General features: G+C 38.4%; 1 protein-coding gene across 5 annotated transcripts; it reads right to left on the bottom strand.

Annotated features, from left to right (window-relative positions):
* Positions 1-6,276: 6,276 nt before the first annotated feature.
* Positions 6,277-51,102, bottom strand: tmem200ca (transmembrane protein 200C, genome duplicate a). 5 transcript variants are annotated; one of them, XM_043689053.1, is made up of 4 exons: positions 50,132-50,681; positions 42,422-42,485; positions 38,392-38,509; positions 6,277-8,760 (listed from the first exon to the last, which is right to left on the bottom strand). In XM_043689053.1, the coding sequence occupies exon 4, from the start codon at positions 8,734-8,736 to the stop codon at positions 7,168-7,170; it is 1,569 nt and encodes a 522-aa protein (XP_043544988.1). In that variant the 5' UTR covers positions 8,737-8,760; positions 38,392-38,509; positions 42,422-42,485; positions 50,132-50,681; the 3' UTR covers positions 6,277-7,167. The 5 variants fall into 5 exon arrangements, 4 of the variants coding, with proteins under 4 accessions (XP_043544988.1, XP_043544989.1, XP_043544987.1 ...); XR_006311506.1 differs by lacking the exons at positions 6,277-8,760; positions 42,422-42,485 and adding exons at positions 27,064-27,074; positions 34,468-34,473 and having other exon boundaries at positions 50,132-50,709; XM_043689054.1 differs by lacking the exons at positions 42,422-42,485; positions 50,132-50,681 and adding an exon at positions 51,080-51,102.
* Between the last annotated feature and the right edge of the window lie 14,160 nt (positions 51,103-65,262).

Raw genomic sequence — 65,262 nt, 5'->3', positions numbered from 1 at the left:
CTGAAAACAATAAGGTGGGAAATGTGCATTTGGAATATGGTGAGCAGTTCTGGGCCCCAAATTGAAGGAAGGATATCTTGGCTTTGGAGGGGGTCCAGAGGAACTGTGTACTAGAATGATCTCAAATGAGCAGTGGTTGAGGCCTCTGGGTCTGTACTTGAAGGATGAGGAGGAATCTGATTAAAGCTTATGGAATAGTCAGAGGTCTGGATAGAGTGGATGTGGAGAAGATTTTTCCACTAGTAGGAGAGACTAGGACCCACAGATACAACTTCAGAATGAAGGGATGACCCACTAGGACTGAGAGGAGGAGGAATTTCTTCAGCCAGAGGGTAGCTAATTTGTGGAAGTCTTTGTCATAGATGACTGTGGAGGCCAAGTCATTGAATGCATTTAAGGTAAGAGATAAATAGGTTCTTGATTAGTAAGGGGATCAAAGGTTACAGGAAGAAGGCAGGAGAATAATTTGAGAAACATATCAGCCATGATCAAATGTGCAACAGACTCAAATGGCCCAATTCTTCTCCTCTCTTATGGTCTCATTTGAGGTTAGAATCAATCAAACGTGATTTGAATGAATACCAGATGAATCTTGAGGTAATGAATGGCCTACTCCTGATCTGGATTTGTGTTTTGGTATTATAAAAAAGTTGACCAATACTGAAAATTCGCACAGAAATCATACTGTAAATGAGTCAGAAAAAAAAAGTTTCTGGATGTCACTTAATCACTTTGAATAATGTTCCAAGTATTCTTCAAACATATCAAGGAACTTTAGTTTTCTGGAGTGTAATGAATTGCTTGAAACACACAGCAAGAATATCACACATAATCAAGAATTTGCATGAGAAGTACATACTTAAAGCATTAATCTGTGCAGTATTGATATTTAGGTGTTCCAGTACAACACCATTCCCTAATTATCATTTAATATATCATTGAACATGGATTAAGAGTTTAAATTGTATTCATGCTAATTGCTTTTGACCCTCTGTTCAATGGAAACTGGAGTTAAAGCAAAATAAAACTAAAAAGTTGAAAATCTTTTCATTTTTGTTAAAGTTAGATTAAACTTTGGCAAAATCAAGCTGTTAGAACAGCAATGGAGAAGGATTACAGCTGAATGAGAAGCTAAGGAAAAGCATACTTCAGAGAAGACAGTCAATGAAAATTGGATTTTTGAATCCATTTGCAGCTCCAACAAATGAAGCTCTTGATTGACTTCTTCAAAAGGTGGTAGAATTGAAAACAGAACATTAAAATTATTGGAAAGATATATACAATGACAGATTCTCCAAAATAACATGATCTGTATGCTGCTGAGTATTCAGGATATTATCTATCAGAAGTAACAATCCAAAGTAAATGTTGGAGATATAAACCAAACATACTTTGGAAATAAACATAGAATTTTTCAAGGATATAACTAGTAGAGCTTTTAAGGGGGAAACAAATGGATATGATTTACTTTAATTTTGAGAAGTATTTCGAAGTAATTAGCATGTAAAATTAAAGCATTTGGGATTAGGTTTGTGTGCTGACATGGATAGAAAACTGGCTGGCAGATAGAAAAGGAACAGTGGGAATAAACAGGTCTTTTTCTAAGTGGCGGCCAGTGACTCGTGCGGTACTGCTTTTTAGTTACATTCTTAGGATGTGGGTATCACTATCTAGGCCAGTGACACCTACATTGCCATCCCTAATTGCCCAGGGGAAAGTTAAGCTATAACCACATTTCTGGGGTTTTGGAGTCACTTATAGGCCGGACCAGATAAGGATGGCAGATTTCCTTCTCTGAAGGACATTAGTGAGGCAAATGGGTTTTTCTGGCAAGCAGCAATGGTTTCATGATCATCAGCAGATTCTTAAATTCCAGATATATTTTTATTGATTTAAAATTTCTCTATCTGCTCTGGCGGGATTTAAACCCAGGCCCTCAGAACATTAGCTGAGTTTCTGGACTGATAGTCTAGTGGTAATATTAATGAATTAGATGACGAAAATTAATGTAATATCTCCAAGTTTGCAGATGATGCCAAGTTGGCTGGGAGTATGAACTGTGAGACATGCTTCAGTATGATTTAGACAAGCTGAGTGTTGCATGGCAGATGAAGTATGCTGAAGATAAATGTGAAGTTATTCACACTGGCAGCAAAAACAGGAAGGTAGATTATTATCTGAATGGGGATAGATTGAGAAAGAGGGAGGTGCAACTAGACTTGAGTATCCTTGTTCAGCACACACTGAAATTGTATGCCAATGCAGCAGGGGAGGAAGGCAAATGGTATGTTGGCCTTCACAGTGAGAAGATTGCAGTACAGGAACAGAAATGTCATGCTGCAATTGCATAAGGCCTTGGTGAGACGACACCTGGAGTGTTTTGAGACTTGGTCTCCTTATATGATGATGTTCTGGCTTTGGGAGGAGTGCAATAAAGGTTTACCAGACTGTTTCCTGAGATAGCAGGAATAATGTAGGAAGAGCGACTAGATAGGCGAGAACTATACTCACTGGAGTTAAGAAGAGAGGAGGGTGATTCTCATTAAAATCTATTGAATCCTAACAGGACTAGACAGAGTAAATGCAAGTAGGGAGGTTTCTAATACCAGAAAGTCAGAACCAGGGGTCATATTTTAAGATATGTGATAAGCTATTAAGGACTGAGCTGGGGAGAAATATCTTTACTCAGTGAGTGATGAGCCTGCAGAATTCTCTGAAACAGGAAGTGGTTGAGACCAAAAAAGTTTTAAGAAAAGTTAGATATACTTCTTGAACAGCGCTGTCAATCTTCTGGAACCCTGTTGGTATCCAGTGAGTTCTGGAATTTTTCAAACCAGGCCTCCACTATCTCTGTCACTTCCTTTGAAATCCTTGGATGCAGCCTCGCAGGTCCTGGTGACTAGCCTGCCCTTATGTACATAGCTTGTCAAACACTTTGTCTCTCATGATAGCAACTGTTACAAGACCTTTCTTCCAACTAGAACCCTGCTTATCTGAGATCTTTAAGATGTCTTTAGTGCACTCCACTGTGATGTCCAAATATTGGTTTACCTGCCAGTTTCCCATTATCCATTCTCCAGGCCTATGCTTCCAAGGATACCATACTCACTTGAGCTACTCTTGTTATTTTTTCTATTATTTTTCATAAACAGTTTTGTTCCTCTTTATTAGCCTTTTAGTCATCCTCTGCTGATTCCTAAAAAAAAAATCCCAATCCTCTGGGCGGCCACTTTGCATGCCTTTATTCTTGATTGGATACTCTCTTTGACCATGTTTTTAAACCACAAGTGGTTCATCTTTCTCAAAAAGTCCTTCTTTCAACTGGAATAAATTTTTGCTGAGCTTTATGACATATCTGCTTAAATGTCTGCCACTATTTATCAACTGACCTTCCCCTTACTCTATTTTACCAGTTCACTTTAGACAACTCTTTCTTCATAGCTCTGTAGTCGCCCTTATTTAAGCTGAAGATTTGAGGCTAACAGCCTATTCTTACATGTTCTACAATGTATTGGTCTAAGAAACAATTACAGATGCACTCGAGAAATTCATCTTCCGTGTCACTTTGCTCACCTAATTTGTCCACACAATATGAAAATTAATATCACCCATGACAATTGTGGTGTCCTTCCTACATTGCCTTCATTATTTCCTGATTTACATTTTGTCCCACAGTGAGCTGATTTTTTGGGGACCTGTAGATGGCTCCCACCCAATACTTCTTTCCCTTCCTACTGCTTATTTCTACTCAAACTAATTCTCCATCGTGATGTGTTGCACCTATATCACTACGCACCATTGTGCTGATGCTTTCATTTAAGGAAGTGACCCTGCATCGTTTTCATTTTTGCCGTTTTTCTGTAATGTTAAAAACCCTTAAACATTCACTTCCTAGTCCTGGTCACTGTGCAAACATATTCCTGGAATACTTATCAAGACATAGTCATTTGCCTTTCACTCCTTCCTAGAACATCTGGACACCAAGAATAGATATGTAAGAATCCTACTTATTGACTACAGTTCAACCTTCAACACGATTATCCCCTTGAGACTGAGGACTAAACCTAATGATCTTGGACTAAGCCCCACTCTCTGCAACTGGATCCTCAGTTTCCTAATCCATAGGCGACAGTCAGTGAAGATTAGGGACAATATTTCATCCTTACTAACCACTAACACTCACCACTGCAGCCCCCCCGCCCCTCAGCCTCTTACTGGATATCCAGGACTGCGTCGCCAAATACCAGACCAATGCCATTTACAAGTTCACTGATGACACCACCATTGTGGGTTGAATGTCAGATGGCGACGAAATAGACTACAGACGGGAAGTGGAAGGCCTGGAAAAATGGTGCACTGAGAACAACCTAGATCTCAATGCCAGCAAAATAAAAGGAACTCATTATTGACTTTGGCAGATGTTACTCATGTCCCCTTACACATTAATAGCACAGAGGTGGAATGAGTGGAGAGTGTTAGGCTCCTGGGAGTGGTCATCCACAACAAGCTTTCTTGGACTCTTCATGTGAACGCATTGGTTACAAAGGCCCAACAACATTTCTTCTTCCTCAGGCAGCTGAGGAAATTTGGCACAACGGCAAATACCCTTGCCAACTTTTATAGGTGCACCATCGAGAGCATTCTGTCTGGATGTATCACTACCGGGTACGACAACTGTACCATTCAAGATCAGAGACGGATATAGAGAGTGGTAAACTCGGCCCGGACAATCACAAAGGCCAACCTCCCAACTACCGACTCCATATACCAGGCCTGCTGTCAAGGAAAGGTCGCTAGCATTCTTTAAGATCCATCCCACCCTGGCAATGTTTTCTACAACCTCTACCATCGGGGAGAAGGTACAGAAGTGTTAACACATGCACCAGCTGGTTTTGCAACAGTTTCTACCCTACTGTTGTTAGAATACTGAATGGACTCACAAACTCTTAGCATTCGCCTGTACCTGTGTTTTTGTTTTAGCTTCTGTTTACTATCCCTTCTGTTTACTATTCTGTTTACTGTCATCATCCCAAAACCTTGACTTTGTTTCACACTCCAAAGATGCTGCCAATTTTGAGTATTTCTGCATTTTTGTTTCTATTAAACAATAACCCTTTTGGACTTTTTGCATCCGTGAGGTGCATTTATTTTTAAATAAAATTATGCTAGTGGACTATCATTTCCTCCTAAAGATGTATTAGGCTGCCTCAATATAAGCCCTTGTTTTATATAGTTATACAGAATGCTTTCCAATATCTTCCCTTCAATTAAGCTTGCTAATCATAAGCTGATAGTTCAAAGGATCTAATTTCTTTTTTCCTTTTTTTTTTAAAGCCAACATCTCTGTATATCACACAGCTATAAATTTTTTACTCTTCTATTCAAGAGACCATCTAACCCACTAATATTCAAGGTGGTGGTGAAGTAGTAGGGCTGTGTGCAGGCTGTTGCCCAGGGCTCAGCTGCCCTCGCATGCTTTCTTCTATTTTCTTTTTACTTCTGCTCTTTTTCCTCTTTAGTTTTTCTTTCCTTTGCAGCAGGTTAGTCAGTGAAATTGGTGTGGCACTACAGCAGGCAGTGTGCGGAATGGCGGCTTCTCACGACAGTCAGAGATGGCCGGGGACATGACGACTGGAGGCAATGGCAGCAACAGCAGGGCTGTCTTCCCGGCATTCGGGGATGGCGGCAGCAAAGCTCCTCCAGTGATTGGAGGCAATGGACCTTTCAAGGTGGCAATGCTGGCAAGGCTACATCTCAGAGAGTGGTCAGAGTGGGACTGTTGGGGAGATGGCAGCAGCGGCCTGGTCTGGCAACGGAGCTACAAACTCCTGCTTGTAGACCCAGAGCACGGACACCTGGCATTGGCGAGGTGGCGGCTGCAGCTGTGGTAGCGTGGTATGCCTGCAGCCGGGACTCCTGGTGTCATCGAGGCAGCAGCGCAACCAGAGACTCCTGGTTGTGGGGCGAGTGTGGTTTCAGCATGGGACCCAGCATTGGTGAGGTAGGCCCACTGGCAAAGAGATGATGCCTAAAGAGTGGCAAATCCTACATTGGTGGATCTGGCGCAGGTGGTGGACAAGGGGTAGCACCGCATGTGTCGTTGGTGAGCCAGCTTAGGGCTCAGGCCACTCTTTCATTTATATCTTTTATCCTTTTTATTCTTAAACTATTCAAAATGGTGCCAGATTTTGGTGACCATTGAAGTCTTTCACTGTATTTTACTGTATTACTCACTGTATAATGCAAGTGAAAATAAATAAATCATACATAAATTCATTCATTCATAAGTAATATATTTCAACCTAACTCCAGGGAAATACATGATGACCTTATTACACTTCGTTTATAAAAGTGCACTTAATGAACAAAATGTTTTTTTTATTTTATTTTTCCTTACATAAACTGACTGAAGTAACACAAGCTATGAAGTCAAATGTATATAATGAGGTAAAGGATTCAGACACTTACCTGAATTTAAGGTAAATCCTTTGGAAAAACAGACAACTGTGATGATAAAAATGCATGAAGGTTGCTCTGGAGGGAAACTCAAGTGAGAAAACAATACAATTCTAGAATATTAGGTAACAATTTAGAAAACACAGCTCATGAGGTATAATACAGAATCCAGGATTACAGAAATAATTATTATTTAATTAGATCTCTATTAGTGACCACGTATGCAAATTATTTCTTTCATTTAATTATGAAATGATACACTGGACACTTCTCAATATCACATTTGTGTGTTTTAGTGCATTATGTGCTTATACAAGATATCTATACATCCTTTGATTTATAGGAATATTGAATTCAGTATATTAATTGGCTTATTTTGATGGTTCCAAACTGAAAACTTACAAACCTAGAATGTCTGAATATTTAATTTTCACAAGCTGTTAACAAATAACTGATCATATTAAAATTTTTAAACTGGTGTTTAACCAAGATGAACACCCAATGGCTGATGCATTTATGTTTGGAAGCAACTAAAGAAATTGGATGATTAGTTCCACAACAATATTCTAGAAGTCTGTGAAGCCTGACTGACATTCAGTAATCATCGATAACTACAGAAAAGCAACATATTATTGTCATCTGTCATAGCTTTTACTGCACCTTTGAGTCTCTGAACCCAACTATATATGATTATATTTTAGTGTATGATTACTAATTACTATCAATTTCAACATTGTCCATCCTAAGACTACTGTGGGAACCAGAAATCATGAGCAATTTCTCTCTCTTTGTGTACTGTCTTTGCACAGATCTTTGAGGTTTGTCCACCTTTTGTTCATTGCTTGATATTGTACTTTCTTGTATGATATCGCTGTGAAGATTCTCTGTACAATCACCAGTTATAGCTATGGCTTCTGGTAGCACAGGAGTAGACTGAAAAGAGTCCTCATTACTGAACGTTATGTAGCCCTTACTGTTGCTGCAATCTAAATGTGTGCAGTTTGGATCTTTCTCCTCATCCTCTATTGTGGATGTGGAAGGACAGTCATCAAGATTCATAAGTTTAGAATGAACTGACAAAGCATGGAGAGAAAGACTGGATTCTGTTCTCTGGAATGGAACAGGAGAAACCTGGGAAACTTGGGAAGAGGGTTTTTGGGAATTTTTGCTGGATACCAACTGGTTATCATTTAACCAAGAGGTATTTGAAGCTTCTGCATCTATGTCCTGGTTATCATCTCCAAGGTGATCACTTCCTATGGTTATATCCTCTGAAATGGATTCAACACTTCCCATTTGATCAGAAGCAAAACGTTCAAATGCTTGTTGAGTTTCCTTACATTTTTCTGAAATTTGTGCTTCATTCTCATTGCTTCCATATCTGGCCGCTCCCTCTTCCAGGACACAGTTGTTCAGTTTGATGATGGGTAGTGTGAATGCACTAATGGAAGAAGTAACAATTGACTTCGTCCCACACATTTGGGGCATTTGGGTTCTATCATTTACTCTGATTTGGTCTCTGCAAATACTGTACACAGTATCAGAGAATGTCTTTCTATCTTTGGGGATTTGTTGCTGCAAGTTTGCTACAAAATCACAGTTCTTTTTACCAACATTTTCTTTTGGATCTGTAGGCTTTACAGCATTACCAATAGGTGTCCGCAAAGTACTTTTGGCCAACATTGCTGCACAGAAAGAATCAGGAGATTTGAGATTATCCATGCTTTTGGATTGTACATAGTTGACAAAACCATTAAGTGGCCCACAATCTTTTGTCCTCAAATTGTGTACATCTATAACTGTAGAATAGATGTCTCGTATATTAATTATTTTGGTTTTCTTGTCTCTATTTTCGTGAAGAACTGTATTGGCACAGATGAACAAAAAAATACCGATTCCCATTATGAGGGGTCCTAAAACTTTCAGTTTCTCAGAATGCAAATAGCTTGCTAAAAATTTAGAAATAATCTCCAGTGTTGTCATCTCTAAAACGGTGCTATTGGTGGTATTGTTAGACTGGACCTTAATAGTTTCAAAAATGTCAGTGCCTTTAGGCCAGTAGCCCATCACTGTCATTGCTATTCCCACTAATAGTACTAGGATTCCAAAAGCAGCAATCAGTCCAGAAATGGAGAACAGCTTCAGTTTGCCTTTAACCACTACTACATCACTCTTGCATTTCTTTTTTGCTTTCTTTTTGCGTTTACTAACACGATTACGTGATCGAAAGGAATCTTGTCTTCTGGCTGAAATACGAAGAAGCCCTCCAGTTGCAATCATGATAAATCCACTTATCAGCTATGTCTGAAAAAGAAAAGCAGAAAAAGAAACAAGAAATGAGAAAAGATGGAACAACATATCTAATTACTTAAAAGTTTATATCTATGTATCTGATTCATGGTTAGTAAACTGGAATTTCACTTACTGCAACCAGTTCAAAGGAATTTCCAATAACCAACAGTGACTGATGCAGGAACAAATTACTTCAGATACTGGAATCTGAACTGAAAACAACAAATGCTGGAGATTACAGCCGGTCAGACAGCATCCAATGAGAGACAGCAAGCTAACGTTTCGAGTCTAGATGACTCTTCATCCAAGAAGTGACTGATGCACACAGTATTTGGACAGCTTGTGCAGCATTTACTATCACTTCATGAACATTGGGAAAATTCAGTGAAATGTCAGAATTTTGGAGGGAATTTTTCAGTAATTGGCAATTTACTTAGTTGTTGGGAATGGGAGTTCATGATTAGTAATTAAGCAGAAACATCATAAGTCCATCACTTATAGCAGCAAATGGCTTCAACTGTACCTGAAAACACTCCAGAAAGTCAAAGTATTTTAAAAATTTGACTTCAAGAGCATTAAATATCATATTCGTAGATAGACAGCTTACACAGTTGAACACAGGCAACATGCTTATATATTTTTATTTTTAAAAGTAGATAATCAAAATATTTCAATAACTTTGTTACTTCAGGTCGCATTAAGTAGTAAATAGTGATTGTCGAAATCATAAACTTCTTCTGTGTTACAACCCTTTAGCAAATAAAATTCCAAAGTAGTTAAAAATTATATATAAATTGTAGAGACTTACATCCTTATTTGAATATCCTGTATCTTACAAAAAGAATACATGTGAAGTTACAAAATGAGGCATTTGCATCAAGCCTCATTGCTTCCATTATCTTGTTCACTCTTAGTTTTCAGAAGATATGTGCATTAACGAATCATGGCTGATCTGTGGCATAACTCCATCTTCCTTTGACCGATATCCCTTTAAATACCTTTGCTTAACAAATAAAAATTTACCTCGTATTTAAAATTAACAACTCATTCAGCATCAACCGTCATTTGTGGAAGAGAGTTCCAAATCTCCATACTGTTTGTATGTCGAGTGCTTCCTAACATCTCTCCTGAATAGTCTGGCCTTAATTCTCAAACTATGTTCCATAGTTCTAGAATCCTCAACCAGTAAAGATAGTTTCTCCTTATCTTTTCCTGTCAATATCTTGAAGACGGAGATGAAATTACCCCATAACATTCTAAATTCTAGAGAAAATTTGTATAACCTCACCTCATAACTTAGCTCCTGAAGTCCTGCATCATTTTTGTAAATCTAAGTTGCATTCTTTTCAAGGCTAATATATCCTTCCTCAGGTGTGGTGTTCACAGTACTCTAAGTGGGAGAAAGTGAGGACTATAGATGCTGGAGATCAGAGCTGAAAAATGTGTTGCTGGAAAAGCGCAGCAGGTCATGCAGCATACAAGGAGCCAGAAGAGCTAGGTTCAAGTTCCATCTGCTCCAGAGGTCTCATTACATATCTAAACAGGTTGATTAAAAATAACTATAATTAGACAGGCAGCCAAGTTGACCTGGGCATTAGCGAGCAGGTTATTTGAGAATAACTGTTGCTGATTGCCTTGTTGATAATATCAATAATGCTGATGATTAAGATTAGACTGCTGGGCGTAACTGGCTGTATATTGGATTTGTCTTGCTTTTGTGGACATGACATACCTGAGTCCAAAAGTGCGACACTGGAAAAGCACAGCAGGTCAGGCAGCATCCGAGGAACAGGACAGTCGACGTTTCGGGCATAAGCCCTTCATCAGAAATGTGGGTGTGGAAAGGGGGCTGAGAGATTAATAGGAGGGGGTTGGGGCCATGGGAGGGTAGCTCGAAAGCAATAGGTGGATGCAGGTGTGTGTGGGGGGGGGGGGGTTGGGGGCAGGGAGGGGGGTTGGTGGAGGGGATGGTGGTAGATTGGAGAGCCAAGGACATGCAAGTCCTGGGCCGCCTCCACCACCAAGTCCTAGTCATTCAACACCTGGAGGAAGAATGCCTCATCTTCCGCCTTGGGACCCTCTAACGATAGCGAGAGGGATAAGCTGGACCATAGGGTCACAGATCATGGTTGAATACATTTGGCTGCTATTGTCAATCCAAAATAGCATTTCAGAGATATCCAATTTTGAACTGTTCTGAATCTATCCCATTTAGCATGAAGTTAGTGCCAAACAACATGATGGAAGGCATTTTTATGCCTACATAGTTATGACTGTGAATTTTTGGAAAGAAAATCCACAGTACTTTAAAAAACACAATGGAAATGGACTTAACTTTACAGGTGGAGGAGTGACTTCCCCCTTTGCCTTGTCTGCAAATATATGAAACTGTCAGAGACTGTAAGTAGATGTTTTGAATGATCTGGATATTAGAATATATACTTTTTTTGGATTTGCATTTGAAGAAAGACATTAGAATTCTAGTGTGTGGAGTTAACATTAGACTTTAAATGTTAATAGAAACAGAAATACAAAATCCAGAATCAGATAGGCATCGTGTCTGCAAATTGGAACTCCACAAAATGTGTGTGAAGAAAATTCATTCACAATGAGATGCTAATAGCTGAAAAAGAAATCATTTTATGTGCATGCTAAAGCCATTAGAACTCATTGTGTGGGCAATGGGAATGGATACAGGGGTCACTTACCAAAAACCAATTTAGGATAAGAAACACCTTATCAAGTGGCACTTAGCAATCCAGATAAAAATATTCTGTTCTGAAAAGGAATAATTCTGCTGAGGAATTTACCAAAGGAACAAAGTTGGGCATTTTTAACATTTTTACTGCTTATATCTTCACTATGGTGGCACCACCACAACTTTGACTGGAGCAAAGCCAGAAAGCTCCCATTGCATGGACGAAGCTACTGTAAACTCATCACCAAAAAACTACTGATCCTCCTTCAGTAAAAGGAGAGGAAATTAATAGGGCACTTACAGCTACCATCTTGAGAATCAATTGTATGCTCTAAAATATGTTCACCTTTTGCAATACTTTTTCTTACTTGTATGTGAGTCGCGTATAAGTGGAAGCTGTCGTGATTACATTTTGGCTATTGACAAAATAAATGTTTATTTTTAAATTTAAACACATCAGAATCTGTCATATATATTACTGAAAGTAATAGCATTCAGGGTTAAACACTTCTTCAGATCTTGTTACAGTTAGTCAAAAAGCTACCATCTGTCCTTGGTCTGTAATTGTATCCTTATTGTGAAAATGTAACTTGGTAACTCTTGATAATACGGGCCATGGATTGGTGCATTTTGAGAAAAGTAGATTGGAAAGGAGGAGGTCAAATATGTTTTTCCCTTGTGTTGTTTCTCTCACCACCTGCTGCAAGCTATATCTGGCAGCTATGTTCCTCAGAACTGCTTGCCAGCCCAATCAATGGCAAGATGCTACTGAGACATTCTTGGAGCTGGAAACTGAAGACTTATTTAGAGTATGTGATTTAGCTATCCTCAGTGCTTCTTCCAAGCAGGGTCCAACATAGGGAAGTACAAATTCAGCAGCTGAAGGAGGGTGATAGGTGTTATGTAGCAGGCAGTTTGATCTGGTGACATTAGACTTCACGAGATCCAAAGTTAATGTTGAAGAATTCCGGGGCCAATTCCTCCCAATGTTCAATCGCCTCTGGTGGCTCTGACTTTAGAGAGATGTAGACGGCATGTTGATGGAGGTGTCTGGGATATTGTCTTAAAACCATGACAATGCCAGACTACTGTTTGATTAGTCTGTGGGACAACTGCCCCAATTTTGGCACAATCCCCTAGATATTCATGAAAGAGGCTTTTTGAAAATCATTCATGTTGAATATGTGTTTGCCTTGTTTGATGGCTAGATTAATGCTAGATAATTCATCCAGTTTTATTTTTATTGTATTTATTCATGGCTATTCATATAACTGAGTGTCTTACGAGGCTACTGTTGTGGGTATGGAGTCAAATTTATGCCAGACAGCTAAGCATGATTTTATTTTCCAAAGGAAGATAACCAGAAAAGGATTTACAACAATTCTTTAGTCTTGTGATCATATTATAGATACTACTGCTTTTTATTGGAGATTTATTTAACTGAATTTGAAGCTTCCTTGTTGATTTCCAGACTTATTATTTCTGAATAATTAGTCAAGGACTAGTTCAGTAAAGTAAGCACTTTGCTATTGTTCCTGGTAAACAGAGAGACTAGCATGATGGATATGGTGTTAGAATATATCAGAAGGATATATAAAAAATAAAAACATGAAATATGAAGGGGAAATAATTTGTTAAAAGAAACAAATTGAATGCAAACTAGAAGCTGCGAAACAGATAATAAAAACACTATTATTATTAATCTATAAATGCACACTAGAAAAGTAAAACTTGCCAGAAAATGGGCAGAGATTTAATGTTATTACCCTTCTGCATTTGAAAACAGAGATAGAATAAGACCAAGGAACTAAAGACAAATTAGCTTACTCTTTGTGGTACACAAGATTCCTTTACTCAAAGATGTAATAGAAAAAAAATCTTGTATTAGAGTAGTTAGTAAAACATGTGTGGCTAGCCTTCTTTGAAAACGGTAGACAATTGTAATTTTGTAGACATAATACATTTGAATTCTCAAAAGGCCTTTGATAAAATACCACTTAGTGGACAATTGCAAAGGGCATTTATGTAGCAACCACATTGGTGTGGGACTGGAGTCACATATAAGTCAAACCAGATAAGGATGGTCAGACAGCCCAATGGTGATCAAGTCACGTGAGTAAGGCCAAAATGTGCAGAATCAGAAGACAGGAAACAGAATAATGAATAACGAATAAGCTAGCTACACAACAGAAAACCTATGGTAGGAGTTAAAATGCAGTTAAGCAAACTGGCAAAAGGTAGAAAGTGTTCTTTCTCATTGATTAATGCCACCATTACTCAGCATTTACATAAGCAGTTTGGACTTGGTAACTGGAACTACAATTTATAGATAATATCAAACCAGGAAAAGTTTAACAGGTTGGGAGTCTTTTTCTTAAGGAAGATTCTAGAAAGATTATGAAAGGGATGTTATAACTTCTGTTTTATTGGTGAATAAAACCTGCAGCATTGTACACCTAAATTTCAGTGAGTGAACACCATGTTAAATAAAATAACTTATCAAGCCTGATTTCATTCTGGGATCTGATTTCTCCAGTAGTAAAATGAGCTGGCACCATAACATAAGTGATTCACAACAACAACTTTTACTTAAATAGGATATTTAACATAGTAAAATGTTCCAGATTCTTATACAGAAGCATTATCAAACAAAATGTGACAGTGAGCCACATCAAGTAACATTAGGCAGACAACCAAAATTTCAGTTAAAGCAGTATAGATCTTAAGGAGTGTTCAAAAGGAGGAAAGAAAGTTAGAGAAGTGGTGATTTTTAGGTTAGGGCTTTGGCAGTTGAACGCACAACTGTCAATGGTTGCCGTGCTTTGAAAAAAAGGGCACTCAAGAATTCCAAATTGGAGTACAAATTATCTGAAGGTTATAGGGTTACAGGAGGTTAGAGTTAGAAGCCATGGAGGGATTTGCAAATAAGGATGAGAATTTTGAAATTTAGGATGTAAAACTATTAAGATTTACTCAAGTTTTCCTCATCACTGTTAGTAAGACAGATAAAAGGGTTATTTAGATGTTACATGTTCAAAGACACATCCAATCTCTCTGCACAGAAATCTTTATGTTCTTGCACAATACACAAGAGTCTAATATCTTTATAGAAAATAGCATGAGACCTAAAAGCACATGTAAAGAAAGAACAACATATGTACTAGGCTTTAAACCTAGTTCTGAGGCACTTTACAGGAATGTTACAACACAAAAAGTGACAGCTAGCCACAAAAGAAAATATTAGGCTAGTTAACCAAAAGTGTTCTCAAGCAATAGGTTTTAAAGGCATAAGGAGTGTACTTAAAGAGGAAAGCCAAGTAGAGAGGCAGAAGGAGGGATTCTAAAGCTTGAATTGTAGGATCTAAAGGCTGAAGCACCAATGATAAACTTGTGATAAATGAGGACACTCAAGTGTGTAAAATTATTAGAGCAGATATTAGAAAAGGTTTGGAGGCTGGGGCAGATGGGGGGATAGGAGAACATTCAGGGATCTGAAAAGAAGCATGAGAACTTTAAAATCAAAATGTTGCTTGATCAGAAGCCACTGTGAAGCAAGGTGAGTATGATTTAAACTACAGACAGCAGAGTTTTGGAGTGACCTCAAGTTTAGGCAGTAGACTGTGAGAGGTCACCCAGGAGTGCACTGCAGCCGTCAATTCCAGTGATAATTAGTTTATTTCCTGCTCATTCATTTATTAAAGACAATTGTGAAGTTGGGCAATGTTACAAAAGGTGGAAACAAGTGATCAAAGCAATGACAAACATATGCTATCTGAAGGTCATTTCACAGTTAAATATGACAGCAAGAGGACACCAAACAGGCTATTTTAATTTCAGGATTGCTGCCACTGTAAAGGGATAGAATCATACCTTGGTAGAAAACAGTTTGGATCAGGATTCAAAACAATAGCTTCAGTCTTTTGAATATTTAATTGGAAATATCCTAGCTCACCCAATACTGAAGGAATGTTCAATAAGTAGTGTGATAATTTAGCAATAGAGGTGGATTTAAAGGAGGTGGAGAGGAAGCTGAACTGGGTGTTGTCAATGTATATGCGAAACTAATGCTTTGTGTTTCTCAGAATTGTTACAGTGAAGAAGGCGGCCTTTTGGCCCATAGTTCCTGCACTGGTACTATTACCTAGTGCCAGGCAGTGTATTCCATACCGTAACTACTTCCTGTATGAAGCATCACCCATGCTTCATTTACACATCACTTTAATCTATGCCCTCTCATTCTTTTTACTTTCACAAATGGAACAACTTCTCCTTATTGACACTACCCAGCCCACTCATGATTTTGAAAACCTCTAATAAGTCTCTCCTCAGCCACCATCTCTTCAAGGAGAACTGTCCCAATTTCTTCACTCTGTTCTCACAACTGAAATTTGTCATTGCTGGAATCATTTTTTTGGAAACCCCATTAGCACTGTCTTCAACGTATTCAGCTGAGGTCTAACAAGTGTCTTGTATAAGCAAATAGCATCTCCTCACTCTTTTAAACTGTATCCATATTTATAAAGCTGAGAACACTGTATGCTTTGTCAACTGTTCTCTCCACCTGTCCTGCCACCTTCCAGGTCTGTGCATGCATATATCTATGTCCCTCTGTTCCACACCACCCCCCCCCACTTCAGAACTGTACCCCCTATTTTATACTGTTTTTCAATATTCTGCTGACCAAAGTGCATTACCTCACACTCCTCTGCATTGAACCTCATCTGCCACCTATCCGCCCACTCTACCAACTTGTCTAGGTCCTTTTGGAGTTCCATATAGTCCTCCTCCATGCTTTCAATTTCAAATTTTTCAAATGATTTAAGTGAGAAATAGTAAGGAACCAATGATTACAAACCTACAAGAATCATCGGGGAGACAGGACATCAACTCTCAGAGTGTTTCAGGAAACCTCTCTAGGACACATGCACCAAACAATCCCACTGCCCTACGGCCAACCACTTCAACTCCCCTTCCTACTCCCCCAGGGACATTCAAGTCCAGGGCCTCCTCCACCGCCAAATCTAAGCCACCTGACAACTGGAGGAATAGCGCCTCATCTTCCCCACCTATCCACTCCACTATCTGCATTGACCTATCACAATTAACCCCCACCTGCATTCACTTATTGCCTTCCCAGCTACCTTCCCCTAGCCCCACGCCCACATCTATCTCCCAGTCCCTTTCCCCCTTCACATTCCTGATGATGGGCTTATGCCCAAAATGTCAACTCTCCCGTCTCTCGGATGCTGCCTGACCCGCTGTGCTTTTCCTGCGCCACCCTTTTCGATCCTTGTGGGGTAATGACAAATACAGGTGTAGAGGTAAGAAAAGATACCAGTGCAAGTGATACTCTGGCTACAATTAAATAAGAATGGAAGCAGGAGAGTGCAGTCCAAGCACATGGATGACACTGGAAAGGTGTTACAAGAAGAATGATGTGATCAACCACGTCAAAAGCTGCAAATAGCTTGAAGATTGACAGCTTCATAGAATCCCCACAGTGTGGAAATAGGCCATTTGGCCCAACAAGTCCACACTGACCCTCCGGAGGGTAACCCACCGAGGCCCATTCCCCTCCCTTCTTATCCTATATTTACCCCTGATAATTGCACCTAACCTACACATCCACGAACACTATGGACAATTTAGCAAGCCAATTTACCTAACCCGCACATTCTTGGACCATGGGAGGAAACCCGAGCACCCGGAGGAAACCCACACAGACGTTGGGAGAAAGTACAAACTTCACACAGACAGTCACTCAAGGCTGGAACCGAACCCAGGTCCCTAGTGCTGTGAGGCAGCAGTGCTAATCACTGAGCCACAGTGTCGTTTCCCCCCCACCCACCCCAAGTTCTATTCCCTCTCTAGTTATTCTTTTTTCCTTTAATATACTTAAAGAATCTTTTTGAATTCACCTTAATCATTTTAACCAAGGCTACTTCATGCCCCCTTTTCGACCTTCTGATTTCCTTCTTCAGAAAACTCTTGTATCCCCTTTATATCTCCACCTTATCACAGTCATCTTGGACATCATTTGTGACTTTGATAAGAACTGTTTGAGGGCGTGGCAGGATAGAAAACTTGATTGGAGGGATTCAAACAAAGAATTATTGGAAAAAAATAGATACCAATTCAGGAGGTGACACCATAATAATTTGGAGTGGATTGGGAGGTCAGAAATGGGGCAGTTACTTTCAAGGACATTGGGAATCCAGCTTTTTTTTTTAAATCAATGGGTCATAGTCATATTCATAGAGTTTTACAGTACGGAAACAGACCCTTCAGTGCAACTCATCCAAGCCGACCAGACATCCAATATAAATCTAGTCTCATTTGCCGGAATTTGGCTCATATCCCTCTAAACCATTCCTATTCGTATACCCATCCAGATGTCTTGTAATCATACCAGCCTCTACCACGACCTCTGGCAGCTCATTGGAGGTGAAGGCAGATTTAAAGGATAGAGGGAAAACATCTTGAGACAGGAACTATTAAAAACTTTGGCTAACATGAGGGACTAGAAGGGAAAGTTTGTTGGTTAGCAGTTTAGTGGGGGGGGGGGAATAGGTTTGGATCTGACGGCCAAAATGAGCTTAGAGAGGACATGGCAAAGACACAAGCAAAATTTTAAAAAGATACAAGTTCACAGTTAGGACAGCAGGGATGTTTAGAGGATGGGTTAGTGGGAGAGAGGATATTGATCGGGGCAATTGATCAGATAGTCTTCAATTATACAAGAGCTGAGAGCTCCTTGCATTTATTTTGGATGTGAAGGTGCAGACGAAAAAAAAACAAGTTGGGAGATATTTTTGCATTCCAGGATGATTAATATAGCATATAGTTATTGCAGACAAAAGCAGCAGCTGATAATGCTTTGTATGGTTCAATTTGAAATAAAATGGGAAGTAACAATTTTTCAGTCTGCAAGTTTAATATCATAGAATCCATTTTAGACATTAATAAGACCATTTGATTTTTAAGGATTTTCAAAAATCAGTAAGTTCTTTGAAAATATATAATTTTGATCCAAGATTTTACGAAAGATGTCTTTTTCTTTAGTTACTTATTGTATTCACCCACATTATCTAGGTTGCTTACAAGACCTGCAATGTCAATTTCCTTTGGTTAATATAATGATAACATCAACTTCTAAGTGGCTTTTGTAAATTGGTTCAAATGCAAAAATGTCTTATGATATTCTATAAAATATTAGGTATATTTTCAAATTCTTGAAAACTTACTTTCAAAAAAAAGTACAAAAATAATATATAGCATCAATCTAACAGCTAAAATCTATCTATTCTACTATATTGCATTTAGGGAAAAATGGATCATTCCTGTTTGTTTACAGTACTCTCACCCTGCAATGATAACGTATAATTGTGATAGAAATTTGCAAAGTATGAACTGTCTTGTATGTATGAAATAGGGAATGAATCAGAATTTTGGGTGTGCTGATAAAACAGAAGCAGACCTCCTACATCCCAGAATTGTGAAGGTAAAATTTATTTTAAATTAGGCAGCTGCAGCTCCTGGTGCAGTGTACCAAATTGAGGCCTCAAGAATGGGTTGGAACAGCTACCTGAAAAGTAAACTGCAGGGATTGGGTAGGAGCAGTCATAATTGTTGAGTGTGGGATTCTAGGCAGCAGCCAGGATTTTTTTAAATTCTAGGATTAGTGATTACAAATTAAGATAATTTGATATTTATTTGTGGAAAGACTCTTCAGTTCCATAGCCTGTTGAACTGATCTGGAGACTTACACAAAACAAGCTCCAAGCAATTCAGATTTAAAATGGCAATCAGAATCATATTTTCAACATAGCACCCTGATCTCCATTGAGAAAAAAAAAGCTCATTCTGAAACAGGCCAATGTTTTGAACACTCAGTGGTTAACCCCTTTCAACATAGAACCGGTCACGTAACTGGGACATGATAATGATCTCAAGATGGGATCACCAGTTATGACTTATTTAACTGCAAGCAAAGCCAATGAAAATCAACACCATTGTTTCTCAACTATAATTGCTAACATACTTCACTTGAAATTGAGAAATACGTTTGGTGATTTCTTAACACAACACAAGCACTGTAACAATTACTGGATCAAAATTTCATTAAGTAAATGGAATGATTCAGTGAGGTTTTTGACAGAACCCTCTAAAAATATTACATTTTATATTTATTTCATAAACTTTAACTTAAAAATGCTCTCTTAAAAGATTATTAATTTTTTTTAAATACAAGTAAATGATCAGTAACACTGCAATTTAATTGAGACACAATCTGCATCTGTTTATGAGATTAACATCTTTTTTACTTCTATCCTCTAATCTGAACACTGGTCACAATTTGCTTTCATACCATTACCACTCTTGGCCAGTCTCTCAGATGTTAATGCGAGCAGTCCCCATGGAAACTCTCCATCTGCTGACAGGCCTGACTTCCATCAGGCTCTTCCCTATAGCTTGGCTGAGATTTGGAAAGCTGGTACAGTGCTAGGAAATATCCAAGTACAGCTACCAAACTACCCATTGTAAGTATTTACTGTCTAGACTAATGTTTTTCAGCGAAGGGAACCTGTCTGCTTGTAACTTCAATTCCACAATTTGTGAATGGTTCATAATCCCCTCAGAGAATGATGAGAAATTGGCAACGTGTTGTACTAACTTTTTTAAAAAATGTTTAATAAAATCGTTAAGAATTACATTTAGTTTCACATTCACTAACTGGAATATAAATGTGCATGAGAATTACCAAACTACAACATTAGAATCAGCATATTCAACTACATAAACTGTGGCTGCTTAAAATTCAAAAGTGCTGAATTCTTGATCTGAAATAATGAATTAACAAGGTTTAAAAAATAATGAAGAAGTCTCTTACATACAACTACTGCTACTGCCAGAATCAGCTAAATTTTAAAATGCTCTTTTTTGTGATTCATAAGAGAATTAGAATCCGCATTTCATCTTTATACTGGTGATAAATACAGATTATTAATAAACATTTATTAATGTAAGTTATTAATGATACCAACATTTATTTTAGACTCAAGAGTACAAGTATAATCCATATCAAATAATCTAGTAAAACAAACTTTCTTCCAAAACTAAAAATTGATAAAACTCAATAAACAGAAAAACATAAAAGAACTGCAATTTTACGATGGCATCATATAATAAGGTTGACAAACAATTATTTCTAAAGCAATTAAAAATCTTTTCCAGTTAGATTTTTTTAACATATTTTCAGCAGTCTGAGGTGCTGTCCAATTTAATTACCTATTTTCTTGTGAATAAGTGAATGCGTACCTCATATTCTTACAAACTACACTGTTCTGCTCTGTAACGAGCTTCCAGCCAGTTCAAGTGAAAGCTGTTTATTCTCCTTCTACTCACTCAAATTGCATTCCGTCTCACCAAAATCTCCTAGAAATTTGCAGTTCTCATTTCTCTGCAGTGCTCTTTTTACCCTGGCTGCCTATGGTCTGCTTTCTACTGCAGAGCTGCCACTTTCCTACTCATCTCCCACCCCCAGAGACCATGGGAGAGGGTGAAATCCCGCCTTCCTGTGCCCTCATCACCTTTACAAAGAATTAGGAAGCATTGGAGGACTGAATTATTAAAACCACAAAGACAGCAACAAAATATTAACCCCTCTGGAATGCATTGCACACAGAATTCTTTTAGCCGTAATCCGCTAGATAAAAATACCAACCCGGAAAGTTAATTATTTTGTGAAATGCTTCACAATTTTTGTTAACTGTTCTATTTTCAACAATCCAGTAACATTCATTAGGTTAGTTATGAAAATAACATTATTGTCTTTCTATTGTTGGTCTCATTTATTACTTCTGTTTTATTTTTATCCTTTCATCTTTTTGGGTGACACAGTGCTCAGTGGTTAGCATTGCTGCCTCACAGCGCAAGGGACCTGGTTTGATTCCAGGGGTGACTGTCTGTGTGGAGTTTGCACGTTTCCCCCATGTTTGCTTGAGGTTCCTGCGGGTGCTCTGGTTTCTTCCTACAATCCAAAGATGTGCAGGCTAGGTGAATTGGCCGTGCTAAATTGCCCATAGTGTTCTGGGATGTGTAGGTTAGGTACATTAGTCAGGGGAAATGTAGAGCAATAGAGTAGGGGAATGGGTCTGGCTGGGTTACTCTTAGGAGGGTCAGTGTGGACTTGTTGGGCCAAAGGCCTGTTTCCACACTGTAGGGATTTGATGATTTTTCTGTAGTAACTGTTTATTATTCTCCTTCTGTGCTTTGGTGGCTACTCTGCTATTGTGCAATAACTATTTATGTTTCCTTTTTCTCTGATCTCTCCAATCTGAATAGCCTCTGTGATATTTTTATGATTTCTCTAGTCTCTATTCTTAGCTTTTTTCTTGACCTTTTATTCTACTTACTACGCGTCTCCTCCAGACCTTTCAAAAGATGAAAATCTGTATCGCCAAGAGTATTTCCATAGAAACAATCTATTTTGTAGGAAATTGCTTTCTGTTAAATTGAAATAAATTCTGTTTTTAAAGACTCATATTGAGATTTATCTAAGGAAATAAAAATTGTATTTTAGCTAGAATGACATCAAGCTTATGCACAATTAGTCTTCATTTTCCAAGCATGTATATTTTCATGAAATTGCCACTGTTCTCTAACATCAGATTTCCATCTACTGCAAGTTTCTATCCTCATTTTGCTGACTATAGCTATAACCTACAGCTCTACCTCAAACTGTAACCGAGGAATTTGCAGTTTCAATGATTATCTTTAGACTGTTTCACATCTGTTGACCAAGCAATCAAAATTAATTCTTATTACATCATCGGTCTAGTTAGCTCAGTTGGCTGGATGGCTGGTCTGTGATGCAGAATGACACCAACAGCACGGGTTCAATTCTTGCACTGGCAGAGATTACCATGATGGACTTTCCTTTTCAACCCCCACTCTCATCTAAGAAGTGGTGATCCTCATGTTAAAACACCACCAGTTGTCTCTCTTTATGGAAACTTTTACTTTTTACTACATCACACACATTAACAGTTATCTACACTTCAGGATTTAAGGAAGTGATGGTTGTCTACAAGCAATTTGGCAGGATAACTGGCAGAGAAAAACCTTACTTTCAAAGAATTATGGATGATATCTGAAAACAGGTGTTCAATAGCAGTGCTCAAAAATACAGTAACAGTAGGCCTGGCAAAACAAAGTGTTGGAGGCCAAAACCCACACTCATGCGTTAACAACAGAATAGCAATTGATGGTGATGTATAATCTGTATATAAGGAAGACATGCCAATTCTATTGACGCCTTTGTTCAAATTATGCAAAAAACAAATGCTAGATGAGGCTGAGGTGGTTGAGAACTTCAAGTTGCTAGGGGTAAACATCACCAATCTGTCCTGGTCCATCTTATAGTCAAGAAAATACAACAGTACATCTACTTTCTCAAAGATTAAGGAAATTTGGCATATACACAATGACTTTTACAAATATTTATAGATGCACCAGAGAAAGCATCCAATGTGGATCAGCAAAGATTGCAATAAAGTATATAGACTTGTCAGTACAGCCAAGACAATCTTGAAAATCAGTCTTCCTTCTAGTGACTGTCTATACTTTGCACTGTCTTGGGAAAACAACCAACACAAACCAACCAACATTATACAAGAGATACAAAAATTTGAAAACTCGTACTAACAGATTTAAGAATAGCTTCTTCTCCGCTGTCAGACTTATGAATGCATCTCTTATCTTAGAGCTGAGCTTTCTCTGCACCTTCTCTGTAGCTCTAACACTACATTGTACATTCTGTTCACCCTGATAAACTTGTAAGGTATGATTTGTCTGGTCAATATGCAAAACATTATTTTCACTGTATCCCAGTATATGTGACATTAATATTCAAACCAAAATGAAAAGTATACTTCACATTATTTTAGTGATTATGCAGTATTGGTGCAAATTTATGTCATTATTTCGTATCAAATATTTAATGCCTTTTTTTCTGCACACATCACCTCTGTAGTGTCAAGTTAAGGATCAATTTGGTACAAGGCACAATTAATGAACATACAAAGAAGCAACAACAGAAGGCCATTTAGCCCTTTGAGCCTGCTCCGTTATTCGATAACATCAAGGCTGATCTGATCTTAATTTTAACTCCATATTCTGACATACTCCTGAAAATCTTTCATCCTCTTGGTAAATCAAGAATCTGCTTTCAGTCATGTGAAGATTCTACATCCACTGCCTTTTGACTCCTTATTTTTAAACTCTGACTCTTAGATGCAGATCCTCCCATAACAGGAAACATCCTTCCCACATCCACCCAGTCAAGTATCCTCAGGATTAAATTTCAATTAAATCAACTCTGACTCTTCTAACTCCAGAGAATACAGGCCTACCCTGTCCAGCCTTTCCTCATAAGACAATCTGCTCATTTTAGTCGAGGAAATCTTCTCTGAACTGCTTCTAACACATTGATAAGCACATATATAGTGTACATATATAGAATATTATTATATGTATACAACATATAGTATTCCCGTTGTGATCTCACCAATGCCTTGTATAATGCCCTGTTAAGGGCAGGGCAATGACCTAGTGGTGTTATCGTTGGACTATTAATCCAGAGACCCAAATAATGTTCTGGGGACCCGTGTTCGAATCCTCTCATGGCAGATCGTGGAATTTGAATTCAATAAAAATCTGGATTTCACATTCTAATGATGACTATGAATCCACTGTTGATTGTTGGAAAAAACCCAGTTGGTTCACTAACGTCCTTTGGGGAAGGAAACTGCCAACCTTACCCGGTCCGGATACATGTGACTCCAGACCCACAGGAATATCAGTGACTCTTAACTGCCCTCTCGGTAATTAGGGTTGAGCAATAAATGCTGGCCCAACTACTGAGGCCCTCATCCAATAAAGGAATTTTAAAAAAAACCCTACTCTTGCATGCAATTTCCTTAACAATAATTCATTCTTTTAGCTTTTCTATTACTTGCTCTACCTGCATACTAACCTTCCGTAATACATGCATTATGACACCCAGATCACTCTACATCTCAGAGTTCTGCAACCTCTCATCATTTAGATCATATGCCTTTTTATTCTTTATGCCAAAATAGACAATTTAACACTTTCAGACATTATTCTCCATTTGCAAGATCTTTGCCCACTCATTTAATCTATATCCATTTGTAAGCTTCTTATGTCCTTTTCACAGCTCACTTTCTACCTGTCTTTGTGTCATCAGCAAATTTAGCTACCTTGCCTTCGACCCCTTCATCCAAATAATTTATATACATTACAAAGAGTTGAGGTCTCAGCACTGACCTCTGTGGTGTACAACACATGACATTATGCCAGCCTGAAAAAGACACGTTTACTTCTATTCTCTATATCCTGTTAACGAGGCAATCTTAGAGCCAAAGTCACGGAGTTAGCACAGAAACAAACCTCTCAGTCAAACCAAACAATGCCGACCATAATCCCAAAATAAACTAGTTCTGCCTGCTTGCACTTGGCCCATATCCCTCTAAACATTTCTTATTCATGCACTTATCCAAATGTCTTTTAAACATTGTAACTGTTCATTCCAAATAAAACCATTCTGGTGTGTTAAAAAGTTGCCCATTATGTCTTTTTAAAATATTTCTTCTCTCACCTTAAAGATAGAGCCCCTAGTCTTGAAAACCCCCACTCTAGGGAAAAGATACCTGCCATTCACCTTATCTATACCTCCCATGATTTTATAAACGTCTAAGGTCACCCCTCAATATCCTACACTCCAGTTAAAAATATTCTATTCAAGCTAATATGTTACATACAATATCATGAACTTTTATTTTCCACAATAATTTCTGATGTGACATCTCATCAAATGCCTTATGGAAATATAAATACAATATATCCACTGGTTTCCCCTTCGTCCACAGCACAAGATACTTCTTCAAAGATCTCCAATAAACTAGTTAAATATTGTTGGCTCTGCCTGATGGCCTTGAACTTATCCAAGTGCCCTGTAATAATGTCTTCAATAACAGCTTTTAACACTTTCCCTATGACAGATGTTAAGCTAATTGGCCTGTAGTTCCCTGGTTTCTGCCTCCCTCCCTTTTCAAATAAAGAAGTTATATTAGCTATTTTCCAATCTAAGGGAACCTTTCCAGAATCTCCTGAGTTTTAGAAAATTAAAGCCAACCCATCAATTATCTCAAAACTAAAACAAAGAACTGTGAATGCTGTAAATCTTAAACACAATAGAAACTGCTGGACAAACTCAATATGTCTAGCAGCATAGAATATAGAACATAGCACATTACAGCGCAGTACAGGCCCTTCGGCCTTTGATGTTGCGCCGACCAGTGAAAATAATCTGATGCCCATCTAACCTGCACCATTCCATTATTATCAATATGTACGTCCAATGCGCATTTAAATGCCCTTAATGTTGGCGAGTCTACTACTGTTGCAGGCAGGCCGTCCCATGCCCCTACTACTCTCTGGAATGAAGAAACTACCCCTGATATCTCACTTTCTCACACTCACAACCCCCACCCCAGACAGACACACACATACACAGACAGACAAAGATCCACATGCACACATATATTTTGTGGGGTGAATTTGTACTTGCAGGGTTACATTGTACTTTACTCAAAAACTGTTTGCATTCATGTAAAACTCTGTTATCTCACTTTTTAGATTAGAATCAATCTAAACATCATGGCATAGACAGAGAACACAGGGGGCTAACACCTTCAACATATTGTCTAGCTATCACCATTGTTAACAGCTAACCTGAGAATGCAACTTTTTAAAAAAAGGTTTCGTGATTTACACATGAAAGAATTGAAACTATCACTGTATTCTAACAGATGAAAGGCTAAACAGACAATCAATTTTTCGATGTATAATTTCAGTTACATCACACTGTAAATTTTTGCTATAAATTCTGTGTGTTGGAATTGAGCCCTCTGCTACCACCTGCTGAAGCAGCGACGCTCCGAAAGCTAGTGTGCTTCCAATTAAACCTGTTGGACTATAACCTGGTGTTATGTGATTTTTAACTCTGTCCCCTCGTGTTAGCCTTGACTATTAGAGGAAAAAGGCTCTCACTGTCCATCAGATCGAATTGTCTGATTAAATCTTGAATAAGTCACCTCTCAACCATCTTCTCTCCAACAAAACAGCCTCAGTTCCTTCAGCCTTTCCTTGTATGACCCTCCTTCCATACCAGGCAACATCCTAGTAAATCTCCTCTGAACTCTTTCCAAAGCTTCTACATCCTTCCTATAATGCGGTGACCAGATCTACATGCAACACTCCAAGTGCAGCTACACCAGTGTCTTGTACAGCTGAAGCATAACCTGGTGGCTCTGAAAATCAAGCCCCCTACCAATAAACACCAACACACCATATGCTTTCTTAACAACCCTATTAATCTGAGTAGCAACTTTCAGAGAGTTATGCACCTGGACACCGAGATCTCTTGGTTCATCTACACTGCCAAGAATTTTACCATTGGCCCAGTACTCTGCATTCCTGTTTCTTCTTCCGAAGTGAACTACCTCACACTTTGCCGCATTAAACTCCATTTGCCACTTCTCAGCTCAGCTCTGCATCTTATTTGTGTCCCTCTGTAACCCACAACATCATTTGGTACTATCCAGATCATTTATAAAAATTACAAACAGCAGTGGCCCCAAAATGGATCCTTATGGCACACCACTGGTAACTGAGCTCTAGGATGAACATTTCTCATCAACCACCACCGTCTGTCTTCTTTCAGCTAGCCAATTTCTGATCCAAACCGTTAAATCACCTTCAATCCCAAAACTTCATATTTTACGCAATAGCCTACCGTGTGGAACCTTATCAAATGCCTTACTGAAGACCATGTACATCACATCAACCACTTTACCTTCATCCACTTGTTTTGTCATCTTCTCAAAGAACTCAATAAGGTTAATGAGGTATGACTTACCCTTCACAAAACAGTGTTGACGATCCCTAATCAAATTATTCCTTTCCAGATGATTATAAATCCTATCTCTTATAACCTTTTCCAACACTTTACCCACAACTGAAGTAAGACTCACTGGTCTATAATTACCAGGATTGTCTTGACTCTCCTTCTTAAACAAGGGAACAACATTTGCAGTCCTCCAGTCTTCTGGCACTGCTGTCAACAATGATAAAGATCGAAGCTGAACGCTCTACAACCTACTCCCTAGCTTCCCAGAGAATCTGAGGATAAATTCCATCTGGCCCAAGGGGTCTTCTCTATTTTCAGATCTTCCAAAATTGCTAAAGCCTCCTCTTAGCCATCCTCAATCCCATCTAATCACGTAGCCTGTATCTCCATATTCTCACTAACATTGTCCTTATCCAACATGAATACTGATGAAAAGTATTCGTTAAGCGCTTCCCCCATGTCCTCAGATCCCACACACAACTTTCCACTACTATCTTTGATTGGCCCTAATCTTACTCTCGTCATTCTTTTATTCCTGATATACCTACAGAAGTCCTTAGGGATTTTCCTTAATCTTATCCACCCACAACTTCTCATGTCCCCTCCTGACTCTTCTTGGCCCTCTCTTTAGATCATTTCTAGCTAACTTATAACTCTCAAGCCCTCTAACTGAGCCTTCATGCATCATCCTCACATAAGCCTTCTTCTTCCTTTTGACAAGAGTTTCAACTTCCTTAGTAAACCACGTCTCCCTCTCTCAACAACTACCTCCCCATCTGATAGGTATATACTTATCAAGGACCCAGCAAAAGCTGCTCCTTGAATTAGCCCCACATTTCCAGTGTGTCCATACCCTGAGGTTCCTTCCCCATCCTATGCATCCTAAATCTTGCCTAATCACATCATAATTGCCTTTTCCCCAAGTTATACTTTCCCTGCAATATATACCTATCCCTGCCCATTGCTATTGTAAACATAACTGAATTATAGTCACTATCGCCAAAGTGCTCATCTATCTCCAAATCTAACATCTGGCCAGGTTCATTCCACAGTACCAAATCCAATATGGCATCTCCCCTCGTTGGCCTGTTGACATACTGTGTCAGAAAACCCTCCTGCACACATTGAACAAAAACTGACCCATCTAAACTACTTGAACTATTGTATTCCCAGTAAATATTGGGGAAGTTAAAGTTCCCCCATAACAACCACCTTGTTACTCTCGCTCCTATCAAGAATCATTTTTGCTATCCTTTCCACTACATCCCCGGACAATTTGGAGGCCTATAGAAAACTCCCAATAGAGTCACCTCTGCATTTCTGTTTCTAACCCCAGCCCAAACTACCTCAGTGGATGAATTATCAAACGTTCTATCAGCTGCTGTAATACTACCCTTGATTAACAATGCCACATCCACCCCCCCTCCCCTTCAATCCCACCCCTTTTTTTAACCAGCATCCCTGTTCTTGCTGAAACATCTAAATCCTGAAATCTGTAAAAGTTCTTCCTCTAGCCAGGTCTGTGAAATGGCCACAACTTCAAAATTCCAGGTACTAACACATGCTGCAAGTTCTCCCATCTTATCTGTGCAGAGAAAGTAGAGTTAATGCTTCGAGTCCAGTGACCCTTCTTCAGAACAAGCATCATCAATTATCTCACAATCTATTTCTAAGCCTCTATGATGAAATCCATCAGGATCCAGGGATCTGTCAACTCGTGGTTCCATTATTTTACTCAATACTTCTTCACTGATAATTGGAAATGTCTCGAGTTCCTTCCTCCCTTTCAACTCCTGATTTATAGCTATTCCAGGATGTTACTTGTATTCTCTCTAGTGAAGGCTAATGCAAAATATATGTTCATTCATCTGGCATCCTTTTATTCCTCCAATATTAATTCACCAGACTCATTTTCTATAGGATCAGTGCTTAGTTTTAAAATTCTTTTTGTTTAAAATAGCTGAAGAAATAATTCCTGTTTTTATATTTTTGGATAACTTTCTCTTGTACACTACATTTTCCCTTCCTTGTTAAACTTTTAATTTTTGTTTTCTTTTTATATTCTGTCCAATCTTCTCACCTTGCACCTATCTTCACATAATTATATGGCTTTTGAGTTTGACACTATCTTTCACTACCTTTTTAGATATCCACGAATGGTGTGCCTTTGAATTCTTCTTTGTTGAAACGTATCTGTTCTGCACTTTTCCCTTAAATACTTGTCACTGCAGTTCTACTAATTTATCCCTTAACTTAAGTTATCAGTTCACTTTTGCTAGCTCTGTTTTCATACCTTCATAATTGCCCTTGTTTGAATTCAAACACACTTCTCTCCCTTAAACGGAGTTAAAATTCATTCATATTATGGTCACTACTACCTAGGGGTGCTTTCACCGTGAGGTCAGGAATTACTCCCATCTCTGATCAAAACCAGGTCTTGTATAGCCCCCTCTCTGGTTGGTGCCATAACATACTTGTCTAATAAGCTGTCCCAAAAACATTCAAAGAGTTCCTCATCTGGACTACTTTCCTCCACATCTGATTTTTCCAGTATATATGTAGTTTAAAAGCCCCAGTGATAATTACTGTACCCTTTGACATGCTTCGATTATTTCTTCCTGAGATTGTCTCCTTCCAAGCAGTTACTGTTAGGGAGCCTGAACACAACTCCCACAGGTGACCTCTTGTCTTTATTATTCCTCATCTCTGACCACACCACTTCTATACCTTGACTTCTTGAATTTAGATCATGATCTGAAAGTGAACGATCTTTTCCCCACTTTGGCCTGTAGTCCAAATTATTCACTTTCAGATCAATATTCTGGACAAATTTCAATCTCTGAAATAAATGATTAAAGTCAGTTTCAAGGGAAAGAAAGGAAAGATTCAAGTGTAGTTTCAAAATAATCACAGTTCATAATTAGACACTTTATAATAAAACAAGGATTCAGAAAATGAAAATGATCAAACAATTAAAATAGCAACAGCACTTTGAAATAAAACAATGTAAGAACAGCTTAAATTGAAAGCACAGTGCACTACATTGATTTATACATGGGTGCATAAAGATCCACAAAACCTGAGCACATGTTTTTCTGCATCACACAGACAGTGTACAAGCAATGAGTGAATTATTGCCAAATATGAGTACAATGCAAGTGCAAAATAAAATTATACACTGCAATATGTATATATGGACCCTAAACAAAATAACCACCTAAAATAATTTCTAAACATCTTCTCAAAACAAAAAAAAGCAGTCTGCTCATAAGAACTAGAAGGCACCTTTGGTGGAGTGCAGATTACAATGCAGGACATCTGTAAGATATTGAAGGCTGCAGTAATTGATCCAAACAGTTAATTAGCTTAAGTAGAAACTGATTGTGCAAATGAAGTGACAGGACAACAAGTCATATTGACGGTAGATTAGGCAAACTGTTTTGAAGATTGATGGAAAAGCAGTGGTTGTGGGATACATTAGAACAATTAATTTTTCGCGAGGCCAGTAGTGAGTCAGGATATTTCCTCGATCAGTGCACCTGCCTTGGGAGGTAATATCCAAATGACATGATCTATGCAGGATTCAAGCTTGCACATCCTCAATATGGATTAGTGGCAGCCATAGGGGTGTTATTTAAAGGTAGTTTCCTTTAGGGCACTCAGCTCTCACTATTCATATCCTCTCAGCCTCTCTCTATGCCCATCGTCTTATTTTACTGAATCATGCTTTGACCAAACCCGAATGGCCTCTCAGATGCTCCATACCAACTCATGACCCCTAAGCATCCTAAAAAGCTCTTTGCATCCTCCATGCAAACTGACAGCCACTACCTGTCTCCATGTCCTGTTATTGCCCTAATGCCAACTTATGATCTCCCCACTCAGCCACAAGACTCCTTATAGCATCGACGCCAACTCAAGCACTCCCCCATCCATCACCTTCTCACCACGTCAACTCGCCCAGTATCCACTGTAGACATACCTCTGAAGCCTTGTTGATAGATATTTAGATCTTGATTTTCTTTTCTATTAGTTTTCACTACATAATTATATTCCATTCATTTAAAATAAAACAAAGAACTGCAGATGCTAGAAATCTAAAACAAAACAGAAAATGTTGGAGAAACTCAGCAGGTCTAGCAGTATCTGTGGAGAGAAAACAGTTAATGTTTCAAGACTAGTGACCCTTCAGAACAGATCTTCCCCTACTGGTGCAAATGAGATATTAGAAATGAATGGGAGACTTCTGGATCTGTGCCTCACCTGTCATTTTAAAAAGTCCCTTGAATCACAATGGTTCCAGGAAAATACAATGAATATTAGAGAGATCGAGATTTCAGAGAGGACATAATGACCAGTTAACAGTTTGTTATTCATCAAAATTGACCATATATATTCAAATAACAGTCAATCTTAAGCTATAGCTGACCCCAGTTTTTGGACACAAAATCCGTAGTTTCTCATATATTGTATGCATAAGTTAACCCCTGGCTTTTAGCCCAAATGTCCTCAGTTTTTCATGTACCTTGGTGCAAGCCTGGTGGGAACCGTATAATGAATCTTTCTCACACATGCACTTTTCTCATTTCAATGACAGGAGTACTTGGTGACAGCTATTGCATCGTGAATTCAGAACCACGGTCAGCAACCACAGTCAGTGTCAGCATCCATTCAGCAGTTTTACAATTCCGGCATGGATTTCAATACCTCAAAACTAAAAGTCCACCTCTAATTTTGCAAAAAAAACAATGGTCTCAAAATCTTGACTCTTACACATGTATATAGAGTACTGGAACTCACTGTGTTTATGGATGGTAGAGGCAGGAGCCCTCATAACATTTAAGAAGTATTCAGGTATACACTCGTGATGTCAAGGCATACAGGCTTTGGGTTAAGTGCTGGAAGATGGGAAGGATAGCTTGAGGGTAGTCTTTGACCAGCACAGACTTCCTGTGCTGTAGACATCTATCATTTGAATGTAATCTATTCATTTTTGTACATTTTAAAAACATTCCCTATTTTTATTTTTCTGCTCATTAGGTATGCATTTTGTTATTTACTTATGATGTATAAACAAACTGGTGGCCAGTTAGCTCAGATGGTAAGAATATGGTGGCAATAACACTAATGCCATGGGTTCAGCCCATGGTACTGTCCAACATCACCAACTTCCAACTGAGATTTTAGGATGGCATGGTGGCTCAGAATGCTTCTCTCACGGTGCCAGGGACCTGAGTTCGATTCCAGCCTTAGGTGACCATCTACGTGGAATTTGCATATTCTTGGAACTCTGTGTGGTTTCTGCCGGATGCTTGGTTTCCTTCCAGTCCAAAGAGGTGCAGGTTAGGTGAATTGGCTTTGCAACATTATCTGTTGTGTATAGGGATGTGCATAAATTAGCCATGATAAATGTGGGCTTACTGGGATAGGCTACGGTGTTAGGATCTGTGTGGGATGCTCTTCGGAGGGTTGGTGCAGACTCGATGGGCCGATGGCCTCTTTCTGCACTGCAGGCATTCTATAAAAGGACACGAAAATTATGGATAATAATGACCACACTTATGAGCAAAAGATTTGTGACTGACAAAGGTTTCTTTCTATTCATTTGAAGGACATGGGTGATGCTGGCTGGAGGCATTTCTTGCCCATCCCTAATTGCCTTGGAAAAGGTAGAGCTGGGTATTGACTGGAAAGGGGAACACTATTAGTGTCATAGAGTCATGTAGTATGGAACCAACCCTTCAGTCCAATTCGTCCATGCTGACCAAGTTTCCCAAACTAAACTAGTCCCGTTTGACTGCATTTGACCCATATCACTCTGAAACCATGTCTCTTCATGTAGCTGTAACTGTACCTGGCTCTACCATTTCCTTTGGCAGTTCATTCCATATACGCACCACCCTGTGTGTAAAAAGGTTGCCCCACAGGTCCCTTTTCATCTTTCCCCTCTCAGCTCTTACATTCCAGGGGAAACAGTCCCAGCTTATTCAGCCTCTCCTTATAACTCAAACCCTCTTCTTAAACCCTCGCCTTGGAATATTAGCAGTGCATTAGTTCCAGGATTTTGACCCAACGACACTGCACTAATAATGATGCAGTTCCAAATCAAGAAGTGAGTGACTTGGAGGGAGCCTTGCACATGATGTTATTCCCTTGCATCTGTTGCACTTGCCATCATAAGTGATAGAAGAAACGTGTTTAGAAGGTGCTGGCAGAAGACTCAATGAGTTACTGCAGTGCATCTTGCAGATAATACAAACATCTACCACGGTATGTCAATGGTGAATTGAGTGAATGTTGAAGGCGATGGATGGGATGCTTTGTCCTGGATGGAGTCAAACTTCTTGAATATGTTTGGCCTTTACTCATCCAGCAAAGGAGAGAGTATCCAATCACACTCCTGACTTAGAAGAGTCATGGAGATATATAGCATGAAAACAAACTCTGGTTCAACTAGTCCACACATGTTTCCAAACTAAACTAGTCCCACTGCCTGCAATTGACCCATTTCCCTCTAAATCTTTCCTATTCACTTACCCAAATGTTATTTTTAAATGTTGTAACTGTACTTGCATCCACCACTTCCTTTGGCAGTTCATTCCACTGTATAAAGAAGCTGCCTCTCATGGCCTTTTGAAAATTTTTCTTCTCACCTTAAAAATATGTTTCCTAATTTTGAACTCCCCAACCTGAGGGAAAAGACACTTGTTCACGTTGTCTATGTCCCTCATGAATTTATAAACCTCTATAAAGTCAGACCCTCCAATATAACTCAGACCCTCCAATTCCAGCAATGTTCAGGTAAATCTTCTTTGAACCGTCTCCAATTTAATGTTATTTGTCCTACAGCAGGATGAACTGAACTGCATACAGTAATCCAGACGAGGCCTCATCAATGTCCTGCACAACCTCAATATGATGTCCCAATTCCTATACTCAAAGGTCTGAGCAACAAAGACAAGTATGCTAAACACCTTCATAACCATTCTATCTACATGTGGTGCAAATTTCAAAAAATGATGTACACCTAGGTCTCTATCTGTTCTATCCAGGGCCCTACAATTAGTTGTATAAGTCCTGCCTTTTTGTTTGTTTTACCAAAATGCAATACCTCACATTTATCTAATGGTGAATGTGGGGAAAATTAGAATGTTTAAAAGACATCGACAAGTATATGAATAGAAAGGGTTTGGAGGGATATGGGCCTGGAGCAGGCAGGGAGGACCAGTTTAATTTGGGATTATGTTTGATATGGATTGTTGGACTGAAGAGTCTGCTTCTGTGCTGTATGCTCAAATATGTGCTTTACTAGAAACTGGGGAAGGCGGGAAGTCAGTTACTTGCAATAGAATTCCTAGCCTCTGATTTATTCCTTTCGCTACTGGCTGGTCCATTTGAGTCATAGAGTAATACAGCATGGAAACAGGCCCTTCAGCCCAACTGGTCCATGCTGACCATGGTGTTCACTCAGCTTGTTCCAACTGCCCACATTTGGTCCATATCCCTCTAAACCCTTCCTATCTATATACCTATCCATATGTTTGTTAAAATGTTGCTACTGTACCTGCCTTAACCACTTTCTCTGGCAGCCAATTCCATATACGCACTACTCTGTGTGAAGAAGTTGCCCCTCAGGTCCTTCTTAAATCTTTTCCCCTCTCACCTTAAACCTATACCCTCTAGTTTTCAATTCCCCACTCCTATTCATCCTATCTATGCCTCTCATGATTTTATGCACCTCAATAAAGGTCACCCCTCATTCTTCTACATTCCAAGGAATGAAGTCTTAGTCTGGCCAACCTCGCCATATAACTCAGGCATACTACTCCTGGCAATATCCATGTAAAAGCTTCTGGTCAATAGTAACTACCAGAATGTAGGTAGTAAAGCATTCAATAATGCTACCGCCATCCAACATTTAAGAGAAAATGGTCAGGTTCTCTCTTGTTGGAGGTGGTCATTCATGCCACAGAAATGCTAGGCAATGTTACTTACCACTTATTATCAGAAGCCTGTTTTTGTCCAGGTCTTGCTATAAATGGACATGGACTGCTTCAGTCTCGAAAGAGTAACGACAGATGCTATTATGACTCATGCTGAACATTTGTACAATCAGCGGAAGTCCTGACTTCTGATATTATGATTGAAGGAAGTTCATTGATGAAGCAACTGAAGATGGTAGTACCTTGTACACTACTCTGAGGAATTCCTAGGGCTGAGATGATTGATTTCCATAATTATCTTCTTTTTTGTGTTAGCTATGATTCCAGCCCGTAAAGGGCTTTCCAGTTTTTAATCAATTCTAGCTTTGCTGGAGTGTCTTGACATTGATGCCATACTTGGTCAAATGCTGCATTGATATCAAGGGCAGTTTCTCTCATCTCATCTCTGGAGTTCAGCTCTTTTGTTCATGTTTTACCAAATGCTGAAATGAATTGAGAAACTGAGTAGTTCTGGCAGAACACAAACTGAGCATCAATGAACAAGTTATTCCTTTGCACACGCCACTAGATAGCAACGTCTGTGACCCCTTCCATCACATTGCGGATGATTGAGAGTAAGCTGATTGGATGCTAACTGGGTTGGACTTGTTTTGCTTTTCTGTACAGGACATATCTGGGAACAGTTTGGCTGTTCTGGAAGTTTAGTTTGACGCTCAGCTATTTCAGGGGCTCAAGACTTCAATAATATTGCCATGTTTTCAGGGCCCATGCAGAATCCAGTAGCTTCAGCTGTTTCTTACTATTATGTACATTGGATTGCATTGGTTGAAGACCGACATCAGTGATGTTGGGGACCTCAAGACAAGGCTGGGATGGATCATCCACTAGGCACTTCTGGTTGATGCTTCAGCCTGGTCCTTTGCACTGATGTATTTGCCTTACTTGTCATTGAGGACGGGATATTTGTAGACCCCCACTTCCTGTTTGGTTGTGGACAATTAAACAACATTCAGGTTTGGATGTAGTAGGACTGCGGAGCTTTACCTGGTTGTGGGACTGCTTGGGCCTGTCTATTGCAAGCTGCTTGGCATGCAAGTGGTTTCATGCTGTAGCTTCACTACGTTGACACCTCATTTTTATGCACGGTTGATACTGATCTTAACATCTCCACCTACATTTTTGAATCAGTGTTTATCTCTTGGCTTGATGGTGAAAAGTAAACTGGGCAAATGCCAGGTCATAAGATTACAGATTGTGACTAAATTGTGGTTCTGTTGTTTCTGATGATCCACAATGTCTTATGGATGCTGATGTTTAGAGGCTCTCGATCTTTTCAAAGTGTGTCCCATTTTGCATGGTGGTAGTGCCATGACAGAGGGCACAGACAAATGTGAAGACAGAACTTCACCTCCACAAAGACTGTGTACTGGTCACTCTTACCAATACGGTCCTGGACAGATACATCAGTTAACAGGTAGATTAATGAGGATTAGGTCGAGTTTTCCATCTTGTTCGCTCCCTCAATATCTGCTGCAGTACAGTATGGAAATTACATTGTTTATCACTCAGCCAGTTCAGATGGTAGTGATACTATCTAGCTACATTTGATGATGAACATTGGAGAGCCCCACCAGAGTACATTCTGTGTCCCTATTATTCTCAGCCCTTCCTCCAGGTCGTATCCAAAATGTAGGAGTGTAAAAGTACTGATTCATGGGCCAAGGGTCAGAGAGTGGGTGGGGGAGAACAATAGCTGGCAATTAGGAGGTTTCTTGCTGGTCAGTTGGCTCAGCTGGCTGGATAGCTGGTTTGTAATATAGAGTGGGACCAACAGAGTAGGTTCAATTCCTCTAAAAGCTGAGGTTACCATGAAGGACTCTCCTTCTCAATCTCTCCTGAGATTTGGCGACCCACAGGGTAAACCATCAACAATCAATCAATCAGTCATCTCTCACTCTCAAACAGGAGAGCATCGCTATAGTCTGATATGGTCCTGATAGAGTCTTTACCTTAACATGTTCTGAATGTCAATAAAGTTTTAAATTGTCATTGTTACTTTACCTTATAATTAGGTTGTGCGGTGATAATGACAGCCTTTCAAAGCCTCTATCAATGATCTCATCATGGAAATGCATAAAAACAGTTAGTTTTGGATTTCCCCTGCCCTTTCATAGATACATATAAAAGCAATCTAGATGTTTTGTTCAATGCTGAATTAAGTTTCAAACTTCACATTTAGTCTACCATCAAGACCACCAACTTCCATCTACAGAAAATCGCTGACCTCAAAGTTAGCCATCCCCAAAACTCCTATTCATGCTTTTGTTGCCTCCAAGTTGAATTTATCAAATTTCCTTACCAGGCTCTAAAATAATTCCAACACATCCAGATCTCCACTGCTTGTATTCAACCTTTAAAAAACCTGGCAAGAAACAAAAGGCTAGCCTTTCAAGCCTGTTCTATCACATAATAAGATCCTGTACTTCAACTCGACTTTACTGCCCAATCATCACTCTCTTCAAATCTCTTAAAAATGCAAACTTGAAAACGCCGATTGACTGAGCACCCACAGTCCCATGGGCTAGCGAAATCCAAAGTTTTATAACTGTGTGAAAAAAAGTTGTATCTCTGTCAGAAATGGCTGACTCTTTGCCTTGAGACTGTGATTTGTTTTACATTTGCAGCTAGCCTTCAAACATTAACGTATGAAGGCCTCTCAGGAATATTATGTTTCAACAAAACTGTTTCTCATTCTTCTAAAAAATAAACTAACTTGTAAGGGTATAGGTAATTTTATTCAAACTCTCCTAGATACACTGCTTCATATCTGGTCTCAACAAGCTCCTATATAACTGCAACAAAACTTCCTTACACTTGCCCACTTGCAAGAAAGGCAATTTATCATGTGCTTTCCTAATTACTTGCTGTTCAAGGGTTAAAAACCTTCACCTAAACATCAGGCATAAACTAGTTTTTAGTTTACCTCAAGTAGCGCCATGAAGACCTACCTTAAGTGCTGGTGAAGGTGGGGGCTCCCTGCTAGGCATTCCTCATCCATGTAATTGAAAATCATAGTGCGTAGGCAGTGATTTGCAGTGTTGCTGCCCCTTCAGAACTCTATGCAGTCTGTAAAGGAAAATATAAGTAGTACAAAAGAATACATTTCTCCATCTTAATGTTTCTTGCATAAGGTCAAAAGTCCATCTGAAGACCATCATATAGCAAAGTTTCACCATACAAATAAAATTAAATACTATATTATTTCTATGTGTGAATTGCCTTGCATTTTGGCTCATTATACTCCATGAGCCACCTTCTTGTCAATTTAGTTAACTTTGCAGATTCTTAAGGCCTTTATGAACAATCTCACATTTTCCCAAATTACACACCATTTGCAACATGTTTGCCCAGTTATTTAAATATCCATATTCCTTTGTAGCTTCCTTCTTCAGTCAAAAAGTGCAGTGCTTGAAAAGCACAGCAGGTCAGGCAGCATCTGAGGAGCAGGAGAATCGATGTTTCAGGCATAAGCCTTCATCGGGAGGGCTTATGTCCAAAATGCCGCTTCTCCTGCTCCATGGATGCAATCTGACCTGCTGTACTTTTCCAGCGCCACACTTTTTGACTCTGATCTCCAGCTTCACCTAGCTTCCTTGTTCAGCTTACTTGCCTAACTATCTTTATCTCATCAGTAAATCTAACAGTCACACCTTTGCTTCCGTCACTTAAGTAGTTTGTATAAAATGCTAAGGTTCCAGCATTGATTCCTGTAGCATACCACTCAACTAACTTTGCCACCCAGAAAATGACCCATTTATGACTGCACTGTTTCTTGTTTGCCAGCCAATCTTCCATCCATCTCAACATCTTACCACCTATATTATGAGCTTTCAATTTATTTTCACAATAATCTTTGATGTGCCATCTTATTAAATGTCTTCTGAAAATCCAAGTACAGTACTTCCATTGGTTCGCTTTATTCACAACATGTTAGTTCCTCAAAGCAGTTCAACATATTGGTTAAACATGATCCTCTCTTTCACAAAACCATGATGACTCTGCCTATTACTTTGAACTTCTCTAAGTAACCTCTGAAATGTCTTTAATATTGCCAAATATTATCCATACGACAGATGTTAAGCTATCTGGCCTGTGTTTCCTTCTTTCTGTCTCCCCACGTTTTTGAATAAAGAAATTACATTGGAAAATAGCAAATCTAACGAAACCTTCCCCAAATGTAGGGAAATTTGGAGAATTAAAACCAAAATGTTCACTTTCTATCTCACTAGCTTCTAGTTAATTTATATAAATGCGAAAAAGATATATTACCACTTGACAAAATTGATTTCATGCATGAAATTTAGAAATTTTGATACTTAGCTCTGGATTTTATATTAACAGAAAGCTTTTCCATCATAGCACAAATAATGGATGTGGCTAAAAATCCTGTTCCCAAAATCCTGGCCCCAAACACAGCACCTGTTTTGGTACCCATTTTGTGGAGGCAGTTTCCCATATAAAACAGCAACTGCCTCCATTCTGATGTTATCTTGGTAATCTGGATGGTTAAAACATGAGGACAGATTAGACTTGGTAGGAGCAGGTCTGAACTTTGAACAGCTCATATACTCTTTTGAGAAGGCTTGGATGCATTTGGATATGGTCCTGGGATACTTATGGGTAAGTCTTGAAAATTAAAATTAGGCATGTAATTACGTAAGAAGTGAATAAACTCATTAACTGTCAAGCTCATCAGACCTATCAAGACTAGCTGTCAAAGCTCAAAAATATCAAGAGGAACTTGCAAAAGGAGATGTCAAATGTTAATATATTTAAATGTCCTACTCTTCAAATTTTTTTTACAAGTCTCTAATTTTCAAAAAAAGTTCACTGTTTTCTAAATGATTCTGTCTGTTCTCTAAGTCAGAGGGTTTCCATTATTGCATTAGTATTGCATGACTGATTTCACACCATCAATTATTGTTTAAGGATGTGTACAATTTCACTGATTGACAGGTCCAAGTACTTACAGAAATTGAAATGGGTGTATGAATTCGAATGGTTGCTGCTGTAAGCTATGAAACATGTGAATGAAATGCATACTGCTATGAGAAATTTTGTAATTGAAGGAATGTAAGTGGGTCAGTATGAATTAGTGTGTTTTTTTAAAAATGTAGCGAAATTTGTAATAGACAATTCACATTATTTTGTTTCAATGCTGAATGGGTCCTTAATTCTGCCCATGGTGGATACTGGCTCAGTTGGTATAGTAGTGTAAGTGAAAAGGGTGGTGGGCGTGGGGATATATGTTGGCATAACTTTATAAAGAAAGTTGACAGAAGTATATCAGTTGGCATCGAAGGTATCATAGGCTGGAAGGGGAGAAAAATAGTTGACATAGATGGAGCATGGGGAATTTGTGAAGAATGTGGGCAGTGTTATGCTCTATTCTTTTTCTTGAAACTTCAATAGTGACAAATTTGGAGTGGTCAACCATTTAAAAGGCTACTGACTAAGAAGATTGTTAGTCATTCTCAAAGGCATTGTGAAAGATCATGTGGTATACATTCATCTGGCCAATTATCTGGTGAGTTCCAATTAGTGGACAGAAAATCTTAAGTTTCTTACACATGCCTTTATATTAAAGGAACTTCAGCAACCCATTAAGTAATTAATCATAATGATGGTTTGATCCCTGAAAAACTGGAATTGCCTCTAACATGAGAAATGAAAAATTACTTTCTTCCGGTCTAAAGTTGCAGAATTCACCTTTACCTAAGTATTTCTTAGAAAAGAAGCCTACAAATATTCACGGTACTCCAGGTATAGTCTGACCAAAGTCGTGTACAATTTGCAGAAAAAAATTGCTTACTGGATTACACCAATCCCCTTGTAATTAAAGGCCAAACAACATTTTTCTTTCTGGCTGCTTTATGAAGCTTTCTGTATGTAAACTTGCTGTTTTTCATCTACAAGGACACTAACAGTTAGTAGTTTCTCACCACTTAAGAATCATTTTCCTATTCTTAATATCAAAGTGAATAACATCGCATTTCTCCACATTATACTCCATCTGTTATCTTCTTGCCTCCCCATTTAACCTATTGGATCTGTTTGTACACTCTTTGATATCTGTCTCGCATTTTACCTTCTGTACAGCTTTACAGTTATTAACACAAATGCACTATACTACTTTCATGTAATTCATTAACATTGTCATGATCCTGATGGAAAATGCTGAGTTCACGCCTGGTAAGATTTATTACTAAGCCAGCTAATTGTAACTTCTTAAACAATGTCTTCTAATTGCTTTAGATGATCTTCCCAAATGTGGCTTTATCACAGACATTGTCCAAATAAACTACACAATTACTCACACTAGCTACAATTTGATTCACAAGTCTTTAGAATGTAGCTGAGGTGTTTTAAGCCAGAACAGGATGACTAGACATCAATACAATCCATTTGGAGAAAACATATCACTCGAGTTATTGATGCTAATGGAATTTGTCAGGACCTCTTCAATAGTTCAACCTTAGTAAGAAATGAAGCACTACCAAACCTATCGATATAATCTAACGAAGGAATTGGTTTTGTTACTTAACTTTCTTTTCTCTGCTCTATGCAGAAATCTAGGCATCCCATCCAGTTTAGGAATTAACACCACCAGTGAATTTTAGCTGCTTTTACTAGGTTCAATCAAGTGATTTTCCAGGATACATTGAATCCATCTGCACCTGTTTCTCTTTCAGGACTTAAATAGTAAGGATGTTATTCAATGGAATAGATTCCCCTACATCCACATCATGCCTGGCTAACACGCTCTGGTGTGTTCCTACAAAGCTTTCTGAATTTAAGTGATCTTACTGAATATACCCAATGGCTTCCTCCAAGGACAATTAGAGGATGTCTAATTGTCACAGTTTTTCAGGGTTGGCTAATTGGATTGCAGGTGGCTCAGTTTGTGAATTGTCTATCTCTCCTCCTACATCACTCTTTCTGCCAAACTTCACTATTCTTACCACTTGAAATACTTACTCTTTCTTCCTCTGTACGGTGACATCACTTTTAACACATGTTGTGACATAACTGACTCTTGTTCCTGTGATTGGTAGTACCTATCAGATAAGTAATTTTATTAGCTTCTTAACTACGTTGTACAGATATCAATAAATCTCACTTTCTGAAATCGGTCTTGTAAATTTCATAATATTTATACCACCTCCTGTTTGAAATGTTTTAATTATAGCTTGTTTGTCTGCCCATTCTTTCATCCTTACCAGTGATATTCTTAAACGCTTCTGTACCACTTTGCATGTTCCTACGAGTCTCTCTAGAAATATGGATGCATAATCCATGATTTAGGATTTGTCTTTTTGTCTTAAAAACCTTCTTCCTTGATCAATTATAATGGACCTCAAATGTCATGATTATAGATAACAAAAAAAATCCAATCCTGCGTCCCAATCCTGATGGTATTTGTGACAATATCTCTTAATCATTGTCTTGATAATTTGAAGCTCTCTCTCCAAAGCTGTTTGTAGTTATGTGGTGCACTTCAATTGTTTTATAAACAAATTACTTAATATGTCCTGAAAAGAACTAGACAAAGTTAAAATCTTGGTCTAGAAATCAAGTCACATTCCAAATGCTCTTTGTACTAATGAACAGGCATATTTGCTCTACCTTTCACATTTACTAAAAACTTTGGCTTTCGATGCATGCTCTGAAAGAAAAACTACATTCTTCTCCACTGAAAGGATTTCAATACCTGTTGCATACCTTAATGCAGTTACGGTGTAAACAAAAAAGGGGTTACCTTTCTTTTTGATAAATATACTTCATATCTCTCATATACTTTATTCACCTCTCCTGCACACACAATAGTGTTTACCTTTAATTTCGTAGTTGTGGTTGAAGAATACATTTGATTAGTGGTACTTTCCTTCCAAGTGCCTCTTTCAGATTCACTCTCATGGACCACAAATAAGTCACATGGGCTTCCTATGCAACTTCGAGCAATCTGAAAGTGTCCTACTTTGTTACAATGAAGATATTTGAATTTTCTTTACACATTTTCATGCTCCCACCTTCCTTTCCAGTTTGAAAGAAATTTCTGGAGCATTCATAGCTGTCTTTTGTTTATCCTGGCTACTTGCCTTTCTTTCATTCTCCAGTTTTCTGTCTTTTGTGGATTTATGAAACAATAGTTAACAAAAACAAAAATCAGCTCAAAATTGTCAGCTTTTTTTTCTGTATGTTGTAATTCTAACCTACATCTTCAACATAGGTTGTAATTACTAAATGTAGTGATTTTTAAAATTCTAACAGAATAATTTCATAGAGCTTCATCCATGGTATTTACTCCTAATGGTCATATATATTGATCCAAATTACTTTGGATTTGAATGGGTAACGCAATGTTGGTTTGTGCATACTGCTTCCATAAGTTTCAAAACTTCTCTTATGTGCTCAGGAATGTGAATTTCCTGACCCAAAAATAGCCTCTTTTAGTGTCATTATCTATTGAAACCTCTTCTAATGGTGATGCATAAATTTTATGAACTCAACGTGCTCTGCATGGCTCTTTCCTAGCTGTTTTCCCTCAGCTATTTCATTTGCTTTGCTATCTTTTCAAACCACGACAAAGAAAACACACCAAAACCACTTCTTCAAATTTTGATAGGGCTTGTACAACTTTAAACATTTTAGTACTGGTCTTCATGTTATAGCTGGGTCTTCCTAGACAAGGCCTTCTTTCACATAGGAGATCTCTTTACATTTCTAACTATCTAGGCTGGTATTCTTTTCTAAATTTCCTGTCTTGTTCCTTTTCTCTCTGCTGAAACTCTGGTCCCAGCCTCTTAAACTCTCTCTTTCCTAATTCTTTTAAGTTTATTTATCTTTCCATTTTAAGCTGCTTTAGTTCTTTCTCTTGTTCAAGTAATTTCAGTTGCAATCAAATTTTCATGAACTCAAATGCTACCCACTACGTCTCGTGCATTTCCAAATGCTGTGCCAATTGATTAATAATCTCTTCCATCTTAGCTTTTATAGGAAGTTCCATCATTAATTCCTTATCCAATTCTATAACTTATCCTGAGTCTTATAAATCAGTCAGAGACACCTCAGCCATCTGCTGAATAATTTTAGCTACTTCCAAATCAGTCTTATTTTATAAGATGAGAAACTTAGTATCTGCCCTCTTTTGCCACTCATTCTAGCTCCATGTCCAATCACACGTTGACAATATTCAAACATCCTTTATCAACCACCCCCATGGTTTTGTTATGGCCCTGATAGGAAGATTGCACCCATAATCAAGCCTGGCTATTCCATGAACAGGAATAAACATAAAAATGACCAAACTGAAATCACTAAAATGGTTACTTTGCCTGACTTCAAACACTAAGATTTAATAAAAAGCAGGTTTCATTCTGGATGTAGGTTTGCTTGCTGAGCTGGAAGGTTCATTTTCAGATGTTTCATCACCATACTAAGTAACATCTTCAGTGAGCCTCCGGATGAAGCCATTTCATTAACGAGCAAGAAAACAAAAACTTAATTTAGAGGAAACTTGTCCTTTAAAAAGTGGAAAACAGATTAACTACTCTGTTACCTTAAACCACATTCACTTTAAATCTTAAACATGAACACAGTAATTCACAGATAGGACAGTCAAGCCAGATAGTTCCACAGAAATATCATGGATGGAAAATACAAGCAAAAACAACAAACTCTGTGAATCAAAGCTCCAAGCCACAAGGCTAGAATGAGGTAACTTTCTCACTGATCTTTTGGTTTTTGGTGAATTCATATCATTGTTAACCGCAGAATATCTTCTATTTAGTAGGCAGTTGGTTATTTGAGTTAGAAGTTCTTATCTTCAGAGTTATTATGTGCTGTTTTGTTCCACTCACAGAGGAAGGAAGAGAGAGAATGAGTGAGGGTGCAAGATCTGTCTTTTGCAGGCTTTCTGAAAACTTGACTGTAATGCCTGCTCTTAGTTCTGTGACAATCTGCAACTTAACGATCCAAAAGCTGTTGATAGACACTTTTTTCTTGATCCAATGTCACCAGGTACTTGCTTATCTCACACAGTTCAAATCTAGATTTGGCAAAAGTTGGTGACCTTGTGCAATCAATAAATAAACACCATATAGTTCTTGATTTGACCTTTAGGTTGTCAACAAAATAACTTGTTTATTATTTACAGCACAGCAGTGTCCAAATTTCCATTTCTTTTTTTCCTCAAATAAAATATATCGCTCTTATAACAAAGACTGGAAATACAGTAGTTAAGGTGCCAACATTGATTCGTGTGGTACCTCACTGGTAACAACTTGCCAAACTGAAAAAGAATAATTTATTTATACTCTCTGCTACCTAACTTTAGCCAGTCCTCTATCCATGCTGTTACACCCAGCTCTGTGATCCCTTGCCGTGTTTACCAACTATTTAGTGTGGCATGTTATTAAATACTGTTGAAATTATTCCCTGTATCTTTCCTACTAGTTATATCCACAAATAGTTAACAAATTTGTTAAACATTAGCCATATTTTCTTAATAATGGATTCCAGTATTTCTACAATGAATTATGTGAGACTAAATGGCCGTAGTACCCTGCTTCCCTTCTCCCTCCTTTCTTGATAATGGTATACATTTTTTATCTTCCAATCCAACGTGACAATTTTTATGTCACACTTGTTATTGGAGGTGAGTGTGAATAAGTTAAGAGAGAAGAAATTAATAAGAAATATATACTGGTAAAGCAGGGGTTATTTTGGCAAATATGGTGCTACAGTAGCGAACAGTTTGCCTGAGGACAGCAATACCTGCTCAGATCAAGCAATGAAAGGTTCAATTAGTTGGTCGCCATTGGCATTGAAATCATTATTTCTTGATTTTAAAGGAAACAGTTTGTGGCCATATCAGGAGAAAGATCAAGGCGGGACAGGGATGGTTTTAATGGTGACGAGGGCATCAAAATTTATCGTGAAAAAGTGTGATTCAGCAGATGGTGGCTGTAGAGATGTCAAAATCTCACTTAACACCTTGATAATTCTAAAAAAAAACTATTTAAGCATATTGCAGAATCTAGCTAGGAATATATTTTATCATATTTTAGGTACTGTACCTCCGGAAATTATTTACATATATTTTGTCATTAAGCATCATAACTTAATATCAAGATCGAGAAAGATAACATAACAAATAATTAGAAATCAATGTGCATGGAAGAGATGAGAAACAGCACAGAGACACAGCTTCTTATCTTCACACTAGTGCCTACCTCTCTCTAAAGAATACGATCTTAATTCATATTACCAGTTTTTAAATTTGCCAGAATGAAAAATGGATTCAAGTGTGATCACTACACTTGTGAAATTAAAATCTCCAATTGTGAAAATATAAACAAATTGGCCAAATAATGAGTACCTTAATTGAAATGGCACAAGCTCTGTTTAGAAATTGTTCAGGTAAAATAGTAACTCACAGTTTGCTTCTGACTAATCAGCAGCATTTTTGTCTCAAATTACAGGGAAACAGGAGTAATCACTAGATTCAAATATCTTTGTTCAACTGCGTACGGAAGGGATCCTGCAGAAAAAGGCTTAGGTACAGTAATCTGCAGTATAACATGCCCATGGGCTACACTCACTAATACTATTTGGAGATGAAAAAAGATTATTTCTGCTTGTTTCAGTATTCAACATTATTTTAAACCTGTGTAGAGTTGTTGACTCAATCTATACAAGAATTGTAGCAAAGTCTGAGTGAACCCCTTCCCTTTCACATAACACAATTAAAGAAAAGAACCATATCCTTACCCAAAGACAACAGCCACAGGAGGAGCAGCAAAGAAAAAAAATAATCATTATCTCATAGGCTAGGGAGTTATCTCTTCCAGTTGAGAGAGTACATGATAGTCTTTTCACTTTACCATAAGTCACAGAACTGTCCATTAACTTAACTTCTACAGCAAGTAGCAGAATTTCCTAGTTGGACTATTCTATTGATATGGTAACAATTCCTAAAAAAAATCATTATGATAAGCATGCAATTTTTCTTTAATTCTTGATCAGTAAATATATCTCATATGAAAGACCCTATACGTTAAAGGTTTCAATAGGTTTACATGCCAACAAAATGATCACACCAAAAGACTCAATTTAAGGCAACAATTTTATTACTTTAATGACATATGGGAGGAATGAATATTGTGGTTCACAATTAGCCAGCAGAATGGATGCAATAGTTTTATTTTACATTAATACATATCTAATTGATTTTGAATTAAATCACAGAACTGTAAATGAATGGAAGCAAACAGATTTACCTTACACTGGACAGAATTCCATATTTGTACATTGGTCCAAGCTTATCATAGGTTAATACATTGGTGATACCCAGGCAGTTGTAACTCATTTCTGACCTATTATTTTGCAATGCAAGTACAAGTGATTTTTTAAAAAAAATCTTCTATTTATTTCACAAATTAATCAAAATAGTCAGGAGGTTTTAAGAAGAAAAATAGTGATGTCACAGATACAAGGTGATGATGAATGTCCAAGAGTTAACACAAGTTTTACGAATTCTGATTTGTAAATATGTCATTGATAAAGGTTTACAAAAATCACAAAGGGATAAAGTTATTGGATACACGCAATATACAAATTGCTATTTTAGTAAAAGTAGTTCACTCCAATTTAGAGCAATAACTTGACACACTTCAAAATAAAAAAAATTACAAAAATAAAGCCTGATTGACTAAATGCAACTTGAGACTATAAATCCTAAATTAGATACTTGTGAACATGTACGACACTTAAAATATTTCTACATTTGCAATTCTATGATGCCGAGCTTACAGTTTTGTCAAAGGTAAAAAAGGTTTACACGAGATGCAGACTAGCAAAACAATTATCATGTACTGTTCTAGTGTTGAAATTGCAGCAGCTCCCTTTGTTCACTCATGTCACTGATATTACAGTTAGCTAAACCTCTCCAGTCTTGGATCACTGTATCTACAATAATTGTAAATAAACATCAAAAATGTTTAAAACCTTCAGGAAATATAATGGAAAATAAGTTCCAGGCTGGCTTATGTGGTTGTAAAATTATGTTAATAGAGCAAAATTAAAATTTAGAGAAGCAGCAGCTGCTTTGATGATAATCTCAAAGGATGACGAGCGAGGTGGAAAAGTAAAAAAAGGAAGAGTAATCAGACTCTATACACAACCAACAAATGCTTTGATATCAGTTTCACTTGCTGTTTACATTTTGCCATTTCTACATACTTTTATTTTCTTTCCTCTGGTCCTTACTTGCTTTAAATCAATGAAAAAGCACAAGTACAGATCTGCATGCAAAAGCCTTTTTAAGCCTGAATCGCAGGAAATTACTAATAACATAGAACACTTTTTAGTACTAAGATTCAGCAATGTTGCTTCAGTTAACTGTACTTCCTTTACATTCAACTTATAATCTGTCTCTATGATGTGCATATCCATGTAGCTTCAATAAACATATGGCAGTGAATTTGCAGTGAATTGATAAACTTTACCCCTTGTTTTCCTAAAGCTGAGAAGCGGTGGTTACAAGAATTTTAAATCGCCCACGTATTCACAACTAATTACCATTCCTTCTGGGGAAAACACCATGTGTTTCTAAGTATTTATGCATACATGCACATTTTAGACTTATGGACCTTCATACAAGCATATACACAGACCATACAGTTAGAAATGGTACGTTCACAGTACACTCAGCAAAAAGTTACACATCTGGGAGCAAGATTGCTTTATTTTCCAAAGGCCAAGGATGTTTGAGTTTAGATGACTGAGGAAAAAGAACAAAGGCTAATACCCAAATCACTGTTGATTAAAATATATATGCAGTATCGTCATAATTAAACAACACTGACAATATAATTCTCTTTGAATGAAAAGAAAGCCTGTGACTTTGCAAAGAAATAATTGAACATGTTTTAGCTTCTTCTACTAGTTACAGATCATTTGGAGAATATCAATTTTCAAGTGAAGGTTGAGTAAAGATGATAATAAACAGAAAATAATTATTGTGTTTTAAAATAAACATTGCTGAGCCTTACGAAGACATGCCAACCAAGTTATATCAGGAAATCAAATCCAGCTCCATTCTATCTAGTAAAGCAATTTTACTAGGATTATATACAGGATACAGATTGCTAATTGATAGTTTTTTTGGGAGGAAATAAATTCTTTCTTTGTTAAATTTTAGATTCAGGTTTGTTTATGATTTTATCTGTTGCACCCTACTGGGAATTAACAGATGTATATGTCATCTCACATTTGTTGACTTTTTAGTTATTTTGTTTGAAAGCATACGAAAACAACAACAACTTTAGAATGGATTAATGACAATCAACAAAGATTTGATGATGCAAAGTTTCCTAGAAAATGAAAAACTGTAATTGCCCACTTCACACTTTTTAGACAATAAATAAATGGCATCGCATCTTCCAAGTCTTTCAACACTTAAGAGTAAATGAAATAGGTTTAGTGCTCACCGAGATCTCAAGAAATAACGCTATTGCATTAACAAACAAAAAAGTCGCGTCCAGAAATTGCGAACTGATTAACTTTGGAAGAGGTTTATTTAGAGATTTTTAAAAAGAACATTGAGCAGAGGTTGCTGCTGACAGCTCGACTCGCCCACTTCAAAATGGAGGCCGGCAAGAGATGGCTTCAAGGGGCTTCACTTACCAGAGTCTGACGGCTCGGCTTAGTCCGGGAGACCGGTCCTCGGTAGGATCTTGTCAGGGATGAGGTTTGGCCTGCCCGGCCGCTCTCGGCTTCACGGCTGGCCCGGGGGAAGGTGAGGCATCGCCCGGAGAAACCCTGTAGGCCGCTGCCCATCTTCTCCGAGGGGAGACGGTAACCATTTGGGTAAGTTTCACATTTTCCACCCACTCTGTCTCCTGACACCCCCACACCCAACAAAAAACACACACACACAACCCGAAAAGTCTCCGATTGTGTTTCGTCGCTGTTTATCTCCTTGCGGCTGCTCATCTGATGAAAAGCTCCCTGACTTCGCCGTTGCTAGGATACCGTCGCTGCAGCTTCTGAGGGAGTAACTGCCATTTAAACTCTGCTCTTCCAACAACAAAACCTGTCTGTCTAACTGCTCATTTAAAACATCGTTCTTCACCGCCTGAAAAACAAAGTGCAGTACTGGCCAGCCGAGCTGAGGAAAATCACTGGCATTCTGATTTACTATTTTTTTGATTCTGATTTAATACTGTTTCTCTTTTTGATTCTGATTTAATAGTTTCTCTTTTTGATTCTGATTTAATACTGTTTCATTTTTGATTCTGATTTAATACTGCTTTTTTTGATTCTGATTTAATATTGTTTTTTTGAGAAAGTAGCAGACATCCAGCCAGATCTGTGTGCAACACCCCTCCCCCTCCCCCAAGCAAAGCAAACCATGCATCCCACTGATTGAAAAATTTACCCCCTAGCAGAAAAGGAACTTCACACAGCAAACTGTGCCCCTGGAAGCTGGTACTGTGAGATATACCATCAGTGACAATATTCTTGGTCAATGTAGAAACAAATGCTAGAATTTTATGCCCTACCTTATTTACTTTTATCACTGAGTTAAAACCATCCTTTTAACTATTCATTTTTCATAGCTTGTGTTCTTACCCACTAGTGCATTTTATCTTTGCAAAGTCCTATGTACAGCTGCGACTGCAGGGTTTTTTTGTGTGTGTGTGCTTAGTCATCACGCTGTGTAAGGGAATATGATCGTTATCTTCCCATTGCATTAAAAAACCATAATCAGCAAACTAAATGACACCCAAATGCATTAAGTTCTTCACTGATCTGTTTATTCCAGCTATGTCATCGGTTTGCACTTTTACTTCCACTGTCATTTGAACTTCCCAGTGGAAATTGTTACCTAAGAAAAATTCTTGTTATCAATTATTTTTGTACTGTGGTTGAAATGATTTCTTGTAACATCTGTCAAAATACGCTTCAGGTGCTGTGGGTACAGTAAAAGTGTCATTTGGAAACTAGCCGTTGAGCATCTCATCACATACAAAGTCATTCATCAAAGATTTTAGCTTCCAATTAGTGCTTTTTGTCTTGTTTTCTTTTATGGGATGCAAGCATTGCCAGCAAGGCAAATATTTGTTGTCTATCCCTAATTTTTCTCGTGAAAATGAGAGTGAGCTTAGTTTTTAAACTGTTGTGGTCCATCTTGATGTAGGTATACAATGAGTAATAGTAATATAGCTCCAACTCATAACTGTGTGTGTCTTGAAGGAAAATATGCAGGTGGTAGTGTTCAGGCGTGTCTGATTCCTTTATTTTTTGAGGTGTTTGAGGCTTCAGGTTTGGGAGATGCTATTGAACAAGGGCTGACACATTTCTGCAGTGCATCTTAATGCTGACAGTGTTTCTGGGCGGTGTTAACGATGGGAGATTCAGGGATGGTAACACTGCTCGAATAAAACAAAGAATTGAAGATGCTGGAAATTTGAAACAAAAACAGAAATATCGGGCAAAACTAGCAGCTCTGGCAGCATCTGTAGGATTTGAAATGTTAACTTTGCTTCTTTCCCATGGATGTTGCCAGACCTGCTAAATTTCACCAGCAATTCTGATTTTGTTATTGTAACGTTACTAAATGTCATGAGCAGATTGTTACATTCTCTCTTTTTGGTGATGCTTATTGCCAAGCACTCTGTGGTAAAATCGTTACTGGCCACAAGGTTAAGCCTTGTGGTGTTAATGTCTTGTTGCATATGGACATAGAATGCTTCAAGATCCAAAAAGTTGTAAATGGCATCTTGTACTATAAAATTATCAGTGAATATATTTACCATTGTCCTTACGATGCAGGGAAGATTGCTGATGAAGCAACTGAAGATGTTTGGGCCTTAGACACCACAGGGAGGAACTTTGGAGCTCTTGTGGTACAGTGGTAGTGCCCCTCCCTCTGGACCAGATGGCCTGGATTCAAAGCGCACCTGCTTCAGAAGTGTGTACTAATATCTCTGAACAGATCGGTTAGAAAATATCTACACCGAAGAATTGTTGTAGTGACTCTTAGTCCTGAGATGCTTGGCTTTCAACAACCACAATCCTCTCTTCCTTTGTGTGAGTTATAACTCCAACCAGTAGAGAGTTTTTCTATTGATTCTGATTGAATTCTGTTTTGAATGTAAGTTTGCTCACTGAGCTGGAAAGTTTGTTTTTAGACATTTTGTCAGTATACTAGGTAACATCATCAGGTAACAAGTTGGGCGGCACGGTGGCACAGTGGTTAGCACTGCTGCCTCACAGTGCCTGAGACCCGGGTTCAATTCCCGCCTCAGGCGACTGACTGTGTGGAGTTTGCACGTTCTCCCCGTGTCTGAGTGGGTTTCCTCCGGGTGCTCCGGTTTCCTCCCACAGTCCAAAAGATGTGCAGGGTCAGGTGAATTGGCCATGCTAAATTGCCCGTAGTGTTAGGTAAGGGGTAAATGTAGGGGTATGGGGTGGGTTTCGCTTCGGCGGGTCGGTGTGGACTTGTTGGGCCGAAGGGCCTGTTTCCACACTGTAATGTAATGTAATCTAATCTAATCTAAGTAGGTTAGACCAGAGAAACCCAGTGGATGTTATCTACCTAGACTTCCAAAAGGCCTTTGATAAAGTACCTCACGTGAGGCTGCTGAGTAAGGTGAGGGCCGCTGGTGTTTGAGGTGAGCTACTGGCATGGATTGAGGATTGGCTGTCTGACAGAAGGCAGAGAATTGGGATAAAAAGTTCTTTTTCAGAATGGCAACTAGTGGTGTCCCGCAGGGTTCGGTGTTGGGGCTGTAGCTGTTCACTTTATATATTAATGATCTGGATGAAGGGACTGGGGGCATTCTGGCAAAGTTTGCCAATGATATGAAATTAGATGGATAGGCAGGTAGCTCTGAGGAGGTGGGGAGGTTGCAGAAAGATTTAGACAGTTTAGGAAAGTGGTCAAGAAATGGCTGATGAAATTCAATGTGAGCAAATGTGAGGTCTTGCACTTTGGAACAAAGAATACAGGCTTAGACTATTTGCTAAATGGTGAGAAAATTCATAAAGCTGAAGTACAAAGGGATCTGGGAGTGCTAGTCCAGGATTCTCTAAAGGTTGACTTGCAGGTGGAGGTCGTGGTTAAGAAAGCAAATGTAATGTTGTCATTTATCTCAAGAGGTTTGGAATGTAAAAGCATCAATGTGTTACTGAGACTTTATGAAGCTCTGGTTAGGCCTCATTTAGAATACTGTGTCCAGGTTTGGGCCCCACAACTCAGGAAGGACATGCTGGCACTGGTACATGTCCAGCGGAGATTCACAGGGATGATCCCTGGAATGGTAGGCCTAACATACGATGAATGGCTGAGGATCCAGGGATTGTATTCATTAGAGTTTAGAAGGTTGAGGGGAGATATAATAGAAACTTAGAAGATAATGCATGGTTTAGAAAGGGTGGACGCTGGGAATTTGTTTCCTTCAAGTGGGGAAACTAGGACTCGTGGACACAGCCTTAGAAATAGAGGGGGTCAATTTAAAATGGAAATGAGGAGACATTTCTTCAGCCAGAGAGTGCTGGGCTTGTGGAATTCATTGCCATGGAGCGCAGTAGAGGCTGGAGGGTTAAATGTCTTCAAGGCAAAGATTGATAAATTCTTAATCTCGCAAGGAATTATGGAATATGGGGAGAGGTGTTGAGATACCCATTAGCCATGATTGAATGGTGGAGTGGACTCGATGGGCTGAATGGCCTTACTTCAACTTCTATGTCTTATGGTCTTATCAGTGAGCCTCTGGTGAAGCACTGGTGGTATGGTCCGCTTTTTATTTATGTGTTTAGGTTTCCTTGGTGATGTCATTTCTGGTTCTTTTTGTCAGGGGGCGGTAAATGGGATCCAAATCAATATGCTTGTTGATAGGCTTCCGGTTAGAATGCCATGCTTTTAGGAATTCTCACGTGTGTCTCTGTTTGGCTTGTCCTAGGATGGATGTCCCACTCGAAGTGGTGTCCTTCCTCCTCTGAATGTAAAGATACTAGTGTGAGTGGGGCATGTCTTTTTGTGGTTAGTTGATGTTCATGTATCCTGGTGGCTAGTTTTCTGCCTGTTTGTCTAGAAAGCCTAGACACTCTCCCCGACATCAAAGACATCCTGGAAATGCCTGCCAGCTACTTAGACCCCTTGGCATCACGGTAGCCCACAAACCCACCAACACACTAAAATGGCAGCTAATGAACTTGAAAGACCCTACACAGACAACAAGCAAAAAAAATGTAATTTATAAAATATCTTACAAGAACTGTAACAAACACTACATTGGACAAACAGGAAATGACATAAACCCAAATAAACCTAAACACATAATTAAAAAGTGGGCAATACCACCTGTGCTTCACTGGAGGTTCACTGATGATGTTACCTAGTATGATGACGAAACATCTGAAAATGAATCTTCCAGCTCAGCGAGCAAACTTACATCCAGAACCTCAACCTGAGCTACAAATCTTCTCAAAACTTGCTGAATTCTGTTTTGTTAGGACTTCTTGATGCTCAGTCAAACAAATGCCATCTTGATGTCAACAGCATGTCTTGCCTCACCTCTAAAATGTTAACTTATTTGTCCTTTTTCTAGACAGATGCTGCAATGAAGTTTGAAGCCAAGTAGCCCTGATTTTAAAAAAGAAGAATTCCTTCTTTATTCTTTCAAGGGATGTGGGTGTTGACAGCAATGCCACTATTTATTGCCCATCCCTAATTGCCCAGAGGGTTTTTCAAAGTTAACCAATTTGCAGTGGTCTGCAGACAGGTGTAGCCCAGATGAGGTAAAGATGGCAGAATTCCTTCCCTAAAGGATATGGTCACTAATAAGGTTTTTATTCCAGATTTTTATTGAATTCAAGTTTTACCATCTGCTGTATGCTTTGAACCTCTGCCTCCAGAACACTAATCTGGAGTGCAGTTGCATTATCACGATGCCATCACCTTCATCTTCTAATGGAACCCAAACTAAGTAATCAGTGAGCAGGTATTAACCGTGATAGATAATAGATGACACTCCCATAAATTTGCTGAACCTCAAGAGTCGATTGAAGAGACAATAATTGGTGGGATTAGATTTGTCCTGCTTTTGTGGAGCTGGACAATTTTTCATATTATTGGGTTAATGGCAGTTTAGCTGCACTGAGATAGCTTCGCTAATGACGCTGTTAAATCTGAAGCACTAGTCTTTTGTACTATAGTTGGAATACTGTCAAGATCCATTTCCTTTGCTATATCCAGTGTTTCTTGATATCAGCTGGAGTGAATTAAATTTTTTGAATACTGATTTGTGATATTGGGGACAGCAGGAGGAAACTGACATGGATCATCCACTTCTGGCAAATGTTTCAGATTTCTTTGAAGAAAAATCCTAATTTTATCTTCCCTAATTCCAGTTTATTTTACTGGTGAAGGCCATCTGTAAATTGATTAATTATTTTTTCCTTTTATTTTGCCTAGTCTTTCAAATATCCGTATTCCAGAACTCAGTTCACAAGAGCTATCAATATGAACAAAAAAAAGCATATTTAGATGATTCATCTGTTTAACCATAACTGAAACAACATAAGCAAAAATAAAAGTCAGATTTTTAAAAGCAGAAGTGTAGAATTTGTGATTACTTGTATTAGGATATGAACAATGCTGGCAAACTCACGTTTTCTTTCAATCCATAGTTGTCCTAAAGTGGCACTGGGCCTATTTCTTTCCGAACTGTGGCATTGTGTACACTGATAATGCTCCCACAATTATATTATGTAGGAATTACCAGAATTTAAAATCAGTATGCAAGCAAATGGTAGTAAATGTCCAAGCAAGTCAGAATGGTGTATAACTTGGAGAGGACCTTGAAATTGTCAGTATTTGCATAATCTTGCTGCTCTTGTCCTGTTTCATAGTAAAGCTTGTGGAATAGGTTAGTATCTCGAGCGAAAGATGGCACCTTCGACATTGTAGCATTCCCTCTGGGCTCAACTGAAATGTCAGTCTAGGTTGCATACACAGGACCTTCTGTGTCATTTTAATCTATGTTCTTCTGACTCAAATATAAGAGAATTGCCCTGAGTCAAACTGACATCCTGTTGTAACTGAGTTAGAGAAGAAGAATTCATTGTAGGACTCATTTCAAATTCACATCAGACAGGAGAGATGACACTAGATCTCACTGCTTAATTTCATCCCAATTTCCATTGATAATCTGTTCAAATTTGCACTGGACAGAAAAAATAAATTTGCCACATCGAATTGTTGGATTTTAGAATAGGGTAATTCACAACACCTTTTTTTTTCATCACTTTTACCATTTGTCTCTTCATAATAATTTTAACTCCAATTGAGCTTGTTTAAAACAGCACAGAAATGGTAAAGTTTTTAAAAAATGCAGACCATGCACAGTTCTGAACCTTTTTTTTTTGCTTATACATGTAATAAATTCAGATTTATTAGTGCTGTTCTTATTCTGAGATCTGAGCTATGTAGGACTTTAGTGGCATGTTCTTATTTCAGTATTCTTGGTTTTTCTTGATGTTCTAACCTTGCTCCGCTTAATGATTTTCTTGAGATAATTAATAGCTAAACTCTAAAACCTCAAATGGCTAAATCATGTCAACAATATCCGGCTGAAAATAAGATTTTTGCCTTCCTGATAGTGTTTGACATTGGGGTGACTGGAATGTGAGTTTTATTTTTGAAAATAAAGACAGAATGCACATTTTAACAGTAGCTCTTAAAATCTGGTTTATTGTACAAGGCTGCATCTGTGTACTATATACAGAGACATTAAGAAAGTTATGCAATGAGCATCTCAAAGGAACACGTTTAGACTATACTTGCCAGCATATGCAGCAGATTTAAACATAGAATAGGTTTAAAATGGCAGATGGTATTCAGATTTCCAATTAAACACATGCTATTAGAATTTTTAGCAATATAATAATATATAATGGTATCTGGACATAATGAATCAAGGTAATTAGAAAATACTTTTCCTAATTATTCAAAGTCTTTAAATTCTATTTTTATTGAGATTGTAAATATAATTGCCAATTAAATGACAAATGTATAAGCAGTTATGATGCTCTTGTCTAATTCACTTGACTATTGTTGTTTCAAAGCTACATGGATTTCATATACAGTAGTCAGCAAGGTCCAGTGAATGTGAAATATACCAAGAACTGGATGAGTACAGTAGCGTTCTGGTTGTGCAGCAGCAGTTTGATTTCAGGTGAGCAATTTGTGTCTGTAATAACATAAAATCCAACTCAGAATATGTTTCTGTAATTTTATTTTACATTTTTTGGAACATTTCTGCTCAGTGTGCCTTTTTAGATTTGTATTTTTTTACATTAAATAATGAGATAAATCTAATATCAGTTTGTAAAAGTATTTACAGAAATACTGCAAATATTAAAATTTAAAAAAACAGAAAATGCTGGAAATACTCTGCAAGCAGAATCTCAAAGGAAAGAAACAGGGAGTTAATGGGTCAAATTTTCATTTGACTGAGGAACAGAAACTGAGTTGGGTAGGCTGGCAATTTCATATTACCAACTATTGTACCGGTTGTGCGGACATTTACCTGTGTCAAAAGTCATTTTGGAAATGCTTTGGATACTGCAGGGGTGCTGGTGATGCTACTCACCTACAAATGGCAAATTGTCATTTAAGTCAATTAAAGAACCTATTAAACCTGCTGTCATGACATTGGCTGGTATTTTCCAGCACACGTCCAAGGCTGCTGAGCCCATCATGTGCTTGATGAATTTAGGCACTTTCCCAGTGGCAGACTGCGAATGGTAAATACTCCAGGCCATTTTACCTCTCAAGTATAGCCACTCAAGAGTCACAGATGTTATGGTGCAGAAGGAGGCTGTTTGGCCCATCGTTTCTGCACCAGCTTTCCAAATGAGTACCATGATTTAATGCCATTCTCCTGCTTTTTTCCCCAAAATCTTACACATTGTTTCTTTTTCAAGAATCATTCAATGCCCTTTTGAATGTATCAATTGAAATGCTACCACCACATTTCCAGGCAGTGCATTCCCCACCCAAACCATGCGCTGTGTGATAAAGCTTTCTCTCACCTCGCACTTACTTCGTTTGGAAATCACTCCATGTGTATGCTCTTGTTTTTGAACCTTCCTTTAGATTCATTCACGTATTGTGAGTATCATTGGGCCTGCCTTACATGCCCATCCTAGATGTTCTTGAGAAAGTAGTAGGGAGCTGTCTTCTTGAATCACTGCAGTCCATTTGTTGTAGGTAGACCCACAATGCTGTTAAGCTGGGAGTTCAAAGATTTTGACCCAGTAGCAATGAAGAAATTATGGTGTATTTCCAAGTCAGAACATTGTGCAGCCTAGAGGCAAACTTGCAGGTGTGGTGTTTCCATGTAACTGCTGCCTTTGTCCTTCTGGGTGGTAATGGGTGTGGGTTTGGACGGTACTATCTATGGAGCCGTGGTTAATTTCTAAACTGCCTCTTGTAGATGATTTACACCATTGCTATTGAGCATCTGTGGTGGAGAGTAAATTGGTGAAAATCAAGTGTCCTAGATGGTGTTAAGACTTTTGAAAGTTGTTGGAGATGCATTAATCCAGACAAATGGGGAGTATCCCATCAGACCTCTGATTTGTGCTTTGTAGGTAGAGGACAGATTTTGAGGAGTCATGTGGCAAGATACTGGGGGGATTCAATGATGGTAATGTGCAGTGTGCAAAGTGCTGCTCTGGTCTTGTTGTTAAAGTGCTTGCCTAATAAGCAGGCAATGCTGCGTTCAAATCTGGACGCAGAGTCATTAGGGACACTTAAGCGACTGCTGGACTTGCACATGGATATCAGTGAGGTTAAGTTATTATATTTTACATTAGGATTAAACCTCGGCACAACATCATGGGCCTAAGGGCCTGTTCTGTGCTGTACTTTTCTATGAATGTGTTATGACATAGAGGTGAGCCCCTCTGTTAATTAAACCAAACACCCAGAAAAAGCTCACCTTGCCTTGTAATCTGTTGAAATATGAGTGACAGAAACTCTCCAATTCCATTATTTAGGGAAAATAACATCAATTTATTTATAACTCTAAAAGTGAATATTAAACAACTATTCACAACTGTAAGCCCCCTTTTCCCTTAACTGCTTGCTATCTGACTTCAACTTTATAACAATTGGCTGTTCCAGTAAAACACTTATTAAAATTACGTCAACTTAATTTCAAAACACACTGTTGCTGTCATCTTCTGTGTGTTCATTCTTCCAGTTGTGTTATCTTCTTTCTTATTAATGCGAGTATGTTTCACATGAAAAGCTACCTTTGATAGAGAGTTTTCCTAATTTCATAGAGAGCAAGATGTTAGATGGGCAATTAGCTCTCTCTACGGTAGCTGCTCTTTGATCAGTTTTCAAAATGTCTGCATTCTTATAACCCCAACATCGTATTGTATCATTGGTTCGATGTTGACAAAACAATAAATTCAAACCCAATTGGGTTTTAGTATCCTGGGGCGTAATTCAACTTGATTGGTTAAATTCAAATTGTCAAAACAGCAACTAAAACTCAGGTATCCATTTCACAGTCAAATGTTACATATTTTCAATTTTCCAGTACACTCTGGGACTGCCATCTAGTCATATACACAGGTGCTTGTAATCTGTCAGTTCAGAGCAGCATCCTCTCTCTCTTAAAGGTACAGTGCCCACCATCAACTTCATAACAAATATAAGGGGGCGATGGTTAGATTCTCCCTTGATGAAGATGATCAATGTCTGGTGCTTGTGTCACCTTGCCTATCCTGGTAATCCACTGGTTAGTTAGGATTAATCATGCAGAGCTATGAGTTAAGATCTCATCAGCATCTGGGGAATTCAGTTAACCTAACAATTCTAGATTTAAAAAGAATGGGGTGCCATGGATTATCATGGATTATCCTTTTAAGGAAGCCCATCTACTGTCCTCACTTAGTTCAGATATAAGCCTTGTTGACTCTAAACTGCCTTCTGAAATGACCTAGCAAACCACTCAATTTTCAAGATGACAGCTCATCACCATTTCTCAACAATAATTAGGGATGGGCAATATATGGTAGCCATGACAATCACTGCTTCAATCCACAAATACATTTTTAGATTATTTTTGTTTCCATGTGGAACACTGCATTTCTTTACAATGATTTTGATCTATTAACTTTTTGTTTGTCAGGGCCTATGTATAGCAGTGTTCTGAAAGCGAATGCAAATGCTTCACTCTTTATTTTTACTGAAACTGCCACTTACTATCTCTGAACTCTGGATAAGCCGATTAACTGTTAGCATTTGTATCAAGTGTTCAAACTATAAAATTGACGGTAGATGTGGTAAATCTGAAAAAAAAAGTCTTGCGCATTGCTACAGGGTAACTTGCTTATGCAGAAGGATGTACAGTCCATATTTTCCAATCCATTCAGTTGCTTAAGCAGAATTGAGAATGTACTTGACAGGAAATTGCTGATATACCTCTGTGTGTCACTGTTCTTTGGTGCAAGAGTCTCAGCACCCCACAAGGAGAAAACTCAAATACATTGTTTGAAAAGCCATTTCATTTTCAGAATATTTCCATTTCCATTACCACTATCCCTGACAATTTGTAACTTTTTTGGACTCTGCCATAAGTTTGGCTGAAAGTGACAGTTTCTTTTGAATACTGCCACTTTCCTGGCCAAAGTTTTATAGCATGCAAGTTTTGAAAAACAAAGAATTTCAGGAGTATTGCAAATGATTCTTTGTATGACTGAAACTCTTGTCATTCATAACTTTGTTCTTGGTATTGTATGATGGGGAAACATTGAATGCAAAACAACCAACTGCTCTAAAATTCTTCCACAGTTTAAAGTTTAGCCCACTTGTATTTTTCCATGTTTGAAATTCTTTCAACTTTTCCTAAATTATTCATCTTAAAGATACATTATTCATTCATGTGATCTAGATATCGCTGGCAGTGGCAAAATTTATTTCACTCACTATTTACGCTTGATTAGCTGATGGCAAACTGGCTTCTTGAACAGCTGCAATCAGTTTGATGAAGATAATTGCATTGTTCTGGTTGAGAGTTAAGTATTTTGACCCAGTGATAAAGAAAGAATGTTGAATTTTAAAAACAAGGAATAAAAGAAAAATATTCCAGGTCAGGATGCTGTGAGCATTGGAGGGGAACTTGGAATTGGCTGTGTTTCTTTGCGTCAACTGCCCTTTTCCTTCTAGAAGTAGTGGTTACCAGTTTGGAAGGTGCTTCTGCAGAAGCCCTGGTAATTTGCTGCAACACGTCTTGTGGATGGTAAAACTACAAATATGTCTTGCTGGTGATAGAGTTTGATTTTTATTCATTCATGGAATGTGATGTCACTGGCAGGACCAACATTGATTAAACATCTCTAATTGTCCTTGAACGGAGTTGCTTACTACTCCAATTTAGAGGGCACTATAGAGTCAACTGCATTACTGTGGGTCTGGAGTCACATGTAGGCCAAAACAGGTAAGGATACCATATTTCCTTCCTTACAGGACTTTAGTGACCCCAATGAATAGTTTGGCAAACAACAATGGCTACATTGTTTTGACATTCAATGTGGATAGCTTATTTCTTGTTTGAGATGAGCATTGCCTCACATTGGCACAACTGTTGTCTGCCACTTAATCAGCTCAAGCTTGAGTGCTGTCAGGATTTTGCTCCCTGTAGACACAAACTGTTTCAGTATTGGAGGAGTCATGAAAGGCATTGAACAATGTGCAAACATCAGCAAATATCACCACTTCTGACTTTAGGATGGAGGCAAAGTAATTGAAGCAGCTGAAGAAGGTTGACCCCAGGAGGTTGGCCTGAGATATGCCTGCAGCAGGACTGCAATGTTGTCTTTGGGCTGCACTGATTGACCTTCAAAAATGCAGTAATTTTGATTTATGCTTGGTATGACTTCAACCAGTGGAAAGTTTAACCTCAATTTCTGTTGACTTCTGTTTGCAATGGCTACTTTATGGTTGAATTCTACATTGATGTCAAGAACAGTCAATCTCCCTTCTCCTCTGGTACAAGAACTTCTTTGTTCATATTTGGGACCAAGGCTATAATGAGGCCTGGAGATATGCACTCCTGGCAGAACCAAAACTGAATGGCAATTCACAGTTATTTGGGATAAAGTTCTGAATAAAAGCACTGTCAATGATACCTTGCATCATTTTTATTAAGAATAAACTAGTGGGGCAGTACTTGACCAGATTGGATTGTTCCGCATTTTGTGGATAAGACATATCTGGGCAATTTTCCATATTGTTCGTAGATAAGTGTTACAGCTTTACTGAGACAGTTTGGTTGAATGAGCCAGTTAGTTCCAGAGCACATCTTCAGCAGGATACTGGGAGATTGATGGGGCCCATAGCTTTCTTCATAGCTATCCCATGCACTTGACTGCTTCTTGTTATCACCTTGAGTGAGTTTCCCTGGGGTGGGGGAGTCCAGAAGTAGAGGGCATAGGTTTAAGGTGAGAACGGAAAGATATAAAAGAGACCTAAGAGGCAACTTTGTCATACAGGGGTAGTGCGTGTATGGAATGAGCTGCCAGAGGAAGTGATGCAGGCTAGTACAATTGGAGCATTTAAAAGGCACCTGGATGGGTATGTGAGTAGGAAGGGTTTGGAGGGATATGGACCGGGTGCTGGCAGATGGGACTAGATTGGGTTGGGATATCTGGTCGGCATGGATGAGCTGGACTGAAGGGTCTGTTTCCATGCTGTACATCTCTATGACTAACATCTGTGATGCTAGGGTTTTCAGGTTGAGGTCAGGGTGGATCATCTGCTCAAGAAATCAGGCTGAATATTGTTAAAAATGTTTCAATTTTGTCTTTCATACTTGCATGTTGCCTTTGCCATCATTGTAGGTGGGATATTAGAGAAAGCTTGTCCCTCCCATTACTTGTTTAATTGCCTATCATCATTCATTGTTGGATGTAGTAGGACTCCATATTGCTAAGCAGGGATTGCTTAGCTCTATAGTTTAATGTAACTAAACTTGCTTTTAGTCTTGTGTTGTAGCTTTAGCAGGCTGGTTCCTCATTCTTTTGCTTACCTGGGGCAGTTCCTAGTATGCTCTTGCAAACACCTTGCTGAACCATTGTTTGTTATCTGACTCGATTGTAATGGTAGAATGAGGGCTAATTAGCGGCATGAGGTTACATCTTGCAGTGGAATACAATTCTATTGCTGCTGACAGCCCAGAGTTCCTTATGAGTGGTCAGTTTTTGAGCTCTTCAATCCATTTTGAATGTATCCTATTGAGCACAGTGTAGTGCCAGACATCAAATTAGAGCATGTCCTTTTTGTGAAGGTGGAGCTTCTTTTCCAAAAGTACTGTTCAGTGGCCCTTCCTACAATGTTGTCATGAACATTTGCAACAGGTATATTGTAAAGGTCAAAATTTTCCCTGTATTGGCTGCACGGGCTATTAGGCAGCTATGTCCTTCAAAAATAAGCCAGTTTGGTCAGCAGAGATGTTAGTAATCCACACTTGGTGATGGACACTGAAGACACCACCTCAGAGTATGTACATTGCCCATGTTACCCTGTGTTGCTCCCCAGTGGAGGAGTACTGATTCAACAGCAGATGAAGAACAGATTATTTTGCTTCTGTTGATCTGATGCCATATATCTCATGCAATCTTGTGTCAATATTGAGCACTCTCTGGGTCATATCATCCTCCACACTATATGAACACCTTTTTTTACAGGAACTGTACTGCCAGTGGTGCAGAACATACCCAAGGATAACTGGGTCGTGATTTATATATAAATGAAAAGTGAAAAGTTAGTCAAAATTTGAACACAAAATAAGTTGGATAAGCTGAACACCAATTGCTACCAAATATTGGAAAAGTAGAAAAAAGTATGTTTACTTCATTTTCAAATCAAACTAAGTATTCCAGATAGACCAAAGAACAGTCAAATAGATGGTTGGAATTTTAGAACAGAATCAACTTATTTAAAAAAAAGTATTTTCTTATTCTATATCTAATTTGTCATGTCACTTCATAATATCTTATCATATTTAATTTTGTATACTGATTATAAACTTGTAGATTTTTTGAATGTTTAAAAAAATGCTTGACTTCAGTCTTTTACATTTTCTTCCTGAGTCCATAGTTACAAATTAATGTATGTAGTTCAAACACACACATGAAATAGGAGCAGAAGTAAGCAATTTGGCCCCGCAAGTCTGCTCTGCCATTCAGTAAAATCACAGCTGATCTGCTAGTGTTTTGAATTCCACATCCCCCAACTTACCCTCAATGTTTTGATTCTTTGCCTAATGAGAATTTATCCACCTCTGTCTTAAAAGTATTCAATGACTCCACCTCCCCAGTCTTTATGGCATACAGTTTCAAAGTTGTGCAACCATAGAGTCATAGAGATGTACAGCATGGAAACAGACCCTTTAGTCAAACTGGTCCATGCTGACCAGATATCCCAACCCAATCTAGTCCCACCTGCCAGCACCCGGCCCATATGCCTCCAAACCCTTCCTATTCATATACCCATCCAGATGATTTTTAAATGTTGCAATTGTACTAGTCTCCACCACTTCCTCTGGCAACTCATTCCTTACACGTATCACCCTCTGAGTGAAAACGTTGCCTCTTAGGTCTCTTTTAGACCCATCTTTCCCCTCTCACCCTAAATCTATGTCCTGTAGTTCTGGACTCCCCCACCCCAGGAAAAGACTTTGTCTATTTATCCTATCCTAGCCCCTCATGATTTTATAAACCTCTATAAG

The sequence above is a fragment of the Chiloscyllium plagiosum genome, chromosome 4, assembly GCF_004010195.1.
Source record: "Chiloscyllium plagiosum isolate BGI_BamShark_2017 chromosome 4, ASM401019v2, whole genome shotgun sequence".
NCBI lineage: Eukaryota > Metazoa > Chordata > Chondrichthyes > Orectolobiformes > Hemiscylliidae > Chiloscyllium > Chiloscyllium plagiosum.
This window is presented reverse-complemented; position numbering and strand designations above follow the sequence as displayed.

Bases quoted from the DNA above. Each gene is read 5' to 3' on its own strand.
- tmem200ca (XM_043689054.1), bottom strand. From the start codon at position 8,736: ATGATTGCAACTGGAGGGCTTCTTCGTATTTCAGCCAGAAGACAAGAT.